Source organism: Muscardinus avellanarius (genome assembly GCF_963383645.1).
Source record: "Muscardinus avellanarius genome assembly, chromosome: 22".
Lineage (NCBI taxonomy): Eukaryota > Metazoa > Chordata > Mammalia > Rodentia > Gliridae > Muscardinus > Muscardinus avellanarius.
Window position 1 is genome coordinate 1,386,627 of NC_137808.1, and position 72,089 is coordinate 1,458,715.

General features: G+C 47.0%; 2 protein-coding genes across 3 annotated transcripts; one reads left to right on the plus strand and one right to left on the minus strand.

Annotated features, from left to right (window-relative positions):
• Nucleotides 1–11,647: 11,647 nt before the first annotated feature.
• Nucleotides 11,648–12,016, plus strand: LOC308278373 (NADH dehydrogenase [ubiquinone] 1 beta subcomplex subunit 4-like; the record flags this gene model as incomplete). The annotated part of the gene is made up of 1 exon (XM_080718122.1): nt 11,648–12,016. The coding sequence occupies one exon, from the start codon at nt 11,648–11,650 to the stop codon at nt 12,014–12,016; it is 369 nt and encodes a 122-aa protein (XP_080574248.1).
• A 6,005-nt stretch (nt 12,017–18,021) lies between these two features.
• On the minus strand, nt 18,022–47,578 carry CRBN (cereblon; the record flags this gene model as incomplete). Of its 2 annotated transcripts, none has more annotated exons than XM_080718180.1 (11): nt 18,022–18,202; nt 19,332–19,463; nt 21,069–21,133; nt 21,545–21,660; nt 22,616–22,700; nt 23,728–23,790; nt 31,142–31,301; nt 37,097–37,246; nt 38,645–38,844; nt 40,286–40,395; nt 47,512–47,578. In XM_080718180.1, 11 exons carry the CDS (start codon nt 47,576–47,578, stop codon nt 18,022–18,024), a joined length of 1,329 nt encoding a protein of 442 aa, XP_080574306.1. The 2 variants fall into 2 exon arrangements, with proteins under 2 accessions (XP_080574306.1, XP_080574305.1); XM_080718179.1 differs by having other exon boundaries at nt 40,286–40,398.
• Nucleotides 47,579–72,089: the final 24,511 nt, after the last annotated feature.

The window sequence follows — 72,089 nt, forward strand, 5'->3', positions numbered from 1 at the left end:
CTCTGCCACAGAAAGACACCCCCTGCCCCGGACGACTCAGGATTAGCATTTGTTCCTGACAGGGAGTGTGGCAAGCTTGGCAAACACATGACTTCTTTGTGATGTGTACTGGATTGTTCTTGACTTTACAAACCCCCCCCAAAAACCCACACACGCCGAAACTGTCACTAAAGAACAGAAGAATCTGTCCCTTCAGTGTAGATTAGGCCGGGCACGGTGGTGTACACCTGCGACCCCAGGATTGGGAGGCCGAGACGGGAAGACCACAGGTTCAAAACCAGCCTTAGTGAGTGAGTGAAACTTTCAGCAACCTAGTGAGATCCTGTTTCAAAAGGGAAAAAAATATGGCTTAGAGGTATTTGGGAGGTAAAATTTTCCTGGGTTCAATCCCCAGGACCGCATATGTGTGTGCTCACATGCGAGTGTAGATTAGGAGTAAATTCAGACAAAATGTAGATTTGGAATAAGTTCAGATAGAGAATAAAGTAGCATGCAAAACACTCTCTGTCCTGATAATAACAATTTCTTTCTACTTTTCTATCTGGGAAATGGCAGTAACGGAAAGAGATGCTTTGGGGATAATTAAAATAAAAACCACTCTGAGCATAGTACCCTTGTGGACAATACCATTTTATGATGTTTCCTGAAAAGTTCAAATGACGACTTTGAAAAACCAACTAGGTCACTAACTTACAAATAAAAATACAACGAGCAGACCATGGCGGGCCACGCCTGCAATGCTAGTGCTTGGGAAGCTAAGACGGGAAGAGAGCAGCTTCCAGGCCAGCCTCAGAAACTTCGCAGGACCCTGTTCACAAAACAAACAGTTTTTAAAAAAGGGATGGAGCCGGGCGTGGTGGTGCACGCTCGTCATCCCAGCATTCGGGAGGCTGAGACCGGAGGACCGCGGTTCGCGGACAGCCTCGGCTACTTAGTGAGGCCCTCTGCAACTCAGTGAGACCTGGTTTCAAATAAAGAATCGCCCTCCCAAACCTGACCCCCGGGCCATCTATCTCTTCCCACATCCCCGAGGGCTCATCACCTTCAAACCAAGGCTCCTTTTAAGAAAGCGCCCACCATTGTCTTGGCTTCTCATCTGCATCCAAACGCCCCCCATCCCTTCCCACCAAGCCCTGGCCTGGCAGGCGCCCCCCACCGGCTCCTCTGCCCCCATGGCGGCTGAGCCCCCCAGTGCAAACCCATCTCGGCCTCCCCGCGCTCTCCCCGGGACCCAGATGCACCTCCATGTCCAGCCGACAGTGAGCGTCCTGCTCCCCGGGCACCTCCCTGTTCACCTCGGGGGTTCTGTATCTGCTCCAAGAACCGTCCATGGCGTCCCAGACGCAGACCCTCCGAGGTCCAGACCCTCCGACTGGAAAACTCGAGCTCCGCGCGGCGGAGTCGCCCCTGGAGGCCGCGTGGTCAGAGCGGAGCCATCACTGCAAACACCTGTCACCTGCGCGCATGCGCACTGGCGCTCCCGAGCAGGGGCCTGCGCACCGCCCCTCCCACGCCCATCCCACGTGCGTCCTTTTGAAGCTCTGATGGGCCTTGCTCTGTTTATTCAGCTTTAAAGTGAGCTATTAGGTTTGTTTTATTTATTTAAATTAGAAGCAAACAATTCCAGGTACACACCTGGAGGAGCCCGGGTTCTTGGGAGGCTGGGACTGGAGGATCACACGTTGAAGGCCGGTCTCAGCAAGGAAGGGAGACTCAGCAAACTAGCGAGAGCCTGTCTCAAAAACAAAAAAAGAAAAAAGAAAAGAAAAGAAGAGCTGGGGGCGCAGCACAGGAGTAAAATGCCACTGGTTTCCGTCTCTAAGTACCAAAATAAATAAATAAGCAAATATTCCCTCTTAAGAAAATTAAACAATACATCAACCTGGGGGATGGAGTTGAAGGAAAAAAGTTAATAAGGAAGTACTGGTGTTGTAGTTTAGAGCTTAACAAGAACTTCTCGTCCTCCTCCTCCTCCTCCTCCTCCTCCTCCTCCTCCTCCTCCTCCTCCTCCTCCTCCTCCTCTCCTGTGGCCGGGGGTTGCACCCAGGAGCACTGTAGCTCTGAGCTGTACTTCCAGTCCTATTTGGGGTCCTGGGATGACAAATGCACCTTAAACCGGGCTAAACTACGGTATCTTAGAGCTCTAGACAGTGATATACCGTGAGGACCGCGCTTCACTGAGTTACATTTTTATTTTGGTCCTAGAGATTGAGGCAGAGGTGCAAGAAAGATGTCCCAACACAGGACGTGTTAAAATAAATGCAAGGTAACATGTCTGGGGAGGGCGGGGTCTGCGGCCGCCATTTCGGTAGGAGGAGCGGGTGGGAATCGTCTTGCAAGGATGGAGGGGCGGCTTGATTGTACCAAGTTGCTGTGTGGCAAAACGTCTCAGGGGAGGTTCAGATCGCAGACCTGGACAGACGCGGGGAGCGAGACCGCCCTAGAGATGTACGGTCTGCAACGCGCTTTCCAAGTATTTAGAGTGTCCCTCGTGGGGACAGAGGAGCCTGGCTGGCGGCAGAGCTTGGTTGTTAAGCAGGGTCCCCGGGGGTACGGCCTTGGACATGATACACAAGGAGTCAGGGGCTGTGACGTGGACTGGACGGGGCCGCTGTGTGGCCGTGGACTGGTTACTCGGCCTCTCTGTGCAATGGAGGCGGTCCTACCCATCTTTCTGGGGCGTTTTCAAGATTGCTCGGGGATGGATGACAGGGAGGGCCTGGCTCGAAGGAAGAAACCGCATCTATTAAGGCTTCGTGGGAACAAGAGACAGGTCGTCATGGCAAAGGTCAGCGCCCACCGGAGACAGACCTGGCAGATTATCCTCACCGTGAGTCTTCTGGAGAGAGGACATCTCAGCACAGAGAGATTCCTGCAAGGCCAGTGCAGCAAACCCCACGTTCCACCCACCAGGGCCCCTTTTTATGAAACTACTAGGAAAAAAATAGCGATCAGTGCCACACCAGAGGTGCCTGCGCTTGCCGCCGTCCCATACGCCATCTCTGTTTCTCTCCTTGGGCCTGTTGGCTTCTGATTTGGGGCTGTGATTTATTTGAGGCCGTGCTGAGGTGAAGACACTCATCTGCCGGGGAATGCCTGCTCAGACAGGCCTTGAACCAATAGGCTTAACGCATAAAGGCCCGGAAAAATAGGTGTGGCTTTTTGTATACAAGAATCACAGGCCTGGAAAAATAGGTGTGGCTTTTTGTATACAAGAATCACAAAGGCAACTCTCCTGCAGAAACCTTCTAATACTAACAGGCACCTCGTCAGCAGCGCCATGTCTAAGCGTGACCACAGCCCTCTAAAACAGGTAGTATTACTCCTATTTACATAAGAAGATGCAGAGGCCCAAAGAGTTTGCAGAACTGCTGGGTGGCAAACTGAGGATTCCTAAATCCACACCCTTAAACCACGATAAACCGGAGGATGCATGCCTGTCATTCTAGTATTTGGGAGGCAGAGACAGGAGAGTCGTAGGTTCGAGGCCAGCCTCAGCCACCTAGCGAGACTTGAATCCAAAACAGACATTAAAAAATAGGGTTAGGGGTGCAAAAAAGGGCTAGGTGGTTCAATCCCCAGTGCCGCCGCCGCCGCCGCCGCCACCACCACCACCACCACCACTAAAACCCATAAGGTCACTTTTCTATCTTAAGACAAAAACCAAACAAGTGAAACTTATAAGAATTTCCCTTTAGGTAATTCAGATCCCATCGGTTCCCTGGCATTTCAACCCCTTAGTTTAAGTCTAATACAAGGTGGAGACGGTTTCCTTAAGGGGAAGAGACTCACCGGCTCCCCCAGCATCTGGCGCACGTGCTCCGCGTCCCCTGGCCCCTGATCCGGCTCCAGGAAATCCTCCGGCCTTCCGCGGAGGCTGGGCCTCTACCCGCCGCCTTTGGGGAGGATGCAGTCATAGCCAGCTTTCAGGAGCGCACGGCTGCTTCACTTTACCTCGTGTCTTGCTCAGGGAAGTCAAGTAGTTTGAAAGATACAGCCGAGAGAAATCTGTGGGGACGGGTGTGGAGGAAGTGGCCCTCTTCCAGCACCGCGGACCCATCGAGCGCCATCGGGGACGACCGCGGAGCCTCCACAAAACCCCGAGACGCTTTTACTTACACCAAACGCTCGGTTCTGCTGATTGAGTCTGAAGGTTGTTCTTCCATAATTTTTTTGGGGGGGACAGTATAGGGGACTGAACCCAGTATATTCTGTCTCCCAGCTATACCCCTAGGCCTTTAGATTTTTTATTTTATTTTTGTTCAGTTTTGTTGTCGTACTGGGGATTGGACCCAGGGCCATTCTACCTCCAGACGACATTCCCAGCCCTATTAGACTTTGATCTTGAAACAGGATCTCAATAGGTTGATGAGAATCTTACGACCTGCCTCAAACCTGGGATCCTCCTTTTTCAGCCTCCCAAATACTGGGATTACAGGCATGCATCACCTTGCATTCTACCTTTGAGCTACACCCCCAGCCCTATTTTTTATCCTTTATTTTGAAATAGAATCTCGCTATATTTTTCAGAGTGGAATAGCTGAGCCCTAAAGTAAGTAGGCATTCCTCTCTCTCTCTCTCTCTCTCTCTCTCTCTTAGTACTGGAGAATGAACCCTGGGGGCGCTCTATCTCTGAGCTACATCTCCAGCCATTTTTAATTTTTTTTTTTTTTTTGGTGGTACTGGGGTTCCTGGAAGCCCTTCTACCTCGGGGCTACACTCCCAGACCTATTTTTACATTTTTATTTGGAAACAGGGTCTCCTAAACCAGCACACGCGTGGCTGGCTTCGAACCTGCGCGGTCCTCCTGTCTCCGCCTCCCAAGCGCGGGGATGACAAGCGTGCGCCACCACGCCCGGCAGCCATTTTTAATTTTAATTTTGAAATAGCATCTCACTAAGTTGTTGGGTCTGGCTGCAAACTGGTGATCCTCCTGTCTCAGCATCCCGAGTACTGGCACTGCAGGCACGGTCGCTTCAACCAGCAGATATTTAAAAGCTATAAAACTACCACACAGTGATCCCAAGTAACCCATGTTCGAGTCTGGCCTGCAAAGTAAGCAGCTGCTCTACATCAGCAGTTAGGGAAGTGGAACACGTGTACTCCTGTGAAACATGTGTGCGTGTGTGCATGTGTGTGTGGTGTGATAGTTACCGAGGATTGAACCTGAGGGCATTCCATCTCTGAGCTACACCCTAGCCCTTGTTTTTTTTTTTTTTTTTTTTTTTTTTTTTTTTTTTTTTTTTATCTTGAAACAGGTTCTTACTAAGGTGCAGACTCTGGTGTCAAACCTGAGATCCTCCAGTCTTAGCCTCCTACGTACTGGGATTACAGGTGTGCACCACCATGTCCGACCGCCAGAAACCTTTTAAAGGCTCAGGAAGGTCAGAGGGACACCACAGCGACACCAAGATATTATCTGTCTTTTCTTTCACACTGAAATATGTACTGAGGCAACATAAGTAGTGATCGTAAAAATAAATCTGTGGACAGCTTAACATAATAGAAGCTGGAGAAACTGACTATATAAATAACAAATGTATACTTAAAGACACATGATTAGGAGTTCTTTTTTATTTTTATTTTTTGGTGGTCCTGGGGTTCCTGGAAGCCCTTCTACCCATGGGCTACACTCCCAGACCTATTTTATTTATTATTATTATTATTATTATTATTATTATTATTATTATTATTGTGGTACTGGGGTTCCTGGAAACCCTTCTACCTCCGGGCTACACTCCCAGACCTATTTTATAGTTTTATTTGGAAACAGGGTCTCTTAAACCAGCACGGCTGGCCCCGAAACAGCGCGCTCCTCCTGTCTCTGCCTCCCCGGCGCGGGGATGACAAGCGTGCCCACCGCGCCCGGCTTGTACTGGGGATTTAACCGACGGACATTCTAACTCTGAGTTATACCTCCAACAAAACTTTTTTTTTTTTTTAATTTTATTTTATTGGTGCACTGTATTCATACATCATAGTGGGATACAAACTTTTGTAGACATACATGCACACATCGCCCAGTCAGCCCCCACCCGATCCCCACCCCATTCTCTCCCCATCCCTCCTTCCCATGCTTGGCTTAGTAGTTGACATCTAGTATTATAGCAATTTATCCAGAATTAAAAATGATAATCTCACATAACAGTTTCATTTGTCTGATACCAAGCGTTTGATGATTTAAAGATAGCATTTCAATATTTCTTTTTGCTTTCTTTCTTACTAGAGCATATTTTTTTCTGTTTTTTTAGGTGAAACTATCATATATTTATATATTTTTCAGAAAAAAATCTATCCTAATATGGAATATGAATTCTAGATACCCAAAACGATCTTGAAAAAGAACAAAGCTAGCAGATATATATTTTCTGATTTCAAACCATATAAAGCTACAATAATTGAAACAGTGTAGGACTGTTCTAAAGGCAGATATATAGACCATTGGAGTTAAATACAAGCCTAGAGCTAAATTCTTCCCTATATTGTCAAGTTATTTTTGACAAGGTTTCCACGAACATTTGGTGGTGGAAATAATAATCTTTTAACTAAATATTGTTGAAAAATAATAATTACATGGAAAAGAATAAAATTGGACCTTTACCTAATCCCATATACAAGTATTAACTCAAAATAGATAAAAGACCTAAATATAAATCTTAAGACTATAAACTTTTAGGAGAAAATCTGGGTCATAAAACCTCACAACATTGAAATTGGCAGTGATTTCTTGGATATGATTTCAATGGCACAGGCAACAGAAGAATATACAAACTCCCTAAAAAATAAAAGATAATATTGTATATCCAAAGACAATGTAAACAGAGTTAAAAGTTACTAATAGAATTGGATAAAATATTTCCAAATGCTATATCTGAAGGTATATTAATATTCCAACTAGAAATCCTAAAAATTAACAACAATAAAGGCAAACAATACAACTTAGAGATAGGTAAAAGACTAACATAAATAATGAATCTCCACAGATAACCAATCTTAGTTGTCTGTTGGATGGAAACTCTTGTTTCTCTGGTTCTGGTGAGTGTTACCTATTTCTTCTTTGTAGTTAATCTCTTTGAGTATTTTCTCTAGCACTGGTTTTGAAGACATAAATTCCTTCAGTTTCTGTTTGTCATGGAAGCTTCTTATTTCTCCATCTAATTTGATAGAAAGTTTTGCTGGATAGGAAATTTTTGGCTGGAAGTTGTTTTCTTTCAGAGTTTGGAATATGTTACTCCAAGCCCTTCTGGCTCTCATGACTTGGTTTGGGAAGTCTGGAGTGATTCTAATTGGTTTGCCTCTGAATGTCACTTGGCCCTTTGTTTTTGTTGCCTTTAAGAATCTCTGCTTGGCTTCCACATTGGTCATTTTGACAATTATATGGCGTGGGGATCCTCTTCTCGGATCCTGTCTAAAGGGAGTTCTATAAGTTTCCTGGATCTGAGTATCAACCTCTTGCTCTATATTTGGAAAATTTTCTGCTATTACTTCCTTGAAGAGATTGTTGATCCCTTTGGTATCACTTTCTTTTCCCTCCTCTATTCCAATTATTCTTAGGTTAGCTCTCTTAAGATGGGCCCATATTTCTTCAATGTCAGATTCCTGCTGTTGGATATTTTTTTCTAGATTAGAAACTATGCATTCATTTTTGGATTGCTCATCTTCTAAGAGCGAGATTCTGTTCTCCATGTGGTCTAATCGGTTGTTTGTGCTTTGAATTGAGGCCTTTACTTCATTAATTGCATCCTTTATCTCTTTTTGGCTCTCTCTGAGTTCTTTTCGAAGCACCTCTATTATTTCTACAGTTATTTTCCTGATTTGATCTTCTAGAAATCTCTGATTTTCTGTTTTATCAGGTTCTGATGTTGTGGGGTTGTGCACATTCATTACTCCAGTGTTATTCCTCTTTCCCATGATTTCGGAGGTTTGTGCCTTCTCTGGGTTCTTCCCTTGGGTCACTATGGCTTCACTTAAGGTGCTCTGGATCTCGAGTCTGTATTATCTCAGACCCCACTACTCCTTTACTGGGTTGTATCACAGAGTCTCCGACCCAGGGAGTCGATAGAGGCTGCTTTAAACTATGGGGGATGCCAGGTTGCACGTTCTCCTATGGTGTGACATCTCTGCCACCGCCACTCCCTCACTGGGTCAAGTCCCAGGAGGCACAATACTGCGATTTCTCCTCTGTGGCCCGCAATTTGACTCACTGTTCTTGAGTACGCAGATGTAGCTGTACTGGACTCGGTGAATTCACTGCTGCTGCCGCCGCCGGTGGCAATATGGCGCCTCTGCCATGCCCTTGGCCATGAGGCTGGTGTATTTTTTCTTCTCTGGTTTTGATTTCCACTCTGAATCCCTGCAGCGTGTGCTGAGCTCAGCCACTGGGAGCTTTAAATGCTGTCTGCGCCGAAAGATCCCGCCTGGCTGTTCCGCAGCGGCTCACCTGGCTTGCTGTAGCCGTCCGTTGCGTTCGCCGCTGCCGCCGGCAGTATGGCGCTGCTGCCGCGTCCTCGGGCGCGTGTGTCTCCTCTGTGGCCCTGAGCTCTGTTCTCAGTCCACTTTCTCTCTGGAGCCTGCTGGTTTTTTTTGTTTTTCTGGTGATGGTGTTTTCTGGCTATGAAAGGCGCTCTTTTTGTGGTAATGGAGATTGGTTGTTAGCGGGACTCTTAAGCCCCGCTTTTCTCGGTCGCCATCTTCCCGGAAGTCCCCAAAACTTTTTTTTGAAACAGGGTTTTCTAAATTTCCAAAGGGCTTTGCTAAACTGCCGACACTGGCCTTGAACCCGTGCCTTTCCTATCTCATCATTCCAAGTACTTCGATCACTGTTGTGTGCCACTATGCCTAGCTAGTGATTGCTTTTAAAGATAGGTTTTATGTGCATGGTCCTGGGGCCTGAACCCAGGGGAATTCTACCTCTCACCTATATCCCTGATCCTACCTTATTTTTTTCCTTGAACCTATAATTCTTCTGTCTCAAAATCCCAAATGCTGGGATAAGTTTTGATATTTTAATTTAACATGGTTCAAAAATAATTTCTTTGTGCCGGGCGTGGTGGCGCACGCTTGTCATCCCCGCGCTTGGGAGGCGGAGACAGGAGGATCGCGCAGGTTCAAAGGCAGCCTCGCTGGCTTAAGAGACCCTGTTTCCAAATAAAAATATAAAAAATAGGTGTCTGGGAATGTAGCCCAGAGGTAGAAGGCTTCCCAGAAACCCCAGTACCACCAAATTAATAATAATAATAATAATAATAATAATAATAATAATAATATAATAATAATAATAGACAATTTCTTTGTGAGGCTGGGTATTGAACCCAGAGACAGTCTACATCCAAGCTGCGCCTCCTCCAGCTCCTTTTTAAAAAAGTTTGCCTTGAAAGAGGGTCTGGCCAGGTAGCTGAGAGACTCACTAAGACGAGGCTGGCCTTCAACCTCACATACTCTTGTCCCAGCCTCCTAAGTACTAGGACAACAGCTGCGCGCCACCACAGCCAGTGCTACTGTTTTTTTTTTTTTTTTTTGGTGGTACTGGGGTTCCTGGAAGCCCTTCTACCTCCGGGCTACACTCCCAGACCTATTTTTACATTTTTATTTTGGAAACAGGGTCTCCTAAGCCAGTGCGCGCGGCTGGCTTCGAACCTGCGCCATCCTCCTGTCTCTGCCTCCCAAGCGCGGGGATGACAAGCGTGCGCCACCACGCCCGGCTGTGTGCTAGTGTTTTAAACTATAACCCAAAGCCGGGCGCGGTGGGCACGCTTGTCATCCCCGCGCTTGGGAGGCGGAGACAGGAGGATCGCGCAGGTTCAAAACCAGCCGCGCGGGCTTAAGAGACCCTGTTTCCAAATAAAAAAATATAAAATAGGTCTGGGAGTGTAGCCCGGAGGTAGAAGCGCTTCCAGGAACCCCAGTACCACCAATAAACAAACAAACAAACAAACAAACAAACAATAACCCAATAGTTAAACTATTATTATGACCTAGTAAATCATGATGTGAAAATAATTTAAGGGTTGGGGCAGCAAGCAAGAAAGAATGAAACCAGGCTCCGACAGTCAACCTCTCCTTCACACAGCTCCTGGAGCTCACTCACCACGAGCCGATGGATGCAGAAAGAACTTGACTACCTACCCACCCACACCTGATCAGCACTGTCATCACCACGTAAACAATGTTCCCTGCGGAGCTCACTGCCCATTTCAGCTGGGACACAGAAGGAGGCTCTTGGGAAGGGATAGAAGGTGGGAGAGCAGGATAAAGGCAAATAGTGGACGGGCTCCATGGGACCTTCATGTCGTCCTCCTCTCCCTTCCCCTCCACCGGGCGTCCCTCCACTCCCTTCTCAAAGGCCGGAGCTCCACCAGCAGACCCGGGGGAGGTCAGAATCCACAAAAAGCTGCAGGGCGTGGTGGGCACGCTTGTCATCCCCGGGCTTGGGAGGCGGAGACAGGAGGATCGCGCAAGTTCGAAGCCAGCCGCCCTGGATTAAGAGACCCTGTTTCCAAATTAAAAAAATATAAATAGGTCTGGGAGTGTAGCCCAGAGGTAGAAGGGCTTCCAGGAACCCCAGTACCACCAAAAAATAAAATAAAAAAAATCCACAAAAAGCCGGATGTCCATTGTCTGTGGCAAGAGCCACAGACAATTTGTCAACCCCAAATGATCAATAAATTCCTTAAACAAAATTCAAGCCGGGCGTGCTGGCGCACGCTTATAATTCCAGGAATTAGGAGGCCGAGACAGGATGATCGCAGTTCACGGACAGCCTCAGCTACTACTTAGTAAGGTCCTTTGCAACGTAGCGAGGCCCTGTTTCAAAGTAAAGAATAAAAATTGGGCTGGGGGTATAACTTGGAGGTAAAATGCCCTTGGGTTCCATCCCCAATAACACACACACACACACACACACACACACACACACACACACACAATTCAACACCATTAGCAATCAGGGAGATACAAATCAAAATTAACTGAGATTTCATTAATCCCCCAAAGCATAGTGATCATTAAGAAGTCAAACCACTTTAAATACTGGCAAGGATGTGGAGTCTGGGGGTAGTGGGGAGATTCACAGACATAGAGAGCCCCACTCCTCTGCCCTGGGTGACCTCTTGGCACCCACAAAGGGGGGATGATCAAGACTCAACACTGTATGACTGGACTCACCCCGAGTCAGCAGCAGCCTGGGGCTGGTGGGGTTTTGTCCGTGGTGCTGAAGGCCAGACTCAGAGAGAAGCATGGTTGCTGTTTCTTGTGTTCAAGGTCAGACTCGGGGATGGAGAGAGGCGTGGTCGCTGTCTTTGGTGAAGGCCAGACTCAAATCTGAAGAGAAAGTATGCAAAGACAGCAGGTCAGAGCTGAGGGGCCTCCTGGAGCTTATTTCCCCAGGGCCTCATTTCTCTTGTTTTGTTTGGGGTACTTCAGATTAAACCCAGGTACACTCTACACCAACCCATTCTTAAAAATTTTTGAGTCCCAGTCTCTCCCAAAGCTAAAGGGCCCACTTGAGACCACGTGGCAACTTTAGGATGGGCACAGAAGTGGTCTCCTGGCACTTGCTCTGACCCAACTCATGTCTGGGAGGCTCCATAGTGATGCCCGCTGTACAGAATCACTACTGGTTCCTACAGAAATTTCTGAGGGGGTCAAGATGTCCTTCCCAAAGTATAAGCCGGCGCCCCTGGCTACTCTGCCAACTACGTTCGACCCAGCCGAATACAACGTATCTCTGGACGACCGGAGGGCGCAAGCCGAGGGGTTGGCCATAAGAGCCCGGCTTAAGTGGGAGTACCTGCTTCAGTACAACGACCCGGGCCGCCGCGGGCTCATCGAAGATCCTGCCTTGATTCGTTGGCCCTTTGCAAGAGCAGCAAATATCTATCCAAATTTCCGACCCACTCCCAAGAACTCACTCTTAGGAGCTTTGGTTGAATTTGGGCCTCTCATAACCCGGTATTATATTTTCAAAACCGACAGAGATAGGAAGGAAAACCTTATCCAGGAAGGAAAACTGGACTGAAGATTTAATATATCCTATTAAGTCTGGCAATGATGATTACGTGTATTCTTGCTTAAATAAATCTATTAATCATTAAAAAAATTTTCTGAGGGATGTTGGGTGTTGGAGCCCACACAAGCTAGAGGATGGTGACCAAGGCACACGGGCGCCCCATTTCTCTCTGTGGCCCCATGTCCTGCTCCATGCCTCCTCACGGCTCTGCTTCCTATCCAGCTGGCTTCCCAATCCTATGCAGACAGGGGTATGCACGCTACAGCCCACGGCCCTTATCAGGTCTGCCATTGCTTCTGCAGGGCCAACCAGCTAGGATTTTACACTGAAATGAGAGAATAATCAAAAGAAGGACACAGGGCACATGCCTGCAATCCCAGTACTTAGAAGCTGAGACAGGAAGACCACAGGGTTAAGACGAGCCCCAGCAACTTAGCAAAGCTTGGAGCAACCTTAGCAAGATCCTATTTCAAAATAAAAAGGGCTAGGGGTGTAGCTTGGGGGCAGCTAGTTTCTAGGTTCAGCCCCCAGCACGCCCACAAAGGGAACACTTCTTCAAAACAAAATGTATGCACTACTTATTTCAGTGTCCATAAACAAACTCTTACTGGAGCACATCCATACCTAGTCGTTTAGGCGTCGTCAGTGCTGTCTTCAATGACAAGGATGGGGTTGACCAGTTGTCACAAGGACGTATGGCCAAGAGTGCTTATCGCTGGCTCTTGACAAGGCTGTCTCTTCCCTGGAGACCCTTGGTTGTCCCCATTTCAGCAGCTTTGCAACAGGCATCCCCTGCTGCCCACACAATCTGTCCTGTCCTTTAATTCCATCCCAAGTGTCACCTCCTCTCTGTGCACCTGTGTGGCCCCGCCCATATTGATGCCTTCGTCTTCCCATGCCTTGATACTTTCCCAAGTCTCAGCTCCTTGAGTAACCGAGATGCCCACTCTAAAGCCCTACGGTCGTTCTTCCTGTAAATCATACCTGTTTTTTTTTTTTTCCCCCATGAGGGATGGGGGTAAAGATACCCAACTATGCACTGAAAATTCCAATATCCCAGGCTAAGGAAAATACAATTCTCCCAAGGGCCCTGGAATCTCTGTCGTCCTCCTCAGTGGCACAGAAGATGGTGCCATGATGAGCACCTGCAGGCAATTTCCCGGGAAGCTCAGGTGTGGCTGTGAACTGTAACGTGAGAAGCGACTGAGCCCATGCTTCTGTGTCTCCCGTGGCATCAACGCACCGCTCAAGAACGGTGCCTTCGCTTGCTTTATCCCAGAAGCAGAGCCTCAGGAGAACACGGGCATATTTTTACTGGGTAAATATAAAAGAATATAATAGGGAGATTAGTAGGGGGGTGATACAGAGAGGGAAGGTGGTCGGTAAGCCCCGAGTATAGAAGCACCTCGGGGCCGAGGGTGGCGAGCCGGGCTGGGCCGCAGTCACCAGCAAGCCTGAAGGGCGCAGGGCAGAACTCAGTGAAGAAGAATTTCTTGCCCACAGCAGGTTGTCCTTGAACCTGTAGCTTTGACATCTGGAACAGGTGGACCCCAAGGCAGAGGGCAACGAAGAACCGGGAGGAGAAGGCAGGTGGCTTCAGAGAGGAGCAGGGGAGCTTTTGAACATCATAAACTATATTTGGCAATTCCAGTAGGGGGTGGTAGAAAGAGGTGACAGCGGAAAAGACAGGTTATGGGACTCCAGAGAAAAGGTGCCCGAGTCTCCGTCATCAGGGTCGCCTGGGGGCTTTGTAGAAATTTAGGTCTCTGCCAGGCTTGGTGATACATACATGCCCTCCTAGTACCGTGGGAGACAGAAATAAGAAAATTGCAGATCAGAGGCCAGGCTCAGCACATTAGCGAGACCCTCATCAACTGAGACTTGGTTTCAAAATAAATAAAAAGGACTGCGGATGTAACTCAGAAGTTAGAAAGCCCCTGGCTTCAATCCTCAGTACCAAGGAAACAAAGACGAGTGCCAGCTTTATTTGACCCACCTCATAATGACTGGATTGAAAAGTTCAGCATTAATGAAACAGCCATTTTCATAGTCTTAAAAAAGTCCTGGGGTGCATGCAGGAAGGGAAAATACGAGTCTTGTTGACTTGTTGCAGTCCCAGATAACACCGTCACCGCTGATGTTGATTTTACCCTGCCGGATGGAACATGCATGCGTTATTTCACCAAGCTTCTCACCAGGGCTATTTTGGACAACTCATTTTGCAAACAGGTGTGGTAAGGTCAAGCAACACGTTTGAGGCTAGTGGCGGCCCCAAGATTCAACTCCAGGCTGTGATCACCCAGGCCCTGAACACTGAACTCCCAGGTACACTTCCAGGCTGACCCCTAACCGTGCAAAGCGACTATGTATGTCCAGGCTGGTCTGTTTTTTCTTTCTTGTGGTGCTGGGGATTGAACCCAGGGGCACTCTGCCTTCGAGCTACACCCCCCAGCTCTATTTTTATTTTGAAACAGGGTTTCACTGGGTTGATCAGAGTCTCACTACTTGCTGAGGCTGGCCTCAAACCTGTGATCCTGTTGTTTCAGCCTCCCGAGAACTGGAATTACCGGTGCGCATCACCGCGCCCCGCCAGCCTGTGCATTTTTAATGCAGCCTCTCAGCAGCTGAGCTGCTGACTGGCACATCTGTGCGCGAGCATCTTTGGATGATTTCTGAGTAAACAACTAAATGGGACTCGATTACTACTGAACCAAGGTCTTGTGACGTGGGGCTTGTGTATCTTCCAAGTGTTTATCCCCTTCCCCATATATTCAATCATTCATACCAAGGCTCAGACTCACGGTGGTGGTAAGACAGCTGACAATTACAGCACGTGGACCCGGGGGCTAATGCTGGGCTAAGCAAGGGGCAGTGGTGGGAAGGTTTTATATCTCCTTCAGGCCACTAGACGTCACGCTGAATCCCCACAGGAACTTGGCAGCTAAGTATGGCTGTTAAGCTCTTCGGATGTGGAAGCTGAGATTCCATACCTGAGAGCCCAAAGGCATTTGCTTAAGGGGATAGAAGTCAATTTCAAGTCTAGGTCTGAGGAAAGAGAGCAAGTGAAATAATAATAGTAACAACAAGAACTGTAACAAAAGAATAACCCGGCACCAGGCATGTGCGAACCTCCACCAGTGTGATTTAGGAGTTTTTTTCCTTAGTGTGTTACATGACAAAAGCATATTGACAATTTAATACCCCATCCGACATAAAGAGCTCGGCCATGTGTTACCAAGTAATGCCACCGTTCAGCTTTACACAAGCCAGGCTTCCCTGCCAAGCCTTGTCTGCACCCAGCACATTAAGCTTGAATGGCATTTCCCATTCACTCGCGTAATCCTGACGGTCAGCCCATCCCTAACTAGGCAGGGAACTAGCCTCTGTCTCCTCAGTCCTCTTCCTCGCATTACATCCACTTACATGCGGGTTAAGGCCCCTCAGCCCGCATTTATTCTGAATCTTAACAGAGGATCTAACGACACTTAGGTGAACTGGTGGTCAACCGGCTTCAGAGCTTCATTATTATTGGTCGACTAGCATCCATCTTGTTTTCAGTCATCTTTTTATACCACTAAAATCCTTACTCAAAATAAACATCTTAAATCAAGAACCTCTGCAATATAGCTACTTGGGTGTGTAAACAAAAAAACGAAACCCCAAATTTCCACAATCAAGGAAGAGGCTTCTAGCTCCGCCTGACGGCAGTACTGAAAAAAACAACAACGAACGAGGTACCGCACATACGGCAATCTTATGCCCGACCCCTTAACGGTGTGCTGACGCGGCTGTACGTTACATACCGTTCATATGTGTATCCACTCTGACCCCATGCCTTGACGCATGCACACTGAACCCATGGAGTACATGAACCATTTAATTCTCATTTCACAACATGGATAGCGTTCAGTATACATCATCAGAGGTCTTACATAGGACACGTCATTGCTAACTGTACATAGGACACAGGACCGTTGATTTACCTAACACTTAGTCATAAACCTTTCTGGCCGAATGTTTCTCATCTCCAGCTGTGGCTTCTTCATCTACCATCCTCCATGATATGAGCAACGCCCTTGGGAAGCGTTCTTTCTCTCGCTCCTGGCTGGCCCATCAAACTTGGGGGTTTCTAGGTCAAAACTCTAACCGGCACCTGGTTTTTACCCCGGGGCCATAACCCTCAGGCCGCCCACTCAGCCCCCTCGAGTAACACACCAACGGAGCCATGGCTAACCGGCCCTGAGCACATGTAACTGGTGCCGTGCGTTTGGTACACTTTTTGATTTGCAGGATGCTTGACCCAGCATGGGCAAAAAGGCTTTGGCGCAGCGAATTTGCTTGTAGCTGAGCTGAGCTTTGACTGTTCTTTATCCGCTCGATAAAAATCATAAGGCCAAATTGGCCTCTTCTTGACGAACATAAGGAAATCGAACTCATACGAGAACAAACACACTTGTACACACACGCATCACATTTTATAACCCACAACACCCCTTGCCCTCTCTTCCTTTAAATTGTTCCTATTAACTATATATTAATATGAAAACATATAGGGTATATTTTTGCCAAACCCCCAACAAAACATTATATACTATTATCTAAAGAAATAAATTATTCAATTTTAATTTCAATCATAATCAATTTTAAGCCTAACACCCAATCAAAAACCTAACGTTTCAGGAGTTTTTTAGGCTTAGTGAATAAAAGTCCCCCTTCTTTTAAATATGTTAACTTACCATTCCCCAATACTTGCATAGCACCTACGCTAAATGTACTGGAGGACTAGTACATCTTTTCCCTTATCTAATACCCCCAACTATAATTGACTTTTAGCCTAATTCTCAAGTAAAACCATTTCAAACACTTGAAATTTCAGGTGACTTTGAGGCTTAGTGAATTAGGACCCCCTGTGATATGCGCACACCAACTGATGCACTAATCGGCACACAGCACCTGCACCTGCACACAGCACCTGCACACCGCACCCGCACCCGCACACCGCACCCGCACACAGCACCTGCACAAAAAAAACCAGCCAGCACCCCAATGGCTAAATGACTGCTCGTGTCCTTCATTCAGAACACTGAGGACGCTCCGAGGAGTCTCGACCAGAGAGAGAGGTTTCTGACATGTGAAAGACCCGAGGAAAGAAGCGTGTCTTTTCTGGCACGTGAAAGAAAGACATGTCATTTCTGACGTACCCGGTCAGGGTTGAATTACACGAAGTGCTTTATTTTACGTGAATGTAAAAGGATCCACTACACCCTTGAGAGGAGCGATGAGGTCCGTGGCAAAGCAGTTCATAGTATTTGCTTATGAACAGGTACTTTATATTATTTAAACAAATAGTTTATTTTAGCTTTGATTTTAAAGTTTACTTACAGATTTTCTTCAATGTACACTGAATAAACACAAAGAAAATGAAAAGGATTTTCAGACTAAAACTGCATATCTTACTCTTATTTCGAAATTTACAACTCGGGATCTCAGAGAAGCCAAAGGAAATGGAAAGGAACAATGTACTTTTAAGGGGTTCTTTTTCTTTGTCTTTGTGGAACCGGGGATGGATGCGGACGCCTCACCTGCAGAGCAGGTGCTCTGCCATGAGCTACATCCCGGCCCCAGGGACGATGTCCTCTTGAAGCAAGACACACTGGCTCGCCTCTTTCAAAAGGAACGCGTGCGTCGCGCTCAGCGCCTGGGACTGTGACGATTCAGAGCAGGGGAGCCGGACGCCGGCCCGTCAACGGAATCGGAGACCCACCGGTTCACGGTGCGACGTGTGCAGCGGGGCCTCGCGCCTTCCCAAGACGTCTTCGTGTCCCGTCATGAAGAATGCGCTGCGGGAGAGTCCACAGGGTCATGGCCCAGGCTCCAAGTGTGTGTTCTAGCGTGCTCGCACTTCCAGCGCGTGTGACCGAGGAAGGTGGCCTCGCACGCCACGCTGCCTCGGCGCTCGGCATCTCCAAAGCGCTCCTGAGACGACCGGCGCGTCGGGGAACTAGCCCCACTCTTTACAAGCAGAGTATGACTCTGTCTGGGCTGATCTCATCGTCGGCGTCTGGGATAGTGGACAAGAGAGCAGATCGAGTCAAACCCCAAAACTTTTGAGGTGACATGTCTTTTTTGGTGGCTGTAAATTTCCATCCAATATGGCTTGCACAGACCCGACACTGGGCAATGGTCCAGGCGTACCTGCAGACGGAGGTAAAATAGTAGGTGAGAAGACCTCGCGCTTGGACCCAGGTCTATCACAGCAAACAGCAAGAGGCCTGAGAGCTGCAACCTAAGGCTGGATTGAGGCCGTGCAGCTCTGTGACACCAACCTCATAAAAACATCTTGTCTTCTGCATGTTTAATATGGCTATGCGTTAGTCATGCTACGTCTCATCGAACCACACTCCTAAAGCGCACGTTTAAAATTTTCCTCTACCGCATAGACGTACTCCTTGGATTATTAAGTTCTTTATATACGTTGCACGGCAGTTAAGTTAGAAAACAATCGGCTCACTCAGAAACACACACTTCTGTCTTCACTTTAAGGGCACGTCTCGTTTAAGAATAACAGAGCACGATTCCATAAGTAAGACCACTTAGCCAGAAGCGCAAATCATGGCACTTTCTTTTTTCTTTTTTTGCGGGTCTGGAGAAGGAACCCAGGGCCACTTGACCTCCGAGCTACACCCCTGCCCTATTTTGTATTCTTTCTTTTGAAACCGGGTCTCACTGAGTCGCGGAGGGCCTCACTAAGTAGCCGAGGCTGGCCGCGAACCGCGATCCTCTGGTCTCAGCCTCCCGAATGCTGGGATGACGAGCCTGCGCCACCACGCCCGGCTGCACTTTGATTCTTACATAAGCAAACCATGCACTTCTAGCCACCGTCTTATCTTGGGGGGCATATTTTACATTTAGTATATACATGAGCAAATGAATTCTAATTCTAATCCTTGGGAAATGAAAGCAGGTTTCTCTATTTTACAAGTCTCTCCCTGCAGAAAAGAACTTCTGCGGTATGGTTTGCATTACTATAGGATATGCTCCGCGAATTGTGTGGAGTCATAAAACAGTGCATTTTTCAGAATGACAGAAAAAAATAATATGGGACTCCCTGCAGAGTAATCGGAAGACAACGATAATTTTTAATCTCTTTTCTCCCTAATTTGTAGTCAATAAGATTATGCAAACAGTGTCATAAGTGTTCACAAAATAAAGAACATTTGCACGACCATGCCTATCCTCCATTCCAAGTCTAGCAATTCTTTAAGGCTCTCTGGGTTCTTCTGGCCGCTTAAGGTCAGACACAAAGCCCCGAGCGGTCGGTTACCCGGGGAACCAGCTGTGCTCCGTCGAAGGCCGGCCGATCAGGTTCAGGTTGCAAGCTTTGTACACGGTGAGCGTCTCGTGCACGTATCCGTGCGGATTCACATACGCCGCCATCGGCCCGCATAAGGACAGACTGCAACACAGAACCAGGGGGCCAGTCAGAAGAAAAGGGACGCAGGTTCCCTTGGCTACACGAGTGCTCAGGTTTTTTTAAACGCATCAAACCTGAGGCGCCAGCTCTAGTTTCTCCTCTTTCATTGGTTTTATTTATTTATTTATTATTATTTATTTATTGGTGGTACTGGGGGTGGAACCCAGAGGCTTTCCACCTCTGGGCTACACTCCCGGACCTTTTCTATATTTTTATTTGGAAACAGGGTCTCACTGAGTTGCCGAGAGCCTCACTAAGTAGCTGAGGCTGGCCTCGAACCCTTGCGATCCTCCTGTCTCAGCCTCCCAAGCGCGGGGATGACAAGTGTGCCCACCACGCCCAGCGTTTCATTGGTTTTAGATAAGAAGCACCACTGTGGCGTGAGAACGGCAGGCTGGGATCAGCCCACTCTGGCGCCATTAAATATTTCCCATGATGACCCAAAGGGAAGTAGCACTAGCTTTACGACTCTTCGCGAGGTTGGCTGAGCGGCAAAGGCGCACTGGCCAGCCTTGGGCCGCTCAGAGCTCCCTTAGCTCCTCGGTTCTGCTCAGTTTCTTACAAGGTGCTCCTCAACGCGCTTACGTCGCAGCGCCCAGACATGCTCAGCAGCGCTTTCCACTGTGATCTTACGAGCAGAAGCCCCACATTAACTCCACGGGTACTCAGGAAATATTGTAGTGTGTATATTTTCTTTTCTATTTTTTTTTTTTAAACACGGGGACCCAAACCCAGGGGAGTTCTTCCTCTGAGCTTATTTTTTTTTATTTTGAAACAGGGTTTCACTAAATTGCCGAGGGACTCTCTAAGTAGTTGAGGTTGGTCTTGAACCAGTGATCCTCCTGTTTTTTTTTTTTTTTTTTTTGTGTGTGTGTGGATGGGTTTGGGGATGGAACCCGGGGGCATTTGACCTCCGAGCTATACCCTCTGCCCTATATTTTATTCTTTATTTTTGAAACACGGTCTCACTAAGTTGTGAAGGGCCTCATAAGTAGCTGAGGCTGTCCGTGAACCGCGATCCTCTGGTCTCAGCCTCCCGAATGCTGGGATGACAAGCGTGGCCACCACGCCCGGCTTATGATTCTCCTGTTTTAGCCCCCTTTAAGTACTGAGATTACAGGACAGCACCACCGCACTCAGCTCATATGGATATTTTCTTTTTTCTTTTTTTGGTGGTACTGGGGTTCCTGGAAGCCCTTCTACCTCCGGACTACACTCCCAGACCTATTTTGGAAACAGGGTCTCCTAAGCCAGCGCGCGCGGCTGGCTTCGAACCTGCGCGATCCTCCTGTCTCTGCCTCCCAAGCGCGGGGATGACAAGCGTGCGCCACCACGCCCGGCCATATGGATATTTTCAACAAGAACTGAAAAAAGGATTGTGCGGCTGTCTCCCTTTACCGTGCCAGTTAATAACGACCAGTCCCTTCGGTATCTATTGTCACCGACTTTTCCCAAATTACCACAATTTTATGTAATGAGTGCTTAAAATTCTTAGGTAAATATATAGAAAACAGAAAGAGGGAGCTGAGAATTCTAATACGACAGAGCTATATTCAGAGGTCTAATCAAATATATCGAAGACCGTACCTGAGTATTTCATTCTTGGTTGTTATTTCTGTCTCTTGACATTGTTTACAGCAAAGGGAAGTACACTAAAACGTTCAAGAGAAAATGGTTAGCGGAGAAAGGCGGCCTTTGTTGGTATGTAATTCCACAGCTCATTACAAAATGTGTTTCTTCTAAGTCACTACTCACTTACAAAACCTTCGACGATAAAAACGGTCCTACACTGCACATATATATATTCTGACTGTCGGGAGACTTGTTCAAACGCAGAACAGTTCAGGTTTCTATCTGCATGCTCCCTCCCGAGTGTGAAATGCCCGTGTCTCCCGGGTCAAGCGTGCCCGACCCCAAGTGGGCCGCGGGTTGCGGCACGCGCTGGCGCCATGGGCATCCCGCCCCGAGCAGCACGGGGAGCGCTTTGCCAGCGCTTCAGCTCAGGAGCGCCCACCCTACGTGACAACACTCATAACGTAAGCCACGACGGCGCAGACACTCACTTTGCTCATGATGTCCAGCTCGCAGCGAAGCCGCTGGATGGCACTGCCGATCTTCAGGAGCTGCATTCTTAAGACGTCGTCAATGGGGAGGCAAGCAGCTACCCTGTAAGAAAAATCTTCAAGACATGGTGGGACTTTTAGGCCTTAAGTTCATGACTCACATAAGAATCAGGTAACTTAGAGATCATATGATCCCCTTTTGAAATAAACATAGATTTTTTTGCCGGGCGCGGTGGGCACGCTTGTCATCCCCGCGCTGGGGAGGCGGAGACAGGAGGATCGCGCAGGTTCGGAGCCAGCCGCGCTGGCTTGAGAGACCGTTTCCAAATAAAATATGAAATAGGTCTGGGAGTGTAGCCCGGAGCCAGAAGGGCTTCCAGGAACCCCAGTACCACACACACACACACACACACACACACACACACACACACACACACACACACAATAGATATATATAGGGTTCAGGATGCAAGCACATCTTTAGACACAATTCTAAAATACAGCAGTTGCTAAACACGATCTTTATTTTTTATTTTTTGCAGTATGAGGGATGGAACCCAGGGGCGTTCTACCTCAGAACTACACCCCCAGCTTGGAACACAATCTCACTGAGTTGCAATGAACCTCGCTAAGTAGCTGAGGCTGGCCTCGAACCTCCATCTTTCGGTCGCAGCCTCCAACATATCAAAATAGTGAAATTGTTCCTTATAATGGGCACAGAAGTTACATGTGAACAGGGAAGACCTAGGTCCCTTGAAAGGGACCTGAAAGAACAAGGGCACGGGAAGTACTCGGGACAAGAGCTCTTTACTGCAGTTTGAACATTTGATGGAAGATATGGTTAAAATAAGTATTCGCAGAAGAGAAGTTTGTGAGAGTTCATTGAAAAACCTCACTGTTTTCCACTGCTCAAAGCAAATTAAATGTGTTTTTTGTCCAAATTAAAATGTTAAACAGCTCCCAAGAGACTAAAAAAAAAATCACTTTTGTCATGTTCTCAGCTAGAAAGCGGCAGGCTATTTCTCGTAGGAGCACGTCATCGCAACCCACAGCACAGACGGCACTCTTTACCTATCGGATTCGCGGGCAGAGAGTCATCTTTTAGGTTTTCATCCCACTCTCGCAGCTGCTGTTTAATTCTGTCCATTAACGTTTCCTGGCATAAAATAAAACAACCATCGCAGAGTCCACATCCTCAACCAAACTTGAACAAAAATACGCGGGCGCCAATTCCAGTTTTCATTCTGTGGTAAGACTTCAAGATCTCCGAATACAACCCTCAGCATCTCCAATTTCCCTCCCTCCCTCCCTCCCTCCCTCCCTCCCTCCCTCCCTCCCTCCCTCCTCTTTCCCTTTTTTATCCTCTTTTTTCCCTCTCCTCTCTTTCCCTTTTTATCTTTGTACTGGGGGTTGAACCTGGGGCATTCTACCCCTGAGCGATACCCTCAGCTCTATCTATCTATCTATTTATTTATTTATTTATATTTTTTATTTTTGGTGGTACTGGGGGTGGAACCCAGAGGCTTTCTACCTCCAGGCTGTACTCCCAGACCTGTTTTATATTTTATTTGGAAACAGGGTCTCCCTAAGTTGCCGAGAGCCTCACTCAGTAGCTGAGGCTGGCTTCGAACCCGCGCGATCCTCCTGTCTCGGCCTCCCAAGCGCGGGGATGACAAGCGTGCGCCACCACGCCCGGCTGAATTCTCCTATTTTCTGTATGTGGCCACTCCCAGGTCAGATTTCAGATGTTTAGTAAACCCTAAGAGATCTCACAATATCTTACCCTTAAGCTACAAATTACTAGAAACTGTCAAAACTCAAACTTGAGACAGGCAACAGGTGTCCAGCTGAATTTCGGACTCTTCACTGTTCTGACTTGAACTGTAAGCAGCGGTGGTACTGCAGAAAGTAACACTACGACAGCCTGTGCCTTGCTTTCATGACTTATTATTATCAGTGTTACTGGGTGGATTTTTAAAGTCTTTTTGTCCTGGGGACTGAACCAGAGCGTTCCACCTCTGAGCCACACCTCCAGCCCTCTTCACCTTTTATTTTGAAACAGAGGCTGGTTAAGTTGCTGAAGCTGGCCTCGAACCTGCGATCCTCCCGTCTCCGCCTCCCAGGGCTGGGATTGCGGACTAGTGACCCTGCCTGCCATGGATATAAATAAGGTGAGTACTTACCGCGTCGTATAAGGAATACAGCCAGCGGGGCCAGGAAGTCAGATTCGCACAATGGAACTTTCGCTGAAAACAGAAAAAGTCACTCAGAAAGAGATAATGGGAAAAAGGACTCTACGGAGGCAGGGTGGCATCTGATATGTGATTTGAGCCGACAGAAACTCAAATTTTAAAGAGATTCTGCGCTGGGTAACAGCTGAGTATCTATCACAGGAGACAATTGTGCTGTTACGACCTTCTGATCCATCCCGGCGCCATGACGCTCACCGCCACCGAAGCCGACAGGTGCCGCCCCTGGATGACCGGCGCCGCGGGGCGCTGCTGCCGTGCCACGAGCCTCGCCAGGCATGCTGACACATACCTTTTATTTTTTTTTTATTCTGAAACAGGGTCTAAGTGGCCGAGGCCTCCCAAGTTGCTGAGGCTGGCCTCGAACCTGAGACCCTCCTGTCTCGGCCTCCCAAGTGCCGGGATGACAGGCGCGCACCACCACGCCCGGCTGCTTTTTTGACTCTTGTAAAATCACACTTCCCTCACAACATAAACACTATACGCCTGTATGAAAATAGTCTGCCTTTATGTCCTTACTGTGTAAGGTTTATTCCACTCATACTTTCCACCTTTTTCGTTTCTTAGGTTAGGGTTATTTCTAACGCAGCACTGTGCTCCGGAGGAGGCCTGTGCTCAGAGTGAAGAGGGAGCACTGCTGCTCCTTTAGGAAATTATGGGGAGGCCGGGCGCGGTGGGCACGCTGGTCATCCCCGCGCTGGGGAGGCGGAGACAGGAGGATCGCGCTGGCTTAGGAGACCCTGTTTCCAGGAACCCCAGTACCACCAAAAAAAAAAAAAAAAAAAAAAAAAAAAATAAATAAATAAATAAAAATTGTGGGGAAAATAAATAAAAAAGAAAAAGGAAACAATGCTTACATATTTTGGCATATTAAAAAGACAGTATGGTCTAAATAAATAAACACATTGTTGTGTGTGTGTGTGTGGCCTATATGAATGAATGCTGTCATTACGAGCGTGTGACTGGAAATGTCAATGCTGAAGACAACTTAGTTAAAAGAAGATGCGCTCGCAGAGTAAACGCTTCTTTCTTAAAAACTCAAACAATGTTTTGGCACCAGGGATTGAACTCAGGGGTGTTCTGCCTCAGTCCTGTTTCGTTTTCTAGGGCCTTGCTGAGTTTGCTGAGGCTGGCCTCGAACCCGCGGCCTCCTGCCTCGGCCTCCCGAGCGCTGGGCGTGCAGCCACGCACCACCATGCCGCCTTTAAACGCTTGTGTGAGGACACTCGTTTACACGCTGGCCTCAGAGCGCGCTCCTCTGGGTAGAAGCCTTGAGTGTGTCTGGACCGAGTCGGCCAGAAGGCAGACTGAGAAGGGACGCCACTCCAAGAGGAGGACGGGACTTCATGGCCATCACTTCCACTTCACGAGAACCAGGGAAAGACCAGCTAGAGACCGACTCGTGACTTGAATTCGGAACCCAAACAGAAGCCACATCCACAAAGACGTGGATCTCACGGCCTCTGGCGCAGGAGCTCCGCCGTGAGGCTCAGCGCTGGGTCAGGGCTCGCCCGCCCGCTAACGCCCTCGAGGATGAAGGGGGCCGGCAGAGCTCGGGTTCACGAGAACAACAAATACGTAAAAGGCCCAAAACTGTGTCCGACAGGACAGGAGACTGACGAACGGACGTTCTGCGGCAGTGCTGTTCATAGCAGAAACCGGACAGACAGCCCGAGCACCCGCAAGGCGACAAGAGCAGAATGCGCGTGCCGGGGAGCTCGCCGTGGGCCGGGGGACACACTACGCCAGCTGAGGACCAAGCAAGCTCACATATCCTCAAAGGAAAAAGAGATCTGTAGAAACAAGTATCTCACCTTACTATAAGAGGCTCTTCATCGGCGGGGTGTGGCGGTGCGTATCTGTCATTCCAGTGCCCGGGAGGCTGAGATAGGAGGCCCCCAGGTTCGAGGCCAGCTTCCACGACTTAGTGAGCGCCTCAGCAGCCTAGTGAGACCCTGTTTCAAACCAAAAATATTAAAAAAAAAAAAATGCCGGGCATGTGTGGCTCAGAGGTAGACCACCCCTGGGTTAAACCCAGTCTCCTCCTCTCCCCTACACACAAAAAGGTGATCAACCAACTTACAACATGATACGTGAGCCTAGGAGGGCAAAGGTCTAAGAAAATAAGTAACTTTAGCACGCCCAGAAGAGGAGGGAACTGCTTAACACAAGTGAGCCCCCTGACGTGCGCTGACCGCATCAACCCGCACCCCACCATGTCCACTGGAGAGGCTCTGCAGCTCTCGTCCGCGATGGGCAAGAAGAGGGGCTTCTGCGCTGCACCCCAGCCTTGTTATTTTGTGTTTTGAGACAGGGTCTCGCTAGGTTACTGAGTCTCCCTAGGTTGCTGAGGCCAGCCTCAAACCTGCAAACCTCCGGTCTCAGCCTTCAAGTGCTGGGATTACAGGTGTGCACCATGACCCCTGGCCGGATTCATTTTTTATTTCATTCATTCACTCACTCACTCACTCATTCATTCATTTTTTGTGTGGTACTGGGGATGGAGCCCAGGGGCGAGCACTAAGCCAGAGATGAGAAGGAGGGAGCGGGAGGGAATGGGGCTGGAACTGGGGAAGGGCTAATGGATGAGGTGTGCATGGGTGCCTCCGCCATGTACTCCATTAAGATGGATGACGACAGTGCACCAATGAAAATAAAAAAAAAAAGAATAGAGACTTCCACCAACAAGGCAGGAGCTGGAGCGGTCAGTTCACAAAGGTCTCCCAAGGAGACAAGAAATCCCAGACCACGGCTCTAACCAAAGGCTTTTTAAATACTACAGATGAACCCAGAGGCCTTCTACCTCTGAGCTACGTCCCCAGCCCTCTTTTATTTTATATTTGGAAACGGGGTCTCACTGAGTTGCTGGGGTCTCACTGATCGTGAGGCTGGTCTCAGCCCCGTGGTGTTCCCGACTCAGCTTCCTGCGTACGCCACCAGGCCCAGCTCTTCTTCCGCTTTTAGGCGTCCTCATTTTGGCTTCCTTTGCCTCCCGACAGATGTAGATGTTGAAAAAATGTGAAAACTACTTACATGGGTCTTCCAAGACTGAAGGGATCAGAAGGGCAAAAGCGAATGAGCGGGCTGTGACCACTGGTTTCCTTGCGTGGTGCCCGGGGGCTTCTTTACCCTCTTTAATCCCAGGACCGCCAGCGGTGTAAAAGATCCAATAATTTGCCCAAATCAGAAGCTACTGGTTTCTGTTTTCTTCTTTCGTTTGCTGAGTTCCCACTTGCTAACAGCAACCCGCTTCTCTCAAGGCTCATGAGCTAACTTCTGGTACACAAATGCACGCCCACGGAAGACGGACGCTCGGATGTCACTAGCGTGGCCGAGGAGGCACCAGACCACTCGTGGCCTGAGACGTCACGAGACGTGTGACAATAACGAGCAGCAATTATGCACCGCTCACAACTGCAACCTAGAGAAGACGGGAGGCAGGATGCCCTTGTTCAGTCCCTATCACCACACGCTATCAAGATGCAATCGCCCGGAAGGCGGGACAGGAGGGCTGACTGCAGTTTTCGGCCAAACTCTGCAACTCAGAGGCTCTCAGCAACCGAGTGAGATCCTGTCTCGAAATCAAAGATAAAATAAAGCTGGAGGTGTAGCTCAGAGGTAGAATGCCCCCGCTTCTATCCCCAGTGTGGTGTGTACACACACACACACACACACACACTTCCCCTTGACTCAATAATTCCAATTCTCCAAATTTATCTCACACCAATGTGAAGGGACAGCTGAGATGTCAGCAGCAGGAGCCTGTCAGGAGATGGAGCGGTGCAGGACAGTATGTACCCCTTTGCAGGAAATGGAGGGAAGCGTTTCCCTTTATAAACTCTAGGGCTCTGAAAGGCAGCCGTGTCCGGGCCTGGCTCCCACAGCGAGGTCGCAGAGCCCGAAACACGACAGACGGGGACCGCCCGCTGCTCACGCCACCGCGCTTCCACGCTGGAGCCCTCTCCACGCCACGGGCGGCTCCTCTCTGCTTCACCCGCTGAGCCTTTATAAGCACACAAGGAGCTGATCTGGCCGGGCGGGAAGGGCGCCCACAGACACGTGTAGCATCTTCCCAATGGGTTCTCCTCCTTCCCTCGAGAGAGTCCTCTGTGAAGCCCCGGGCACCACCATGAGAAAAGGAACGGGCTTCAAGGCACGACTCCCAGACAAGGAAGGTCTCCAGAAGTGAGCGGTGCGGAGGGCTCCCCGTCCACGGCCTCCCTCCTTCATCGTCCTGCCCTCTCTCGACGCTCCCCAGCGAGAGCAGGTCGCAAGGAGCACTCTGGAAGCTTAAACATTTTATCTTCCCATCACTGGGATATTTCGTTTTCAATGGCAAATGTTGGAAGTGTGTGGACACGCGGATGAACGCGGCTCAGGACAAAGCACGCGGTCAGGCCTTCACCAAGATGGGAATGCAAACGGTTGGTGGACAAGCTCGTGCTCGTTTGGGACCAGATCTGCGGCTGTTCTGGAGCAGGAAGACCACGGTCGCGCGCCCCTCATCACGTCTGGTAGCAGAAACACGTGGTCCCCGACTAGCTCGCTGCAGAATTCTGTAGGCATCTCGCAACTCTGACCACCTCCACTCTCAGACCTGGGCGCGGAGCACACCGGCACCGCTTCCTACAGCGTGGCGGGCTGCAGATGACGTCCGGAGACGAGCCGCGCAACCAGCGCCAGGCGGGGCCGGCGTGCACCGAGAGCCACACGCGGGCTCGCGGGGGCCGCCACCCCTTCACCACTAGACTCCGTGTGCCGCGCACGGATGGCTTCACGTGGTCTCTCCAGGACAGCAGTGTGTCACACCTGGGTCCAAGAGAGAATCGGCTCCCAAGTTCTCTTGACCTCGTAGTCGTCTTGACCACAGATCTCAGAACCTAAGACCCTCTCGGCCGAGTCAAGACAGCACTTTAAACCACCTGGAAATGATACGGGACGAAGGCATCTGTACCCCGACCTAAGACCTCTCGGGCCTCCCTCAGGCCGCGGCGCTCAGGGAGGGCTAAGGCGCGAGGATCCAGACACACGGGAGACACGGGGCGGCGGGACGGGCACAGGTGCAGGCCGCACACGCGGGCCTCTGCGGCGTCCGCGGCTCTGTCTCTCCCCCGCTGTAGCCGGGGGCCACCCCGCCGCAAGGGCACGTTCTCCATTCCGTGTGAACAAGATGAAGCGTCCGCACCGCAGAGTGGGATGGCTGCACTCGGCGACGCACACAGACGTTGAGACAGCCATCTTGTTGAACCGGAGTTCCAGTTCGGGGCGGCTCGGTTCTGTGGACGGGACCGAGCACCGTCCTGCTGTGCAGAGCACACGACACGGCGGCGTGTTCCACACGATCCCCTTCGCTCTGGAGATCGCGGCAGAGAACGGTTCACCGAGATCACGGAATGGTTAAGAATGTTAACAACCACCCCGGTTCGGAGGGACTACGGAGGACTCTCGATGTCAACACGCCCTAGAAGTCTCCAGTGGCGACGGAAACAGCTACGTACCGCACAGCTCCAGAAGCTGCCTGTGCCTTGCAAACACACGGGCACTGTGAGACCTTCAAAGGAACGCTTTCCAGACGGGACGATCTCGGGCGTCCTCGAGCATCTACTGCCCCCTTTCACTACCGTCTTCTGACAAACACCCCTGAGACAGCGAGACACGGCGGTGCATGCCCGTCGTCCCCTTGGGAGACCGAGACCTCTGCGAGGACCACAGGTTCGAGGACGGCCTCAGGAACTTAGCAAGATCCTGTTTCAAGATAAACCTTTTTAAAAAGGGCCGGGGTGTAGCTTGGAGGTAGAACGCCCCAGGTTCACTCCTCAATACCCCAGACAAAGGAGCGAAAAGTAACAACAACAAAAAGCCACCGCACCACGTGAAACTGGCCAACGGACACAGAGTCACAGGACCAGCTGCCAGCCAGATGTGCGCCAAGCACCAGGCTGCAGAGCTTTCCCAGAGAGCCAGATAATCCTATCAAGGAACACCGAAAGTAAAGTGGGGGGACACTGACCGCAGCACGAGGCCTCATCACAGACAATCTGCTAACTTACATCAAACTGGGATTCTCTACAACTTGACATTAAAAGGTGTGTGTGTGTGTGTGTGTGTGTGTGTGTGTGTGTGTGTGTGTGTCTGAGGATTGAGCCTATGGGTGTTTTGACCTCCCTGCTGCACTCCCAGCACTACCTTATTTTTTACTTTGAAACAGGGCTTCACTAAGTCACTAAGTTAGGGAGGATCAGTTGCCAAGAGCCTGGCTAAGTTGCTGAGGCTGGCCTCTAACCTGTGATGCTCCTGTCTCAGCCTCCCAAGTACTGAGACTACAGGCATGAGCCACTATGCCTGGCTACATAAAAAGTAAATAAATACAGTTCTCTATTTCACTTGACAAGGAACAAGAGATGATTAATAAAAATATTTTTTATGGTTAAAATGAGAACTCTCTTTGTATATTTTTAGTAGATAAATCCCCCAAAGCCAATTTATTCTAAATTTAGAAAAATAGTACACTGGGTGTGGTGGCACAGGCCTGTAATCCCAGTACTTGGGAGGCTGATACAGGAGGATCACAAGCTCTAGGCCAGCTTCAGCAATGCAGTGAGACCCCGTCTCAAAATAAAAAATTAAAAATAAAATAGGGCTGGGGTGGAGCTCAGAGGTAGAATGCCCCTGGGTTTAGCCTCCAGTACCAAAAAAAAAAAAAAAAAAAAAAAAAAACAAAGAAAGAAAGAAAGAAAGAAACTTTTCCTTCTTTCAGGCAGAAATTATAAGCAGTAACTATTTTACATTCAAAACTGTGTATCTCAATATATCTCATAAATGTGTATAAACAAGGGTCTTTGTTTTTTTCCTAAGAGGAAGAAGAAGCCAAAAGGAAACACATCAGAAAGAAAGCCCAAAGCGATACTTTGAAAGACCGCCTCATCCCGGGTGAACTTTGTGAGCTCAGGAGTGTGTTACAAAATACAGCCGCCAGGAAGCCTTTCCTCCCGAGGCCCAGGAGGCGGGCACTCTGCTCCCTGCCGCTGGTCCGAGCCGCCGCCCCCAGGACCCTCTGCGCGTTACAGGAACCCGTACTTAGGACTCAAGAGCTGACCATCCGATCTGATCACGGCAGAGCCCCAATTCCTCCGGGATTAAACAGCGGCAGCGCTGCCTGAACACGACTGGAGCGTGGTCGGAAACCCTTACGACGGTGACATTTTGCTGCTCTTGAAAACTGCTGTGCGCACGTCGAGGCGCCGGCGTGATCAAGGCAGCGGGACGGCGTGGGGCGCCTCCTCCAAACAGCAGAAAGGCAAGCAACCCGGCTGAATTTTGTGACGATGCAGAAAAAAGGGATGCTCACCTTCTGGTACTTCTGCCGCCATTTCCATGCAGACTGGTCTTCCCAGGAGACGGGTTTTGACGGAAACAGCTGGCACTTACTGAGGGACTGCAGCTGGACCGCAGACATGGTCGACGGCAGCACACACTCGGGCAGAATCTGCACCTTCGCCTGCTGGATTCTGAAGCAAAAGAGAACCAAGCCCGGGGATCACTGGGAAGAGCGGCTCACGCCAAGCGTGACGTTTCTAAGCATCGCGGATGTTTTTATTTTATTTTATTTTTTTATTTTTATTTTTTGGTGGTACTGGGGTTTCTGGAAGCCCTTCTACCTCTGGGCTACACTCCCAGACCTATTTTTACATTTTTATTTGGAAACAGGGTCTCCTAACCCGCGCGATCCTCCTGTCTCCGCCTCCCAAGCGCGGGGATGACAAGCGTGCGCCACCACGCCCGGCAGCGGATGTTTTTAAATGCTAGGATTTTTAGCAGTTTTCTAAGTCTGCTTTTAAAACATATTCACCAAAGGCTGATATTAAGATACAAGAAAATTTCAAAAAATACCTTCATTTCATAAAGTGTACAAAGTAATTAATACACCAAAGGTAACCTAAGACAGGACTTTTTTTTTTCCTTTTTGGGTACTGGGATGGAAGCCGGGGGCTTTCTACCTCCGGGCTACAATTCCAGACCTATTTTTTTTATGTTTTCTTTGGAAACAGGGTCTCACTAAGTTGCTAAGCCTCACTCAGTAGCTGAGGCTGGCTTCGAACCTGCGGGATCCTCCTGTCTCGACCTCCCAAGCGCGGGGATGACAAGCGCAGGCCACCATGCCTGGCTAAGATAGGAATTTTTCAACCTCATCAAGAAATACACACAGAGAGCTTCACATTTCAGATATAGAAGCATAAATGAAATAAAGGGTTTTTTTTTTTTAAGGAAATTCAGCATACATCCACGCTGCCTGACATGTAATCGATGTGCTGGATATTTAGACACCTCAACCCTCCCATCCCCAACTCCAGTGCTGCCGCCACCGTGCGCCTCCGCCCTCTTCACCATCCTGCTTGAGAAGGTGAAGAAGAGAAATCGCAGGAGCTCAGCCCCACAGAGCCACCGTGGAACCCGAGCGAGACGACACCGCGACTTCTGTGTGTGGTCCTTGTCTCATCCTCACAAATGCAAATATGCAAACCAGCAAAATACACGGATCTGTTTTACTCAAAAAGCACGCTATGATGTTCAAGCCATCATTTCCAAAATGCTGAGAACAGGCAAAGCACAAACTGCAAATGTTATCGCAAATGGTGCAAAAAGGGAGGCTGCCCCTGTGAGCTACTGCCCGGAAGGCACGCTCTCTGCTCGAGGGCGGCCTGGAAGGAGCAGAGGGGAAGGGCAGCCCGATGCTGGGATGACGGCCAGCACAGGACCGGGCCCAAGACATCCAGGTCTCTGCTCCACTGTTTGCTGTTTCGGACTTAGGAAGCTGTCTTTCACAGTAACTACGGTCTGATCCGCAAAAGGTTATATATAAAATGGTGATATTTCTACTTAATACGTGAAAATAACTTCTTAGCACACTCGCTTTACTAACTTATTTCCTTCTCAGGATGCTCATTAAAATACAAAGAAAGCCGGGCGTGGTGGGCACGCTTGTCATCCCTGCGCTTGGGAGGCGGAGACAGGAGGATCGCGCAGGCTCGAGGCCAGCCGCACTGGCTTAAGAGACCCTGTTTCCAAATAAAAATATACAAAACAGGTCTGGGAGTGTAGCCCGGAAGTAGAAGGGTTCCATCTCCAGTACCACCAAAATAAAAATAAATAAATAAATAAATAAAATTTATGTGTACATAATTTGGCAGATATAAAAAAAAGTTTGCCGTGTTCAAACTGTGGGATATTCTTGTATCACTAGAGCAAAGTCTCGGCCTGGCACAGAGGTACCTGCCGGTCATCTCAGCTACTTGGGAGGCCGAGGTAAGAAGACAGCGAGTTTGAAGTCAGTCTGGACAACTTATTAAGACTGTCTCAAAATAAAAAAATAAAAAGAGCTAGGGCTATAGCTCAGTAGCAAAACGCCCCCCATTTGATTCCCTTGTACCAGGGTATAAAAAAACCTCCCTAATGTCAATTCTATTTATCTTATACATGAACATACATAACCTTATAGCTGTATATTGAAAGCAAATGTGAGTGCATTCCACAGAAGCTCACAGAAACCTTTCTCTGGGGTGTCAGTAACTGGTTAAGAGGTGCGTTATCACACTGGCCGCGGGCTCAGCGCCCGTCTCAGCTGCCCCTGCAGGCCGTCTCGACTGCCTGGGGGCTCAGCACCGCCCCACTTTCCTTCTTCAACAAGCCCGGGCAGCAAGCCGGGGGACACAAAACCCTGGTTCTCCTGCAGGGGAGTTTTGTTTTTAACTACCTTGGTTTTGTTTCTACTCTTATGGCTATTGTTTTCTGGTTACAGCAAACTAATTTACATAAATGTTATACAACCAAATGAAATTTGAACACCAAGTACAATTGCTTCAATGAACATTCGAATATATATAAAAAACAACTTTCAAATCAGGTACAGACAACTCTTAGTTGGAAAAACTGCACAAATCTAGAAGTCGCCTGCACTAAATGCACCTTGTGACTACCTTAACTCGCTCTCTCTAAAGAATTACTACAAGTATAAACTATGATGGCTAATGAATAATAAAAAACATTTAAGGTCATTTCCAACCAGCAAGCCCCCTTCAAAGAAAATGCCCCATCTCTCCATGAACAGAAATGAATGAAGGGGCACGTCTACGTGTGGAAGGGACACATATCCGTACATGAAGCGACACAGGTACATTTTCTGTGACAACAACAACCACTGCTCTCAATTATGACAGGAAAGACGCCTTCTCTTGCAATTCTAACATGATGTTAATCCCAAGCTCAGAAATAGGAAATGTTAAAGCGCTTGTACTGGTGCACTGCAGGCCCCCACCACAGTGGAGCTGAGGGAGAGGGACACACATGGCCACAGCCCTTGGTGCGCTCGCCCCGGCTCCTCCTGCCCCTCCCCTGCCCCGGACATGATACTGAGATGGGTTCTGATATTCTCACACACGTACATAACAGTGGTAGAAATGATTCTTTTATGGACTCTCCCTTTCCTCCCTCTCCACTGGGGTTTCCCCTCCGTTACCTAAGTCCCTCTCGTGTCCTGATCCTCCCCAGCTCCCACACGTGAGAGGAAACTTCTGCCCCTTCTCTGTCATGACTGGCTGCTCTCACTTAACCCAACGTGCTCCAGGTCCGTACAGTTTCCTGCAAATGACGTAATTTTCTTCTTTCTGGGTGAGTAGGTTTCGGGAGAGTATTCTAGTGATCCAGCAACATCCTTCTTATCGAAACAGAAAGAAATGTACTCAGGAAATAGCAAAGAAATAAAGCGAGTTGGCATGTTAGGGAGTCATTCTGGTAGCCGGGAGAGCAGTCACTCGGGGACTTGGGCCCAGGGCCAGCCAGCTGCCCTCAGTCGCCTGCCTTCAGGAGCGCTGCCGAGCCTTTGCGGTACTCGGCTGGCATATCTGGAAAAAGAGGACACTGCTGGGCTATCTCCCGTTCTGTTCGCTTTACCATTTTTTACTGAAGGAGGTTACGAGAGCAGCGTAGCACAGCCAGAGAATCTCACTCGACAGGGGGCTTTTAAATGACACAAACGTCTCTAACAGGGGCCTGAGTCAGGCGGCCATGCAGTGAGGGCACAGCAGGTCTTCCCGAGCACGGCCCAGCCCCTGCTGTTCATCTTCACTAGAGTCAAACCTCGAGTCAGAGCCAACACCCTCTGCCATCTTGTGCTCAAGAGCTCCTGCACAGTTCATGACCAACACAGCCTCAGAGATACACTTTCTCTCACGCCAACCTCCCCACTCGTTCTCTGGAAGACGGTATTCAAGTCTATCCCGTACTGTCTAAGTAAGTGGCTAAGCAGTACGGTAAACATCCGACCTGTTGGCAAAATCCACAGCAACGAAACAACTGGCTAGCGGTCACGGCGCAGAGCCTTCAGGAAACCCCTCTTCCGCTCCTTCCTTTGGCATTTAGGGCCTGCGTGGAGGACCTGTGTCAGTCTCCGTCTGCTCTCAAGCCATAGAGGGCGGCAGGCAGGGTGAGGGAGGGAGGGCGGGCAGGGCGACATGGTCAGGGATGGGAGAGTCCACGCATCTAGTGTTCTGGGGAACTACCAGGAGACCAGTGAAGTCCCGGAGCCCTGGCCTCACCCGGCCACACTCCTCTCACGGCTGCCTAGACACCATGGCTTCAGAACCGAGGAACGCTCGAGGATGCACACTACCCAACGACCACAGCTCCTCCTCCTGCTCCTCAGACGCTTTTAACATCATAAAACCAGCCAATCGGCCAACCCGAGACACCCCCATCGGGCAGATTATATGCACAACACAGCGGTCTGAGGAGATTCGCACTCAACTCTGGTCCCACTCAGACTCATTACCTAAGGCAGGGTGGGCCGCGAGAATACAGACCCATAAAGCTTTCTGTATGTGCCAGGTAAGAGCAGCGCCCTCAAGACAGAACACGGAATGAATGCCAGGACAACCACTGAGGGGCTTAGTTTTGTTTACCTTTTTTCAGACAAGGATAAATTAAGGTGACCTGTTTGTACTATTTACTTACTTACTTATGATACGAGGGATTAGACCCAGCGCACGCTGCGAGGCTCTGAGCTACACTCTTGGCCCTTCTGATTTTTGATTTCGAAGCAGGGTCGCTAAGTCACCAAACGCTGGCCTTGAACCTGCTGTCTTCCTGTCTCAAGCCTCTCAAGTTCTGGGATCACGGGTCTGCATCACTGCACCCGACTGGATTTTATTATTTATTTATTTATTTATTTATTTTTATTTACTTTTTTGGTGGTACTGGGGTTCCTGGAAGCCGTTCTACCTCCGGGCTACACTCCCAGACCTATTTTGTATTTTTTTGTTTGGAAACAGGGTCTCTTAAGCCAGGGCGGCTGGCTCGGAACCTGCGCGATCCTCCTGTCTCCGCCTCCCCAGCGCGGGGATGACAAGCGTGCCCACCACGCCCGGCTGGGTTTTATTTTTTTAATGTGTTATTCCTTGGTCTACTGACAAACTCTGCCTAAGCTGAGCCCAAATGAGTAACTGCTAAAAAAGTCTACTCACAGAACTTCTACACTGTACAGAGATGCAGAAGCAAGGGGTATTTTTCGATTAACTTGTCATATAAATAGCATTTCTGCCTGACAAAAAAATTCCCACTGCAGGTGGTCTGTCGGTCCTGCTCAGGAGCAGCAGGGGGCAAGGGTAACCAGCGTGGCTTCCAAACAGCACACGGGCGCTGCCCACCACCTGGCCCAGCGAGCAGAGCGCTCCGAGTTTTGGGCCTCCCGACCCTGCAGAGAGGAAGCCATACCCCACTGACATCTTCTTTCGGGTTTACATTCTGTCCCCAAACCTTGACGGGCCCCAAACATCTGAAACCCTTTTAAAAAGGTGCTGCGTTCCTGCCCCAGGCTAAACCCTGAGGATGGGCGCTGAGCTTGGAACTTAAGCAGCTCTAGTTTCAAAAAATTCCCAAGCGAGTCTGATGCACAAGATTGCAAACCCCAGGGCTATACCTCAGAGTGAGAGAGAGGACGAATTTTAAAAAAGTTTTAAATATGAACAGGCAGGCCGGGCGCGGTGGGCACGCTTGTCATCCCCGCGCTTGGGAGGCGGAGACAGGAGGATCGCGCAGGTTCGAAGCCAGCCGCGCTGGCTTAAGAGAACCTGTTTCCAAATAAAAATATAAAATAGGTCTGGGAGAGTAGCCTGGAGGTAGAAGGGCTTCCAGGAACCCCAGTACCACCAATAAAATAAAATAAAATAAAATAAAAAAATAAATAAAAGTAAATTAGAAAAGCATCTCATTCTACGGCCTTTCCGAAGCCTTAAGATACGGCACTTCTTACCCGTCTGACTGTGTCCGCAGCTCAAGGACTTTGAACCTTTGTCTTCCGATGGCCTTTACTTTCACGATTTCAATTCCAAACTCCTGCTCTTCTCGATAGGCATAGATCTCTGCTGTTGTTCCAAACTGGGCCTTTCTTTCCTGTACATTACTTTCAAGGTAAATTTCAAATGGAAAGAGCTTTGAGCATTTGACGTACATTGGCAAAGTTGTCAAAAGCAGTGCACACAGGGAAACGTGGAGCCGTCGCCTCTTGCTGCAGGGCCAGGCTAGCTTGATTTTATTTTTAAAGTCACATGGGAGAGAGACAAGGCGGCTTCAAGATACACCATGAGAACACGTTAGGAAAATGGCAGATTTTTAGTGACTGACATGATCTAGGACTGAAAGGGCTTTCAACGCCCATTTCCCAAAGCAAACTCTGCTTTGTTGGCCCACCTTTCCGTCGCGCTGCCTGCCCTGGGCGGGAACTTCCTGCAGCGGCTTCCGGCCTCCTCGGCAGATTCCCGCCCTGACCCCTGATTCGTATGGTACGACTGTAAGTCTTGAGGCAGAGGAGAGCAGCGGCAGCCGCCTCCACTCTTGGAAAACGAATCCTTTACATTAAAATATAAAAGCCTTACTTCTCTTTCACTCAGGATAATTTTTTTTTTAAATTTTTTATTTATTTTGGTACCGGGGTTCCTGGAAGCCTCCGGGCTACACTCCCAGACCTATTTTTTTTATATTTTTTATTTGGAAACAGGGTCTCTTAAGCCAGCGGGGCTGCCTCCGAACCAGCGCGATCCTCCTGTCTCTGCCTCCCCAGCGCGGGGATGACGAGCTTGCGCCACCACGCCCGGCTCACTCAAGATAATTCTTGAAAGAGGTTCTAAAGATGTGCACCATGAAATAGTACTGAGCAAAGTTATTTCAAGGATAAAGAAAGCTAAGCCGGGCGTAATCTCAGTACTGGAGAGGCTGGGGAGGATCATAGGTTAGAAGACAGCCTCAACAACGCAGCGACATTCCTCTCAGCGACCTACTGAAACCCTGTTTCAAAACAAAAAATAAAAGGGCCAGGGCTGTTGTTCAGAGGGAGAATGCCCCTGGATCCAATTCCTAACACCAAGAAAACATTTCTTAAAACGGCGAAATTGTAGCCAGGCATGGTGGTACATGCTTGTAATCCCGGTAACTGAGAGAATGAGACAGGAGGACCACAAGTTTGAGGCCAGCCTCCACAACTCAGTGAGACAGACACTGTTTCAAAATAAAATAATAAAAAAACAGGGCTGGGGATGTAGTTAGCCTCTGGTTCCATCCCCAGTACAAAAAAAAAAAAAAAAAAAAAAAAAAAAAAAAAGCTAAACTGTATGGAAGTAAATGTTGGGTTTAGATGGTAATCAAAGTAAGAGATACTCCAACGTCTCAACTTTTACTCAGTAAAATCCTCGACCTCCCATTCTTACCTACCCTTTCCCTTTCCTGCATATGGAAAATTAGAGCCTGCTTTGGCCGTGACCGCGTCCAAGTGCGCACACGCTGGGTGGATCTGCCCGACGTTTACCTGTAGGCAAGAACCGCGAAGGTCCTGTCTTTCTGAATCAGACTGCGCACCATGCTGACGTCCTGTGGGCTGAAGAGCTGCAGAGGTAAGGTCTGTCCGGGGATCAGGATCATGGCCTGCGGCAGCACGGGGATCACCTGACAGCTGTTGTCGTCATGCACGGTCCTGCCGTGGAACTCCTCCATGTCAGCGCCCAGGTACTGTCCCGGCACACACAGGACAGGGCCAGCACAGACAGGGGCGGGAAAAGAGAAGGTCAGGCCAGCGACACACCGCGCTGCAAGACACGGAGGAGAGGGCGCAGGGACGCTCACCCCCCAACGACCCGGGACGCGGCCATGCGGCACGAACGCCTAGCTTCCGATCTAATGTTTACTGGCAGAAGTCGAACTCCCGAGTTTTTAAGAAGACCCGCTCATACACACGGATGCAACAACATTTTGTAGTTCCGAAATGTTTGTTTCGGCCAAGATAAGAAACACCGCTATGTCCAAAGGCCACAAATCAAAGTATGAAATGTTAATATGTTAAATAATACCCCAGAAGCTAGCAGTACAGAGAAAGTGTACAAATGGCTCAATTACAAACACAGCTGTGAGGAGGCTCGCAGCTCCTTAAGGAACAGTATAGTGCTAGGTATATTCTATATATACCACATATACTACATTATGGACCAGAGTCTGTATATATATGTAGAGTACACATCTAGTATATTATTAATATCTTAATTTTAATATTGCCTAATGGTTAAAAAATAAAATCGAAATTTAAACCCTCAAAAAAAAAACTGCTTAGTACTCTATGTATATATAGTATTATACCACGTACATATATAACACACGTTACAGTGTATACAGTATCTTATGGAAGTATGCGCATATATATAGTAACAGCATATATACATAGAGTGCACTATATATAGTAGTCTCTATATACAGTATCTAGTATTAGGCAATTTAAAAATGAAGGTTTTATTAAATGAATGTAAATGTACTCTATATAGTAAATGTACTATATACTATGTAACAGTATAAAGAATACTGTGTATACTATATAGTATTAAACATATAGCATATAGAATTTCTAACCTTTTATGAAGACTCTCTTACACACAAATTCAAGAACAAATTCAAGAATTTCATCATTCCAAATGTTTAATACTATATATTACTAAGCAGTTTAAAAATTAAGGCTTTAGCCGGGTGTGGGGGCGCACGCTTTGTAATCCGCGTGCTTGGGAAGTGGAGACAGGAGGATGGCACAGGTTCGAAGCCAGCCCTGCTGGCTTAAGAGACCCTTAAAAAAAAAAAAAAAAAGTCTGGGAGTGTAGCCCGGAGGTAGAAGGCCCCTGGGTTCCATCCCCAGTACCATCAAACAAACAAACAAGGCTTTATATTTATCTATTGGAAAACTGCCCGTGTGCTCATCGAATTACAACTGAACATAGTATTAAGCTGAGAAGAAAAATTAAGGCCACAAGTTTATCCGCCGGAAAATAGCCCATGTCTGCATCCAAAAGTGCTAGGCTACCTCATGAGGTAATATGCCCAGCAATGCCAAGATCAGCCCGTCTGCTCAGGAGCTTCTGTCCGCGGTTCAATGTGCATCGACTTCCATCTGCTCTGTTACTAAATTACATACCGTATGCGAGGTTGGCAAACTGGTGTCGAAATTGATGATGTGTGGCTTTGTGGCTTCTTTGCTGTCTTGGTCTTCAGTTTCCATTTCATCCTCGTCGTCGTCTTCATTCTCTGCTGTACGAGTAGAATATTAAGAGAAAACACAGGAGAGTCACCAGGGTGTCACACCTGTGTGTTCCCTTTCAAATACAGCGGTCCTTCTTTAGAAAAGGGTATTTCTAGCCAGGCGTGGTGGCGCACACGTTTGGGAGGCGGAGACAGGAGGATCGCAGTTCAAGGGCAGCCTCAGCTACTTAGTGAGGCCCTCTGCAACTCAGTGAGACCCTGCTTCAAAAATATACAGTAAAAAATAGGGCTGGGGGGTGGAGGTCGGAGGTAGAATGCCCCTGGGTTCCATCCCCAGTAACACACACACATACACACACACAAGGATCATTCTAAAACTACATATATAGCTGGGCGTGGTGGCGCACGCTTGTCATCCCAGCGCTCGGGACTAGGCTGAGACAGGAGGATGGCACAGGTTCGCAGCCAGACTCAGCTACTGAGTGAGGCTCTCTGCAACTTACTGAGACCCTGTTTCCAAATAAAATACAAAATGGGTCTGGGAGTATAGCCCGGAGGTAGAAAGCCTCTGGGTCCCACCCCCAGTACCAATATATATATATACATGTGTGCGTGCGTGCGTGTGTATATATATAATATATGTATGTATGTATATGTATATATGTATACAGAACTAAAATAAAACTACATGCATTTGGTCATCTCTGCCCAGAGGGTGACTCTAGGGCTCTGCCACCAGACCTTTTTATTTTTTTTACATCAAGTTTTCAATTTGAGAATAGTTTCAGATTCACAAGATTACTGGAAAGTCACGTGTTCCTGTATACTCCACTTCTATTTTCCCTGTAGTTAGCATCTTATAGTATAGTCAGAGTGCAGGAATCGATGTGGGCTCAGTCACTAAATCTCCCACTTTATTTGGCTGTTCTATTTTACCTAGTTATTTTGGGGGGCACAGGATCCCCTCCAGAATACCACAGTAAATTCTGCTGTCAACCGGGCGTGGTGGGGTATGCTTATAATCCCCGCGCTTGGGAGGCGGAGATAGGAGGATGGCACAGGTTTGAAGCCAGCCTCGCTGGCTTAAGAGACACTGTTTCCAAATATTAAAAAAAGTATAAAATAGGTCTGGGAGTGTAGCCTGGAAGTAGAAGGGTTTCCAGGAACCCCAGTACCACCAAAAAAAAAAAAAAAAAAAAAAAAGTCTGTTGTCATGACTACTTAGCCTCTTCATGGTGGGCTTGGCTTCTCATATTTTTCTTGACTTAGATGGCCTTAACCACTTTTTAAATATAAGGAATTTTACTGGTTGATTGTGGTACCGAGAATCAAACCCAGGGGGCTCCTCCCTCTGAGCTACACCCCAACCCTATCTTCTTTTTTACTCTGACAGTGTCTTGGTAGGCTGATGGGAATCTCACTACCTGCTGAAGCTGGCCTTAGGCCTGCGATCCTCCTGTCGCAGCCCCCCAGTTACTGCAGGGGATTACAGGCCAGCACCCCCACCCCTGGGTGGTGGAATCACTTTGAGGAGTGTCTCTCTGTTAGGATTTGTGATGGCGTTCCCATGAGGCCGGGCTTCTGCTCCAGGAGGCAGAGGACAGAGGCGGAGGATGCATACCCCTGATCCAGGCGGCCGCCACTGCCTTGACCTCGAGCACTGGGCTGCAGGGATGTGTCTCGGCCTCCCCTGCACACCTGACTTTCCCTCCCCACGCCGACCTCTTGGAGAGCGGAGGACCAGGTGCAGCCCGCGCTTACAGAGTGAAGCGCCACGCTCCCCAGCCTTGGGCAGAAAGAGTTACATAAACTGCGTGTAATTCTCTGGTATGGGAGACTGTTCTCTCTTGTCAACAGTTAATTCCGATGCCTTCAACAGAGTATTCCACCTGATTCAACCTCAGCTTCCTCATCTGAAAAATGGCAGGCTTGAAGAAGACATCTCAAGTTTTTTTCCAAATCCTTAACTTCATTGATTAAAATGGAAAAAAAAAAAAAAATCACTGAAACATGGCAGAAGCCAGAGGTGGTGGTACATGTCTATAATCTCAGGATTCAGGAGGCTGAGACAGGTGGATTGTAGATTTGAGGCCAGCCTCAGCAACTTAGCGAGACCCTGTTTCAAAATAAAGTTACACACACACACACACTTCTCAGATATAGAATGTCCCTAGGTTCAATTCCCACAATTCCTAATAACACCACACACACACACACACACACACACACACACACACACACACACACACACACACGCACTGCTGAAAGGGAGAATTCATAGCATTTTTCTAGTAATATCACTTCCCTGGCTGTCAATATCTTCCTTAAAAAAGGAATAAGTATGAAATATGAAACATATAAAGGAAAATGTCTGAAAATCTTTCTTGCGTGTACTTTTTTTTTTTTTTTTTTTGGTGGTACTGAGGACTCAACTCTGGAACGTTCTCCCTCTGCAGTACACCCCCAGCCCCTTTTAAGTTTTTCTGGGGTCGACACAGGGTCTCACGCGGTTGCGGAGTCTTGCTGATTTGCTAAGGCTGCTTTTGAACTTGCAATCTGGTCTCAGCTTCCCCAGTACGGGGATTATAGCGTGTGCCCCCATGCCCCGCTTCCACACACACTTGAAAACTCATGAAGTGGAAGCTGATGTATCTTTAAACTCGATGTTACCAATGTAAGGGATGAAAGAGCCATGCTCCTGGATACTGACGCTACTCTACTGAATGACTTCGTCCCTCTCTGCGCTGAGTCTGGGTACACCTCCTCTCCTAGCATTCTCAACCAGCAGCGCTCTGGCTCCTTGGGGACGGCTTGGAAATGTCGAGTTATTTTTGGTTATCACAAATAGGAGAACTCCCCTGGCAATCTAGATCAGATGGCTAAGGATTCTGCTTACAAACAAGAGTTCACCAAGCCCAGTGCAGTGGTGCACACCTGTAATCCCAGGACTTGGGAGGTGGAGACAGGAGGACTGCAGGTTCAAGACCAGCTGAGCATCTCAGAGAGACCCTGTTTCAAATTAAAAAATAAAAAGGGCAAAGTTCAGGGGTAGAATGTTCCTGGGTTCAATCCCCAGCGAAACACACAACACACACTTCTCCTGTGTGATATGTCCAAAAGTGTAGAGGTAGGACAACACTGGCCTAGACTACCCACATATGTACTGAATCTCATTCCTAACCTCACTGTCCTTATATCAGTACTTAAATCAAACGACCTGGGCGTGGTGGCGCACGCATGGTGGGCACGCTTGTAATCCCCGCGCCTGGGAGGCGGAGACAGGAGGATCGCGCAGGTTCAAAGCCAGCCGCCCTGGCTTAAGAGACCCTGTTTCCAAATAAAAAAAATATAAATAGGTCTGGGAGTGTAACCTGGAGGTAGAGGGTTTCCAGGAACCCCAGTACCACCAAAAAGAAAGAAAGAAAAAAATCAAACAATCGTCAGTTAGGATTCTGACATGTTTGACAAAGTGTCACTGCCTGGGTGTTTCTGTTTATTCTTATGAATTGCCTTTGTCAATGACAATATATTTAATTTCAACTTAAATGCAAACACCCGATACACATTCATCTTACGAACACCAATGCTTCGTCAAGTTATAATGAAGAAAATTAATCTGAAATCTAGTTCTTTACAGCTACAACTCTGAAAGCCTAACTTTCACTGGACGTGTGGAGAAACTTCCTTTATTCCTAAACATCAACTCAAAAGAGTGGTATTAATATTGTATTTTTACACTTTATTTTATATCTATTTTTGTGGCACTGGGGATTGACCCCAGAAGCACTCAACCTCTGAGCTATACCCCCAGTCTTTTTTTTTTGTGTGTGGTACTGGGGGTGGAACCCAGAGGCTTTCTACCTCTGGGCTATACTCCCAGACCTATTTTATATTTTATTTGGAAACGGTCTCACTAAGTTGCTGAGAGCCTCACTAAGTAGCTGAGGCTGGCTTCGAACCTGTGCGGTCCTCCTGTCTCAGCCTCCCAAGCGCGGGGATGGCAAGTGTGCGCCACCAAGCCCGGCTTACTTTTAGTTTCTAAAAAAGGGTCTTGCCAGGTTGCCGAGTCTCTCGCTAAGTTGACGAGGCTGGCTTTGAATTTGCAATCCTCCTGTCTCAGCCTCCAAAGAACTGGGATTACAGGTATGCGCCACCACGCTCGGCTTCGATGTGCATCATCTAGTGTCTAAATAATTTCTCTCTCATCCAGGCAACTAAAACGCATTTCCTGACTTCCCTATTCTTACAGATCTTTCATTTCATTAGGATTGATCTTTCCCATCTTAATTATTACGCAATCTCTTTAGCCTGCGGAGAGGATGACCTTCAAACCAAGCCACAAGCCAATGTTTCTTTACAAATAGAACTGAGATAGGAACTGGAAGGCCATCCTGACTCTACCTCTGGGCCTAATCACTTTTTTTTTTGTGTGTGTGGTACTGGGGTTCCTGGAAGCCCTTCTATCTCCGGGCTACACTCCCAGACCTATTTTTACATTTTCATTTTGGAAACAGGGTCTCCTAAGCCAGCACGCGCGGCTGGCTTCGAACCTGCGCGATCCTCCTGTCTCTGCCTCCCAAGCGCGGGGATGACAAGCGTGCGCCACCACGCCCGGCTATTGGGCCTAATCACTTTTGATCCTTCTCTCCACCCCACTGAGTGCTGAGAGCTCAAGGATGGAGCGTGACTCATCGCAAGAAGGAAAAACCAACAGTGTGGCAGGACCATTCTCCCGACACCCTGGACTTGGTACCTGCAGAACGGGCCAAGGGCCCTGCACACGTTGGCTGCCGACATACTTACCTTTATGTCATTTCCCGAGACAGCTTTGGGAAGAACCACAGATGCGGACCATAGTCTGTTTTTATATGATGGGCAAGTACTCAGTCTGTGTCTCCTTCAATCCACGCTATTCTTGGGGGATGATATAATACTCAGAACGCAGCTGAATCCAAATAAATGAATACTCGGAGTACAATTTCTCTTAGGCAAGTGCCTGAAACCTAAAATTGTTTCTTGGCAGCCCGAAGGGAAAGCCCCTGGCTAACTCCTGTGGCAACAGATGTACACTCCCCAGATGTACAATCTTACCCTGGGCGTACGTTCTAGTGTCTTCAGCTCCATCTAACAGGGGTAGTTATCAACCCCTCTACGCCCTGAACAACTGCTCCCTGGGAAAGACCGCAAAGTGACTGCAGGCCACTTACCTGACCTGAAATCAACATTTTCTTTGTTTTTTTTTTTTTTTCAAGTTACTACCTCCTCGAGTACCAGACTGCACACCGCACCTCTCTTCAGCCCCACAACACCTAACACGTGGCCTGGCAGATAAAGAAGGAACTCGGGTAATATTCTTGGTTTGATTCACAGAACCCTGGGAAAACATGTCTTGTCTAAAGCAGGTCTTGTCTGTAGCACTCTATGAATAGTCCGGTCGTTTGTATAGTCAGCCAATGCCTTTTTTCTCTTCAATACTCCAACACAAGGCCAAGGTCTAAATTTTCTTAATGCATACAGTAAAAAGAAAGCTAAGTTTAACACCATTCTATCTGTGTGTGTGTGTGTGTGTGTGTGTGTGTGTGTGTGTGTGTGTGTTGACTGGGGAGGGCAGAGGGGGACTGAACCCAGGGGCATTCTCTCTGAGCTGTACTCCCAGCCCTTTTCGCTTTTCCTCTCGAGTATAACACGGTCTCTCTAGGTGACTGTGAGTCTCACTACATTGCTGAGGGTGTCCTCAAACCTCTGGTCCTCCTGTCTCAACCTCCTAAGTACTGGGATTACAGGTTGCAAAGCTAGGCACTAAATATCTTAAACTAAGCATATTCCTACCTAACTGCAAAAATCAGTGGCCTCTCTCTCTCTCTTTTTTGCGGTATTGGGGATGGAACTCAGGGGCATTCTATCTCTGAGCGACACCCCCAGCCCTATTTTTTATTCTTTATTTTTGAAACGGTCTGAGTTGAAGCATCTTTCCCTCTCTCTCTCTCTCTCTCTCTCTCTCTCTCTCTCTCTCTGGTTGCAATACTGGGGATTAAACCTAGGTGCATACTACCTCCAAGCTACACCCCAGCCCTATTTTTTATTCCTTTTATTTATTTTAATTTTTTGGTGGTACTGGGGGTGGAACCCAGGGGCTTTCTACCTCCGGGCTATACTCCCAGACCTAGTTTATATATTTTTTGGAAACAGGGTCTCACTGAGTTGAAGCATATCTCTATCTCTATCTATCTCTCTCTCTCTCTCTCTCTCTCTCTCTCTCTCTCTCTCTCTCTCTCCAATACTGGGGATTAAACCTAGGTGCATACTACCTCCAAGCTACACCCCAGCCCTATTTTTTATTCTATTTATTTATTTATTTATTTATTTTAATTTTTTGGTGGTACCTGGGGTGGAACCCAGGGGCTTTCTACCTCCGGACTATACTCCCAGACCTAGTTTATATATTTTTTGGAAACAGGGTCTCACTGAGTTGAAGCATATCTCTCTCTCTCTCTCTGCAATACTGGGGATTAAACCTAGGTGCATACTACCTCCAAGCTACACCCCAGCCCTATTTTTTATTTATTTATTTTTGGTGGTACCTGGGGGTGGAACCCAGGGGGGCTTTCTTTCTACCTCCGGCCTCCCGGACCTAGTTTATATTTTATTTGGAAACAGGGTCTCACTGAGTTGAAGCATCTCTGCGCTCCTCCTCTCGGCGCCCCACGTCCTGGGATCAGAGAGGCCTGCCCCTCTGTCCCCGGCTACCGCTAAGTACCTTCAACTCGGCAAATTCCTCCAGGAACCGCGGATGGCGCAGAGAAGGGGTTAAGGGCAGCCCACCTGGGGCTCCTCCCGCGCTGCCACTGGACGACCTTGGACGACTCCCTGGACTAAGCTGCTCATATATTTCTACCCACCCACCCCCCAAAAAAAAAACAAAAACAAAAACAGGAATCGGAATAGAGATACCGGGAGGCAGGGCGGCCCCGCCCGCAAAAGGGCGCCCGCAAAGCGCTCGGGGCCCCCCACACGCCGGCGCCCACTGGCCAAGGGCTCGGCATCCATTAATGGCGGCCGCCGCCATCGGACGGGCCGCCGCTTCCCTGGCCGCGCTGGCCGCCCCGCAGGGCACCGCGGCCGCTGCCCCGGCCCGCCCGGCCCGCCCGGCCCCGGGGTTACCAGGCAGGAGCGGCAGGTGGTTGCCCATGTTGTGCGCAGCGTCCTGTGGTGCTTCCTCGTCGGCCATGTCTGTTTACCCGCAAAGGACTCCGGGAGTGGGCGTGGCCGGGGCGTGGCCGGGGCGCGGGGCGGGGCCACGCCGGGGCCACAGCGCCCTCTGGCGGCGCCCGAAGGAAGGAGCGGCGCAGGCCAAGGTCTGCAGAGGATGCCAGGACCGACCGAGCCAGCCAGACCTGTTTGTTGTGTGTGTTGGGGAACTTTGCTTTTGCTGCAGCTCAGCCTCGGCTTTTTTTTTTTCCCTTCTTTTTTTATTTTATATATTTTATATATTTTTTATTTTATATATTTTTTTATTGGTGCACTGTATTCATACATCATAATGGGATAAAAATAATACTTTTGTAGACATACATGCACACATCGCCCAGTCAGCCCCTACCCGATCCCCACCCCGTCCCCTCCCCATCCCTCCCTCCCATGCTTGGCTTAGTGGTTGACATCTAGTATTATAGCAATTTATCCAAAATTAAAAATGATAACCTCACATAACAGTTTTCATTTGTCTGATACCAAGCTTTTGATGACTTAAAGATAATGTTTCAGTATTTCTTTTTTGCTTTCTTTCTTACCAGAAAATATTTCTTTCTTTTTCTTTTTTAAGGTGAAACTATCATATATTTATTTATTTATTTTTCACAAAAAAAATCTATCCTAATATGGAATATGGACTCTAGATACCCAAAACAATCTCGAAAAAGAACAAAGCTAGAAGATGTATATTTTCTGATTTCTTCTTTTTTTAAAATGTTGTTTTTTGGCGGTCCTAGGGAAGGGAACTCAGGGGGCATTCTTACTTCTGAGCTACACCCCCAGTCCTATTTTCTATTCTTTATATTTATTTATTTATTTTTTGTGGTACTGGCGGTGAAACCCAGGAGCTTTTCTATCACCGGGCTGTACTCACTCCCAGCCCTATTTTATATTTTATTTGGAAACCGGGTCTCACTAAGTTGCTGAGAGCCTCGCTAAGTAACGGAGGAGGCTGGCTTCCAACTGGAGATCCTCCTGCTTCAGCCTCCCAAGTACTGGGATTACAGGCATGGGCCACCCTGCCTGAGTCAAAAATTTTTTTCATTTATTAATTGTGGGCAAAGATTTCCTTTGTGTCTTTTCAATACCATGTGTTCAGCAAAAGAATAAAACTAAATAATCCTGAAATGGCATAAGACGTCTGACAGTGGTTGTCTACAGGAGACTAATGACTAAAAATGTACTCGCTAAATTTTTAGTTATTAGTGTCATCATTTAATTTAGCCATTTCTTTTTCAAGCTAGGCTCGGGTAGTTTGAATCCTAGTCCTTGGGATTACTTTCAGCGGTAACCCCAGTACTCGGGAGGCTGAGACAGGAAGATTGGCAGGTTTGAAGCCAGCCTCAGCAACTTAGTGAGACCCTGTTTCCAAATAAAAATAAAATAAAATAAAAGGGATGGGGATGTATAGCTTAGAGGGAGAAGATCCCTGTGTTCAACCCCCAGCACCACACGCGAAACAAACAAACAAACAAACAAACACACAATAAAGACCAATATTGGGATGAATTAGAAGAGTTAAGGTGATTATCCCAGCGAATTAGAGGATCATTTTGTTTCTGAATGCCAGAGGAAATGTACCATATGAAAAAAATAAAAAAGTGGTGTGTGAAAAAGAAGAAGAAGCTGAATCAGGGCCTGCACGTGTGTGTGTGTGTGTGTGTGTGTGTGTGATATACTCGATGCTAGACAATGGTCAATCTGGCTACAATTGGTAGAATTGCAATAAGCCCTGCTTACCGGCAGCAGGATTTTCTTTTCTCTTCCCTTCCCTTCCCTCCCTCTTTCTTTTCCTCTTTCATTTCATACTGGGGACTGAACCCAGGCTCATTCTACCTCTGAACTGCACTCCTCCCCATACACACACACACACACACACACACACACACACACACACACACACACACTTTTATTTTACATCTGGAAACAAGGTCTCACTAAGTAGCTGAGGCTGGTCTCAAACCCGCGATCCTCCTGTCTCAGCCTCCCGGGTACTGGTGATTACAGGAGTGTGCGCACCACGCCTGGCTCAGTATTACAGCAAACACACCTGGTCTCTAAGAGGGAAGGTGACTGCCTTGCGCTCCTTCCCAGAGAAGGAACCAAAATTGTCTGTGCTCTGTGGGCCAGTCGGGGTCATTTTGGAAGAGGACACACAGCCGGAAGCCGGGCTAGAAAAGCAGTGGCCTGTTCTTTCTGCCCTTGAGTTTTGCTCCAAGGCCACCAGAGCTATCATTTGCATCCTTCCTTTTTTCTCTTTCCTCCCTCCAATCACATTTACCATCTGCTCCATCTTGAAGTTCATCCCTCCAGGGCCTCCCTAGTCACCCACACCTACATCTTTCTCGATGAGGGTCTCTAAAGATAATGATGACGTCGAAACAGCCAAGCCAGCGGGTTTCTGGGAGTCAACCCTGCTTACTAAAACCAAAACATGACCACTTACCATTTATTTTTCATTTGGCAACTTTGTCCTAAAATGAGATATCGTCTGGAGTGGCTCTCGTTTTTCTCTGCTTGTATGAAATGTTGATTGATAAAAAGGTCTCTAAAACAGAGGGAAAAGAAGCATATCTGATTATCTATCATTGGCTGTGTGTGTGTGTGTGTGTGTGTGTGTGTGTGTGTGTGTGTGGTACTGGGGGTGGAACCCAGAGGCTTTCTACCTCCAGGCTATACTCCCAGACCTATTTTATATCTTATTTGGAAACAGGGTCTCACTGAGCTGCTGAGAGCCTCACTAAGTAGCTGAGGTTGGCTTTGAACCTGCGTGATCCTCCTGTCTCAGCCTCCCAAGCGTGGGGATTACAAGCGTGCGCCACCACGCCCGGCTCAAAACCAGGAGCATTTTATATTCAAGCTATACTCCCAGAACATTTTAGGTTTTGGGGGGGAACGGGGTCTTGCTAGGTTGCTGAGTCTTGCTAAGTTGCTGACACTGGCCTCGAACCTGCGACCCTCTTCTCTCAGCCTCCTAAGTACTGGGATTGTAGGCGTGTGCCACTCTGTCTGAAACTCCCTTTGAAAGGAGTATCTCTGCACTGGGTGAGGATGCTTGGGCCACCACCATGTTATATTATTTACAAGGAAATGGAAGAGACTGGAGGCCATTATGCTAAGTGAGATTAGTCACCAAAAATAAGAAATGGAATGCTCTCCCTAATATTCAGATGATAAGGAGAAAATGGGTCATAGGAGGAACTCTAGATTAAGAAGGAGACACTAGAGCCGGACATGGTGGCGCATGCTCGTAATCCCCGCATTAGGGAGGCGGAGACCGGAGGAGGATGGTGATTCCTGGACAGCCTCAGCTACTTAGGGAGGCCCTGCGCAACTCAGTGACACCCTGTTTCAAAAAACTAAAAAGTGGTTGACTTCAATATGAATAAGTATATCACGCGCTTTAAAGAGTTTCCCTCTGGTTAGGCTGGTGCAGGGGCCAGCGAGGCCAGAATCGGGGCCTCCCATGAGGCAAGGCCAGTGCTGGAGGCGGCGAGGTCGGGATCAGAGTCCTCCGGGCGGCCAGGCCACTACTGGGGCCGCCAAGTGTGGGATCGGAACTTGCAACGCGACATGCACAGAGAAATATCACAGAAAATAAAAACCGGATGCTTCCCCTAATTAGCAAAAACTAGGAGGAAAGGGGTAACAGGAGGAGGTCGAGTTATAGAAAGGGCCCTATAGCGAAGCAATTAAGGTGACCAATCAGAGGGTATGGAAGAGGGGAGAATGGAGCCTCTTTAAAACACAGGAGGTACATAAACATATCTATCAAAGATAATCACCAAACAAGCATGGGATGGAGGGAGGGGGCGGGAATGGGATGGGGAGTGGATGAGGGCTAATTGGATGACGTGTGCTTGTATATCCTCTCAAGTCTTGTATTCCAATGTGATGTATGATTACAATGCATCAATAAAATAAAAAATAAAAAATAAAGAGTTTCCCTCTGCCGGGCATGGTGGTGCACGCTTGTCATCCCCGCACTTGGGAGGTGGAGACAGGAGGATCGTGCAGGTTCGAAGCCAGTTGCGCTGGCTTAAGAGACCCTGTTTCCAAATAAAAATATAAAATGGGTCTGGGTAGCCCAGAGGTAGAAGGGCTTCCAGAAACCCCAGTACCACAAATAAAAAAATAAATAAAATAAATAAAAAAATAAAGTTTCCCTCTCTCCCATCTCCACGGTTAAGTGGGAGGGATGGGGAGGGAGTGAGGTGGGGACTGGGTGGGGGCTGGCCGGGTGACGTGTACATCTATGTCTACACAAGTTTGTTTTTTTTTAACCCCATTATGATGTATAAATACAATGAACTAATAAAAAAATTAAAAAATAAAGTACTATTTGAATAGGCTAACAATATAATAAAAAGTTCTTGGTCAGTAATATTTCTAAAATAAAGTGATTTAATTAGTTTTAAAAAATACTAAGATACAAATGAAGAAATTAAAATAGGCTAAACAGGCTTTCTGATGGGCTAACAAGTTAACTTTTAAACAAATGAATGGCCAGGCGTGGTGGCAGACGCTTGTAATCCCCACGTTTGGGAGGCTGAGACAGGAGGATCGCACGGGTTCGAAACCAGCCTCAGCTACTGAGTGAGGCTCTCAGCAACTCAGTGAGACCCTGTTTCCAAATAAAATATAAAAAAGGTCTGGGAGTATAGCCCAGAGGTAGAAAGCCTCTGGGTTCCAACCCCAGTACCACCACCAAAAAAGCAAAACAAAACAAATGAACAGAAAAGAAACTAAAAAAAATAAAAATTAAAAAAATAAAAAGACTGAAAAAATAGAGCTGAGGGCTGAGGGTGTAGGTTGGAGGTAGAATGCCCATAGTTTCCATCCCCAGTACCGCAAAAAAAAAAAAAAAAAAAAAAAAAAAGGAGATACTATAGATGAACAAATAAGGTGACCTAAATGAGATAGATAGGAGGGGGAAGAGGGAAATTCCGTACTGTACACGATGTACATTAACACACATATCATAGTCAGTCACTAAGCCAAACAGGAGAAGAGGGAGGGGAGGAAACGAGGCGGGAATTGGGGCAGGGCTAAATGGCTGATGTGTGCACGTATGCCTCCACCATCTTGTACCCCATTAAGATGTGTGATTACAGCCGGGGGTGGTGGCGCACACTTGCCATCCCAGCATTAGGGAGGCTGAGACGGGAGGATCGCGGTTCGCGGACAGCCTCAGCTACTTAGTGAGGCCCTCTGCAACTCAGTGAGACCCGGTTTCAAAATAAAGAATAAAAAAATAGGGCGGGGGGTGCAGCTCGGAGGTCGAATGCCCTGGGTTCCATCCCCAGACCCACCAAAAAAAATTAAAAAAAAAATTAAAGAAAGCCATATTCCAATTTCCCAAACTCTGTGCGGACTTAGAGTTTTATCATGCCCGTCTCTAGAAACACAGAGAGTCCTGGGACCGGCCAGGCCCCGGCGACACACTGGCTCTTGGCCTAGCTTGGGCTGGGGAAAAACAGAGGGACAAAGTTCTTATTATCTCGCTGATGACAGAGGTTGGCCCAGAGCCTTGGGTGGTGACCTCAGCGATGGACACAAAGAACATCAAATGCGTATAATTTAAGCCTTCTCCTGCAAAAATATCTCCCGCCTCACTCAGTTCCATGGTCCTTTCCACCAGCAACTGCTCTGGATTCTTCCAGGCAACTCAGACATTTGCCAGTTTATTGTGAAATTTTGATTTTGATCTGTTCTCCTGGTTCTGTAGAATGGGCACATGGGCAAAGGCGAGTACCCCTTCATCTTTTAATGCCCAGCCCACGGGGCGGTGTGGGGTGTTCCTCAAAGCCGGTGAACTAAACTCAACTCAGAAAAGAAAAGCTGGCCTCTGTCTACACCATCTTGCTATGGGTTAGAGAGAAGATATCAAAGCCTAATCCAACCACCTTACAAAGCAGTAGAGACTGAACCGTGCATGGTAGAACAAACCAGTAATACCAGTACTTGGGAGGCTGAGGCAGGAGGATCGCAGGTCTGAGGCCAGTCTCAGAAACTTACTGAAGTCCTTCACAACTCAGTGAGACCTTGTTTCAAAATAAAAAAAAAAATAGGGCTAGAAGAAGCCAAGTGTGGTAGCATATGCCTGTAATCCCTATACTTGGGATCCTGAGACAGGAGGATTACAGGTTCGAGGCCAGCAACTTGGTGAGACTCTTTTTCATAAGAAAAAATAAAATAGGACTGGGAGCCGGGCGTGGTGGCGCACGCTTGTAATCCCAGCATTCGGGAGGCTGAGACAGGAAGATCGTGGTTCGTGGCCAGCCTCAGCCACTTAGTGAGGCCCTCTGCAACTCAGTGAGACCCTGTTTCAAAATAAAGAATTAAAAAATAGAGCTGGGCGTGTAGCTCGGAGGTTGAATGCCCCTGGGTTCCATCCCCAGACCCGAAAAATAAAAAAATAATAAAAAAATAAAAAAAAATAGAGTTGTGAGTATAGCTTGGAAGTAGAATGCCCCTGGGTTCCATCCCCAGCACCTCCAAATAAATCATACATACATACATACATACATACATACAAACATACAAACATACATACGGGCTGGGGATGTAGCGTGGAGATAGAATGTTCCTGGCTCCAACGCCCAGTACTGACTACACACACACACACACACACACACACACACACACACACACACACCCCACACATAGTACAGCTGGGGGATATAGGTCAGTTGCAGAATTCTTTTGGGTTCCATCCTCAGTTCTATGAATTAAAAACCAAAGAGGCAGAATAGAGAAAAATACGGTGTAAATCTTGGGAAATCTAAGGCACATCTTTTCCTTAGAAATAGGCGCAGAGCATGATGGGATGGGGTGGGTTTTCTGGTATGTTCTCGGCTGAATAGCAGTCCTCCCAAGATGTCTACGTCTGGACCCCTGGAACCCACGGATACGGCGCCTTCCGAAGCAAAAGGGCTCTGCAGAAGTGCTCAGTGGACCATCCCGAGATGGGGAAATTATCCCGCAAAGGCGTAGGTCCCCCATGAAGTATGTCTAGCATTCCCTTCTTCAAAAAATTATTTTAGGATTATTTGGACCAACACGTATAACTGGAATTTTATGGATAACCATTATAACTAAAACTGATGGGCAGCAGCTTGTGAGAGACCCAGGCAGCAAAGATTTTTTTTTCCCCAAGGATAAAATTTGGGCCAAAGATTAACTTCCAACTGACCTTAGTTTGGGCCGATATATAAGATTAAGTTCAAGTCGGCCTCGTGAAGTGACACAAAGCATACTTTCTATGATTATTTAAATGTCTGGCACCCTGCCCTGAGTCTGTAAAAAACTTTTCCTGTCCTCGGAGTTCCTGCTTGCATGGCTATGCCTTGCTTTTTCTGCCAAAAAGAGAGTATAAAAATTGGAACAAATCCTGAGTAAAGTCGGAGAAGCTTGGAGCTGGTCTCGGGTGTCAGCGTCTTCTCTGATCCGACCTCGACCCCTCCTCTCACCAACACGTGAACCTCGACTCTTGCTAGGGCTGGACCCCGGGATATTTTATATTTTTATTTGGAAACACGGTTGTGGGGAGCCATTAAGGTCTTCCCCTTATCTTTACTAAAAGCATACTTCTGACTGTCCTTCCGCCCAGGGTCAACAAGGTTTGGGGTCAAGGAGGCTTCAAAGTAATTAACGCTAATGATGCTATTGTTCTGTCTGAGCTAAGGCTAGCTTTGTGTGGTTTGTGTTGCACCAGGGTATTGTTTGACCTGCCCGGACTCTGGACTTTTTCTGGTCCGGGGTTACCTAAAGCTAAAACCTATAAATACCACAAGAAACTAAACCCCAACATCGGCCAGTAGAGATATCGATCCGGGAGTGTACTGGCGATCCTTCCATGTTAGGAATAAATAATATTTGGAATTTAATTCTTAAGAGTTATATTATTTCATCCTCACTCCTCTCTTCGGAACCCGTAATTTTGCTGGCTGGTTCTGGCACAGGGTCTCTTAAGCCAGCACGGCTGGCTTCGAACCCGCGCCATCCTCCTGTCTCCGCCTCCCAAGCGCGGGGATGACAAGCGTGCGCCACCGCGCCCGGCTATAACTAATTGTTATAGCTTTATTTTTGAGTTGGCGTAGGAAGATAAAAGTGACTTTGATCCAGTTGCTGTGTCATCTGCTCTGGCTGGACTTTGCTTAGCTGTGGGACTCTGGCAGGTGCTTAAACCTCTTGGCTTTGCTTTCTTATTTCAGACCTTTCAAGTCTGAATGATACACACACCCGTTTTGGGGTCATGGAACATGCGTTCACATGCTAAGTGCATGCTCTACCACTGAGCTCCGCCCCAACTCCGATAGTCTGGTATGAATGTCCTCAAAAGCTAGCTTATTATTACATGCTAAGCACTGGTCCCATGAACCCACAGCTGTTTTAACATCTCCAGCTCTTTGCTTTGGCTGTTTGATCTCTTTCTTGACAGTAATTTATTTATTTATTTATTTATTTATTGGTGGTACTGGGGTGGAACCCAGGGGCTTTCTACCTCCAGGCTATACTCCCAGACCTATTTTATATTTTATTTGGAAACAGGGTCTCACTAAGTTGCCGAGAGCCTCACTAAACAGCTGAGGCTGGCTTCGAACCTGTGCGATCCTCCTGTCTCAGCCTCCCAAGAGCTGGGATTACAAGCGTGCGCCACCACGCCCAGATATTTCTAATTTTTTTTTTTTTGGTAGTACTGGAGGTGGAACCCAGGGGCTTTCTACCTCCGGGCTACACTCCCAGACCTATTTTCTATTTTATTTGGAAACAGGGTCTCACTAAGTTGCCGAGAGCCTCACTAAGCAGCTGAGGCTGGCTTCGAACCTGCACCATCCTCCCGTCTCAGCCTCCCAGGCGCGGGGATGACAAGCGTGCGCCGCCACGCCCGGCTCTTGACAGTAATTTAGCTGTTCTCAACCTTGGGCTGATAGAAAAGGGATTCTGGGTATAAGACCCTGACGGAGCGTTTGCATTAGGACTGTTTTGTTTGCTGATCTGGAGGATTTTATTGTTGCTGGGTTTTTTTCTTTCTTTGTGGTGCTGAGGATAGAACCCACGGGCATTCTACCCCTTTTAATTAATTAGTTAATTAATTAACTTTGGTACTAGGAATTGAACCCAGAGGCGTGCTACCTCTGAGCTACACTCCTAGTCCTTAATCTTTTCTTTTCTTTTCTTTTCTTTTTGTGGTGCTGGGAATGATCCCAGGGTCATTCTACCTCTGAGCTACGACCCCAGACCTATTTTTTTTTCCTTTTTATTTTGAAACCGGGTCTCCCTAGGTGCTTGAAGGTCTCACAACATTGCTGAGGTTGGCCTCAAATCTGCCATTCTCCAGGCTTAGCCCCCTAAGAACTGGGATTACAGGCTTGCGTCACCATACTCAACTTTTCTTTCTGTTTCATTTACTTTTTATGTTGAAAAGGGTCTCATTAAGTTGCAGAGGGCCTCACTAAGTGGCTGAGACTGGCCTCAAACCTGTGATCCTCCTGTCTCAGCCTCCTAAGTACTAGGATTACAGGCATGCACCTGGCTCCGGGTGATGATTTTATGGGTGTGATTACACTGTTCATTGTATAATCCTTCTTGAGGTGATATCTTTTGACTCATAAATGTGAGCCACACTTCTAAAAAGGTTTTAAAATTTGTAAACCCTGAAGTTCCCAATCTCCACTCAGCATTTATTCTGAAAAAAATTGCCAGCTTGTCCTGGTGGTTCTTGTAGTCCCAGCATTTGGGAGGCTGAGACAGGAGGATCATGGTTCATGGACAGCCTCAGCTATGTAGCGAGATCCTTTGCAACTCAATGAAACCCTGTTTCAAAATAAAGAATAAAAAATAGGACAGGGGCGGGGTGTGTGTAACTCTGAGGTAGAATGCCCTGGTTTCTATCACCAGCACCGCCAAAAAAAAAAAAAAAAAAAAAAGCCAGTTTATTTCTATATTTTAGCTTTCTTCATGATGTGACATCTTCTTCTGTTTTTTTTCATAATCTCCTACAATCTAAAACAAACAAACAGACAGGAACCGGGCATAGTGGTACACACTTGGGGAGTATTTGGGAGGCCGAGACAGGAGGATCACAAATTCACAGCCAGCCAGCCTCAGCAACTTAGCAAGGCCCCGTTTGGAAATTAAAAAAAAAAAAAATTAAACAGGGCTCAGGGTGTAATCAGAGGTAGAACGCCCCTGGGTTCGATTCCCAGGATTACAAAACCCAACAACTCACAAAGCCAGACATACCAAAACACAGTTGTTTTAACCATTGGTTACCCTGTGGTATTGCCAACCGGGTTAACAGTGTCTTTAAGGCAGGTTTGAACAAGTATCTGGGTCCAAATGCAATATCTAACTCCAACGAGTGTTAAATGCCCACTGAGTGAATTCTAGGGAATATATGCCTAAAATATTACCATTCTCACGACTACAAAATAGAACCTTGCTCTTGCCAACGTTTTTAGACACCTAAGATATAGTTATGTGATTTCCTATTTCCTAGATGTAATTCATTCATTCATTCATTCATTCATTCATTCATTCAGGTACTGGGGATTGAACCCAGGGGAATTCTACACCCTCAGCCTTTAAAAAAATTTTTTTTTTGTTTTGAAATAGGGTCTTGCTAGATTGGGGGAGACTCTCATTACTTGCTGAGGCGGTCCTCGAACCTGCAGTCTTCCTGTCTCAGCCTCCCAAGTACTGGGACTACAGGTGTGTGCCACCACGTCCAGCTGTTCCCAGAAATTATTTCTTGATAACTGCAAAACTAGCATGTCATGGTAGGATTAGCAGTGTCTAGTCCAGCTTGATTCCGAACCAGCCGGAAGATTCTATCAAATCTTGAACTATTTCTGTAGAAGAGGCTAGCGGGTGTTGTGACACACACCTGGAATCCCAGTACTTGGGAGGCTGGGACAGGAAGATAACAGGTTCGAGGCCAGCCTTGGTAACTTAGTGAGACTCTCGGCAACCTAGCAAGGCCCTGTTTCCAAATATAAAAAAAATAAAAAATGGCTGAGAGTGTGTCTCAGAGGTAGAAGACCCCTGTTTTCAACTCCTAGTACCACACACACACACACACACACAAATATGAGTCTGGACTCGGTAAGGAAACTAAATAAATGTCATACCAGCCACTATTTCTTCCTCCTACGTAGACATCAATGGTCAATCACAACAGACTTTTTCCATGAAGTCGAAATGTAGCCCCAGAATTCTCAGCCTAAGATAACAGGACCACACCCGCTGACTGTGCTCGGGAATCCAGTTATCAAACCCTTACGGACATGATCAAAAATAGGCCTTCAATTCCAAACTTCCACGGTCTCATGACCTACTAAAAATTAATATTCTTTTTGATGGCTCCAAACCATAACGTGATCTTGAAGTGCGTTCAGCGCCACCAAGGAAAAAATGACATTCTATTCGCCTATTTTCAGAGTTCTTCACTGCACTGTCAGTCTTTGCAAAAAAAGATAGTTCAAGCACGGTGTTCATTTAACCCAATTTGGCCGAGGTGCATATTTTTAATTTCTAGGAAGTCCTCTGGTCCCTTACAAGGATGGAGAGGATATCAGATCATATAATGAATGTGTTTGCGTTTCAATATTCTTTGAAAAGTGTCCTCAACCTAGAAGTGAAATTTTGTTTTCATTTTGTCACCAAAAAGTTGGGATTACAAACTCCATTTTGTTTACTCTTAGCGGACATAAACTTGAACCTCGGGGATAATCTTTGAGACTGAAGGTTGGGACCAGGTCGTCCATGGGGCCAGCCTTGGAGCTCTCTATAATGAAACACAATCCAAGTTCTAGCGATCAAAGGAGACAGAGCCAGGGCGCAGGAATCACTAAATAAGGCTGAAAACTTGTCTGTGCCCCTGGGATAATCCCTTTAACTTTTGGGGCTGTTTCCAATGGCATAACTCTGGGGATAGACCAGATGTTCCTAACATTTTCCCCAGCTCTAACATTTTAGATGGTGTCCAATAAATGTCTGATAGTTGATCAAACAAACCGGAGTGGGTACTGCAATTATCCAGATAATTGCAGCCAAAATGGATTCTGGCCCCTTCCTCCCTCCCTTCCTTTCTTCCTTTATTTCTTTATTTTTTTAAAATTTTGTTGTTGTATTGGGGATTGAGCCCAGAAGCACTTTACCTGTAACCTACACCCCCAGCCTTTTAATTTTTTTTGTTTTGTTTTGAAACAGGGTCCTCCTAGGATGCTCAGTCTTTCCAAGTTCTGATGCTGCCCTCAAACCTGCGATCCTCCTGTCTCAGCTTCCCAAGCACTGAGATTACAGACGTACGCCATCATGCCCAATTTCTAGACCACTTTAAAGTAGAGGCTGCACTTATTATTTTGAGATGAATGCAAAATTATATGTTGGGTCGCTGGGCGTGGTGGCGCACGCTTGTCATCCCCGCGCTTGGGAGGCGGAGACAGGAGGATCGGGCAGGTTCGAAGCCAGCCGCGCACGCTGGCTTAGGAGACCCTGTTTCCAAATAAAAAAGTATAAAAAATAGGTCTGGGAGTGTAGCCCGGAGGTACAAGGGCTTCCAGGAACCCCAGTACCACCAAAAAAAAAAAAAATTATATGTTGGGTCTTAGATTTCAGATGCTTTTTCTATCTTCTCTCCCCCGAATTCATGAAAACTCTCTAGTTTGTTTATTAAGACTTTAGAAGGTGACCTATCAGGTTTGTTTGGTTTTGTTGGTAGTGAAAAGTGAACCCAGGGTATGAATGAGGAAAGCCCATCTTTTTACTACCTAGGAGGAGGCACGCAAGGAAATATCAAGATTAAAAATAATGCTAAATAAGCCGGGCGCGGTGGCGCACGCTTGTCATCCCCGCGCTTGGGAGGCGGAGACAGGAGGATCGCACAGGTTCGAAGCCAGCCACGCGCGCTGGCTTAAGAGACCCTGTTTCCAAAAATAAAAAATAGGTCTGGGAGTGTAGCCCGGAGGTAGAAGGGCTTCCAGGAACCCCAGTACCACCCCCCAAAAAATAATAATGCTAAATAATAGGCAGAAACTCCAGGGTCTTGGAGATGCCCCGATTACATCTCTTCTTTTACAGATGAGGAAATGGGGTCCCAGCCCGTGCATGGCTAGTTCAAGATGGACCAAAGAGCGGCCCCAGGCATCCAGCTTTGCTGGCCTCTAACCAAGGCGTCTCTTCCACCTGTAACGCCTCTAATTGAGCTCTCGCTGTACAGGAACCTTTTTTTTTTTCTTGGTTTTGAAGACCATCGGCAGAAGTCTCTATTCGACTTGGAAGAATCGTTTTGGATGGGAACAGAAGTTTGTTAAAAGGTTTGTAGATGAAATGTCGAGATGGTTTGCCATTTTACAAAAGAATCATGTTGAATCCCAAGTGACAAAACGACTCTGTGGCCAAAGGCAGGTGGTATTTAAGTATAGGTCACACGAATGGTGGGACCGGGGGCGGACGGTGGATCGGATATTTAAGAATAAGTTCAGAGAATCTTTGGACCTTGGAAACGTTACAATCCTACCTCCTACTCCTGCTTCTTCTGAGTCTGTGATTCTACCTAGATAACCAGCCATCACCCACACCTATATATTACTCAGTACACACAGATCATGTGTCAGACACACTAGGGAGATACTGGTGATTAAAACACAGTCCTTGTTTATTCTTTTGTGCTACTGGAAGGTTGAATCCCAGAGCATTCTCCTTCCAAGCTACACCCCTCAACCCCTATTTTATTTTTTATTTCAAGACAAGGTCTGACGAGGTTGCAGAGGGTCTTGCTACATTGCTGAGGCTGTCCTTCACCCTGTGAGCCTCCTGTTTCAGCCTCCCAAGTACTGAAATGACAGACATGAACCCCCATACCAGTTAGTTTTTGCTCTTATAGGGCTGGAAGTAGTAGATGGGCTTTTGCAAAGCGTCTTCTGGGGTTTGTGTGTATAAGAATCACCAGAGCTCTGTCTCCTATGTATATGCAGGGCAAAAGGAAGTGGTATTGGGACTCTGTACGGGTTTTTGTTTTTTTTTTTGTACTGAGGATTGAACCCAGGGATATCCCACCTCTGAAATATACCCTCAGCCCATTTTTTAAATTTATTTTTAAATTTTGAAACAGGGTCTAAGTTACTGATGCTGGCCTCAAACCTGCAATCTTCCTGTCTCAACTTCCAAGCACTGGGATTATAGGTGTGGGTTACCATGCCTAGCTTAGACTGTAATAATAATAATAATAATAATAATAATAACAACAACAACAATAATAAAAATTAATAATTAATATTATCATTAATTATTATATAATTATATAATTATATAATATATAATTATATATTATATAATAAAATTATTATATAATAACAAATAATTAATAATAAATTATTATTATTATTAATTATAATTATTGTTATTATTGCAGGTCTGGGGATGGAACCCAGGGGCATTCGACCTCCGAGCTACACCCCCTGCCCTATTTTTTATTCTTTATTTTGAAACCGGGTCTCACTGAGTTGCAGAGGGCCTAAGTCGCTGAGGCTGGCCTCGAACTGTGATCCTTCAGTCTCGGTCTATGAAATGTTGGGGTGACCACCATGCCTGGCTTGGACTCTCTCTATATATTTTTGGTGGTACTGGGGTCCCTGGAAGTCGTTCTACCTCCGGGCTACACTCCCAGACCTATTTTATATTTTTTTATTTGGAAACAGGGTCTCTTAAGCCAGCGCGGCTGGCTCCGAACCAGCGCGATCCTCCTGTCTCCGTCTCCCAAGCGCCACCACGCCCGGCTGGACTCAATATTTTAACAAGTCTACTGGGTGATTTAGCATCATTAATTGTGTGTGTGTGTGTGTGTATGTGTGTGTGTGTGTGTGTGTGTGTGTGTGTGTGTGTGTTACTGGAGGTTAAACCGGGGGCATTCTACTTCTGACCTGCACCCCTGGCCCTATTTTTATTCTTTATTTTGAAATAAGAGTCTAAATAAGTCTCAGAGGGCCTCAGTAATTAGCTGAGGCTAGTTTCGAACCTGTGATCCTCCTGTCTTGGCCTCTCAAGTACTGGAATTATAAGCAGGCACTACAGTGCCTGGCTAATGCCATTCAATTTTAGACCCTGGAGTTATAACAAAAAGCAACTGAGCTGGCAGATCCCCACTTTCATGCTTTTCCCATAATTCACTGGGATCCCCAGCAAGGGCTTGGCGATAATGTTGAAAGAAAAGCCCAACACATGCTCCTACCCCTAAAATCATCTGTACACCATTATAATTGGGAGCCCGTAAACTAACTTCCTCCTTCCCACCCCTTACTTCTGATTGAATGAACCCAGCCAGGGGCATCCTACCTCTGAGCTACACCTCCATTCATTTTAATTTTTTATTTATTTATTAAAAATTTTTTTTGGTGGTACTGGGGTTCCTGGAAGCCCTTTTACCTCCGGGCTACACTCCCAGACCTATTTTATATTTTTGAAACAGGGTCTCTTACGCCAGCGCGGCTGGCTTCCAACCTGTCTCCGCCTCCCAAGCGCGGGGATTACAAGCGTGCGCCACCACGCCCGGCTAAAAATTTTTTTTATTGGTGTCATTTTTATTTGTATTTTGAAACAGGTTCTCACTAAGTCGCTGAGAGCCTCACTAAATTGCGGAGGCTGGCCTCAAGCCGTGGTCCTCCCATCTCAGCCTCCAAGGACGAGGGTGACAGGCACACACACCTGGCCACCGACTCGCTTTCTGAATTGAATGAAGTCAACCAAACTCCAAAGCTCCCCAGTGTCAAATTCAAGCCAATGTGTAATTCACTTTCCTAGCCTTCACAGTGCTCTCAGACAAATGTCCATCATGACTTGACTAAGCTCATGGCCGAAAAAGCAGACGGACGCCCAGCTCTTTGCTGCACGCCTTGAAGTCCACAAGCTAAGCAAATTTCAAGCCTCCCAAGGGCAGGGTTTCCATCAGCTACCCAAACGTCACCTAACAACCCAGTAAATCTGGAAAACCTCAAACGTGTGAGTTTCCCAGCTGTTCTCTGAGCTGACTGGTGCTTCTGCGAGGTCCCAGTTTCCTGCTAGAGACCCCGGCCTGCGCAGGAGGGTCCTGGGGATTGTCGCTGAATAATAGATGCCTCCTTCTGTGCATTGATTTTTAGTAGCGTGCTCTAAATTATGGCAGCTTCAAGCCGGGCGCGGTGGGCACGCTTGTCATCCCCGCGCTTGGGAGGCGGAGACAGGAGGATCGCGCAGGTTCGAAGCCAGCCGCGCTGGTTTAAGAGACCCTGTTTCCAAAAATAAAAATACTATAAAATATAAAAATATAAAATAGGTCTGGGAGTGTAGCTTGGAGGTAGAAGGGCTTCCAGGAACCCCAGTACCACCAAAATAAATAAATAAATAAATAAATAAATAAATAAACAAACAAATAAATAAACAAATAAATACATAAATAAATCATGGCAGCTTCCTAAAATGCCAGAGAGAGAGAGAGAGAGAGAGAGGTGCTGAGACCAATTTTGCTGGATTCCTTGAGCAAATATCAATTCACTATCAGCAGAGAGGTTTCTATTTTTGAGATCTTTTTTATTTAGTATTTGTGTGGCGGTGTGGTGGTAGTGTATGGTGCTAGGGACCGAACCTAGGGGCATTCTACCTCTGAGCTATACCTCCAGCCTTTTTAAGTTTTTATTTGGAAACAGGGTCTTGCTAAGTTGCAGAGGGCCCCACTGTAATTTGCAGAGGCTGGCCACAAACTGGCGATCTTCCTGTCTCTGCCTCCCAAGTCCCGCACCACTATGCCCAGCTTATTTATTATGTCTCTGAATCAACTAAATTTACCTGACAAATATTTATGGAGTGTCTGCAATGTTGGAGCAATGGCTGGCACGGGGGACGGGGTGGTACGGTCAGCCACACAGAGGCAACCCCTGGCCTTCGACATTTACTTACTATGTCCTAAAATACAACTGGACGGAAGGAACAAGGGATTCGTAATAATAAATAATCTGAAGGACACGAGGAAGAGCTGAAGAGGAGAAAGATGAGGGGAAACTATTCTAGTTTTAGCAAAAACAAAACCACCCATGATTATCACATAGGAGCCCCCAAATTTGCAAGCCTGTGTTAATGCATAAAATTCTTGTAAGGGGGTTTGTATCCTATATACATACAACATATTTATATATTTATCTAATATATACATAATACCTATGCTATATATGTAATATGTACACACACACACACACACACACACACACACACACACACACACACACACAATGGATCGAAACCAGAAGCGTTCTGCCTCTGAGCCACACCTCTAGTCCTATTTTATTTTTGATTTAAAAACAAGATCTCATAGCTGGGTGTGGTAGCACAAGCTTGTAAACCCAGCACTTGGGAGTCTGAGTCAGGAAGATCACAGATTCAAGGACAGCTTCTGCAATCTAGTGAGACCCTGTTTCAAAATAAAAAAATAAAGCCGGCCATGGTGGCGCACGCTTGTCATCCCAGCATTCGGGAGGCCGAAACCGGAGAAGGATCGCGGTTCGCGGACAGCCTCAGCTACTTAGTGAGGCCCTCTGAAACTTAGTGAGACCCTGTTTCAAAATAAAGAATAAAAAAAAAATAGGGCAGGGGGTGTAGCTTGGAGGTTGAATGCCCCTGGGTTCCATCTCCAGACCCGCAAAAAAAAAAAAAAAAAAAAAAAAAAAAAGTAAATTAAAAAAACAGGGCTAGGAGTGTAGCTTGGAGGTAGTACCACAGAAAAGAAAGAAAGGAAGGAAGGAAGAAAGGAAGGAAGGAAGAAAGGAAGGTAGGTCTCACAAAGTTGCTGAGGGCCTCACTCTATTGCTGAAGCTGTCCTTGAACCTGCTACAATCCTCCTGTCTCAGTCTCCCAAGTCCTGGGATTACAGGTGTGGGCTACCATGCCCGGCTTATAGCTACTATATTTCTAATTGCCCTTCATTTTCTAATAAAAATATTTTACAACAGGTATCTAGCCTATTAACACTCTGTGGAATACCATTGAAATTCATATTTTATTTAACGACTGAAGTAATGAGAAGCCATAATGGCATTTTTCTGTGAGATTTAGGGCAGGTGCACAAATACACGTTAGCCACCAGATGGCGCAGTTGGTGTTTACAGGAAATGCCAGGGGAAAAGATCATCTTTGAGGAATTGTTCACACACACACACACACACACACACACACACACACACACACACGCGCGCGCGCGCGCGCGCCACATTTTCTATTTCTTTCACATTTTTTAGTGAAAGGCAAAATGAGAACGGATGAGAAAAAAAAAGAATTTTAAAAAATTAAAATACTTTTACCCAAAACATGTCTATAAAAACTGACTGGGCTCGTAGCCTCTTTTAGATGATCTGACTCCACATGATTACGCTAATGATTCGAATATCTCAATTCCTACAGAGTATCTGCCGCTCAGACAACCTTTTACCTCCTCACCAAACAATTAAATTAAAAAATTATACACAATCTGTAAGAAAAAAAATAAAATGAAGCCTTATATTTTGGTTAAGAGCTCTGCAGTTTTGTGTACAATTTTTTTTTTTTGGTAGTACTAGAAATTGAGTCCAACGGAATTTTACCTCTGAGCTACACTCCCCAGGCATGTGCCACCATGGCTTCCCACTTTATTTTATTTATTTATTTGTTTTTTTGTTTATTCATGTATTTGTTATTTTGTGGTGCTGGGTTATGGAATCCAGGGGCATTCTACCTCTATTTTTTACTCTTTATTTTGAAACAGGGTCTCACTGAGTTGCAAAGGGCCTCATTAAGTAGCTGAGGCTGCCTGCAAACTGCAGTCCTCCTGTCTCAGCCTCCCAAATGCTGGGATTATAAGTGTGTGCCACCATGCCCAGCACCCCACTTAATTTTTATTTTTTTGGTGGTATTGGGGGTGGAACTCAGGTGCTTCCTACCTCTGGGCTATACTCCCAGACCTGTTTTATATTTTATTTAGAAACAGGGTCTCACTAGGTTGCTAAGAGCCTCCCTACGTAGCTGAGGCTGGCTTCGAACCCGTGCGATCCTCCTGTCTCGGCCTCCCAAGAGCGGGGATTACAAGCGTGCGCCACCACGCTCAGCACCCCACTTAATTTTTAAATCACTGCCTATATACTTTCCCAACCTCTTCCAATGTGGTTTTTTTTGACTTTATTAATGTGCACACAGCTACTTTGGTGAGGAAGAGGAGGAATAGCAGAGTGAATGCTGGGTAGAGAGGCTAGAAGAGGCTGGGAGGACTCAGCCCTGAACTCGCCTCCTCTCCCAAGACTGTCAGGCCTGCAAAAGCTGCCCGGTGGTAGCATGATCAGAAATAACAGTAGTATTATAACAATATATTTTGGTCTCTTTAGTGCTATTTACCTTAAATCCAATGTTGTTAACAAAAAATAAGTCATGCTCTCTAAACTTATTGCCATCCAATAATATTATTTTCCTTACATTATTCTTACTTAGGTTCACCAGAATTTTTTTCTACCGTTCTTTTCCTATCAAGGATTCTAAGCCAGGCATGGTGGCGCAGACTTGTCATCCCAGTACTTTGGTGGTTGAGATAGGAAGATCAAAGGTTCAGGGTCAGCCCAGGAGCTTAGAAAGGCCTTCCACAACTTAGTGAGACCCTGCTTCCAAATTAAAAAAAAAATAAATAGGACAGAGGATGCAGCTCAGAGGTAGAATACCCTTGGGTTCGATCCCCATTAACTATCTCTCACTATCTCCCTCTCTCTCTCTCTTTCTCTCTCTCTCCTCTCTTCTTCCTTTTATTCTCTCCTCTCTCCTCCCTCCAACACTCCTCCTCCTCCTTCTCTTTTCTCCTCCTCCTCCTCCTCCTCCTCCTCCTCCTCCTCCTCCTCCTCCTCCTCCTCCTCCTCCTCCTCCCCTTCTTCTTCTTCTTCTTCTTCTTCTTCTTCTTCTTCTTCTTCTTCTTCTTCTTCTTCTTCTTCTTCTTCTCCCCCCCCCCCTCTCTGATTGAGGAAGAAAACAGTTCAAATAATGCTATGCCTAAAGGCACCAGCCTGCTAGAATTTTCCCTTCTCTGAAACCACAAAGCACCAACATCTCTGTATTTATGACAATGCCTCCTACCAGACCCTTCCAGGACAGTGCAGGCCTGTGTTCTCCACAATGCTCCAACCACAGAGGGGCACCCAGTAACCCAACATGCTAAGGAGGGATTAGAAACCGCACCCGTTCAACCCAGCCGGCATTTATCCACTTGACCTCATTTAGGTCCTCTGTAGCCCGACTCCTCCCCTCCCCTGGCTGCATAGTAATGATGGGACCGCCCCAGACTGTACAGGGGCTCTCTCTTCTGCCAACAGGGCCCCTTTCAGGCTCACACTGACTTTCTCTTTCTGCTGTTGACCTGTGCCCTTTGCCCTCCTTTGTTTCTCTTTCTGCTGTTGACCTGTGCCCTTTGCCCTCCTTTGTTTCTCTTTCTGCTGTTGACCTGTGCCCTTTGCCCTCCTTTGTTTCTTTCTGCTGTTGACCTGTGCCCTTTGCCCTCTTTTATTTCTCTTTCTGCTGTTGACCTGTGCCCTTTGCCCTCCTTTGTTTCTCTTTCTGCTGTTGACCTGTGCCCTTTGCCCTCCTTTGTTTCTCTTTCTGCTGTTGACCTGTGCCCTTTGCCCTCCTTTGTTTCTCTTTCTGCTGTTGACCTGTGCCCTTTGCCCCCCTTTGTTTCTCTTTCTGCTGTTGACCTGTGCCCTTTGCCCTCCTTTGTCCTAACCATGCTCATATATGAAGGTGTCACGACTACTATCATTAATGATGACAGAGGTGGGCTAAAAGTAAATTTTAAAGTAAAGAAAAAATACCTCTCCTTTTGAGGTGCCATGCTGACGTTCACAAATGCTCTTTTAAATCCTGTTTGGAACAATGGGAAAAAATACAAACAAACAAGCCCAATACAGAATAATATTAAAATTGATAATTTAACCTTCAAAAGACATGCAGGTCTCTTAGTGACATTTTACTCGGGCAAAAAATGAATGGAATGTAGCTGAGCATGTCAACATGAAAGAGTATGTCAGCCAGGCCTGACGATGCACGCCTCTAACCCCGTACCTGGGAGGCTGGGGCAGGAGGATCGCGGTTTCACAGCCAGCCTCAGCAACTTAGCGAGAATTCCAGCAACTTAGCGAGACCCTATTTCAAAATAAAAAATAAAAAAGATGGGTTGGAGTTGTAGCTTGGAAGTAGACCGATCCTGTGTTCATTCCCCAGTAACACACACACACACACACACACACGCCCCTCCTGGCATCCCAAAACCTTCCCTGGGCCAGAGGTCCTCAAGCCAGAGCCTCGGATGAGCACGGTGTGGAGGGAGGACCAGTGAACATGTGCGTTTCCTAGAGCAAACTTTGGCGTTCCCCATTCTGCAAATCTAAATTTTTTTTGATGTGGGTGGTACTGCAGATTGAACCCAGATGCATTCTCCCTTGAACAGCACTCCCCAGACCTATTTTTTTACTTTGAAATTGGGTCTCCCTAAATTGCTGAGGCTAGCCTCAGACCTGACATCCTCCTGTCTCAGCCTCCTAAGTACTGGGAAAACAGGCCTGAGCCACCACATCTGGTATTAGCATTCTCAAGTAGACTTGCTTCTCACATTTAAAGTATCTCATTTAAAAGGCTGTCAAAATGTCACCTGTTTTGTAGCAGCTGGAAAAAGTCCTGGGCTCGGCGTGAGAGTGACCTTAGACATACCAGTCTTACAGGAATACGTATTTCAAAACGACAGGCGGATGATCTTCTCGGCGTCTGAACTTCTAGGTCCTCTCATGTCTCTCACTGTTCTGAAATGTTTGATGTCCAGAATTTTCAGAATTGGAGACACTGAATATATGTTTTCCAAACCATTCATTATTACATCACCATCCAGGCAGCAAGTACAAGAAAATTCTTTCTTTCATGTAAAGTCTTTAAAATCAGGCCTATTTTACAAACACGCAAGTAGAAAATTTATAATAAATCCTTGATTCTCTTTTCTGTGTGTATGTGGTGTTAAGGATTGAACCCAGGTATATTGAGATAGACCCCCCAGCCCTATTTTTTTTCATTTTCTTTTTTTCTTTTTTTGGTGGTACTGGGGTTCCTGGAAGCTCTTCTACCTCCGGGCTACACTCCCAGACCTATTTTTACATTTTTATTTGGAAACAGGGTCTCCTAAACCAGCCCGCGGGGCTGGCTTCGAACCTGCGCGATCCTCCTGTCTCTGCCTCCCAAGTGTGGGGATTACAAGCGTGCCCACCACGCCCGGCCTATTTTATTTTTTCTAATAAAATACAGTCTTGCTAAGTTGCGGAGGGCCTCACTAAGTAGCTAAGGCTGGCCTTGAACCCATGACCCTCTGGTCTAAGGCTCCCAAGAATTGAGATGACACCATTTTTCCATATTTCTTATTTGATTCGCCCTTGTTCAACCTTTTTCATCAAACAGAGGGGCTACAGGATATTCTCCACTCCGTATCAGGGCAAGGAGATAGGAAAATCTGCAATCCAAGCTGAAATTCTCCTCTGGACAAATCAGAAACATCCCCGTTTCCAGGTCCAATATTGCAAAGCAATAAAACAATCAAGCAAAAATACACACTCAGACACATGCTCTCAAATTAGACTCCAAAGTCACATTTGATTTTACCTGCACCATACTCTGCTTATGCTTCTAGAATTCTGTACTGCCCAGGATGGAAACCATTAACCAAGCGTGGCTATTAAAATATAAATGATTAAGCCGGGCGTGGTGGCGCACGCTTGTCATCCCCGCGCTTGGGAGGCGGAGACAGGAGGATGGCGCAGGTTCGAAGCCAGCCGTGCGCGCTGGCTTAGGAGACCCTGTTTCTAAATAAAAATATAAAATAGGTCTGGGAGTGTAGCCCGGAGGTAGAAGGGCTTCCAGGAACCCCAGTACCTCCAAAAAAAAAAAAAAAAAAAGATTAAAAATGCACCTGAATTAAATATTCAGCACTTACATTGTGTTTGTTCCTTCCTATAGAACCCTTGGCTGGCTGCTGTTTAGTCAGTGTAGATAGAGAGTATTTCCATCAAAAAATGGTCTACTGCTTAGAGCTACTATAGATGTGTTCTGAGCTAATACTGGGGAAAGGATTCCTTGTTGTTTGATTCCAAGAATCATAGAAAAGAAATAATGGATTTTCTTTCTTTCTTTCTTTCTTTCTTTCTTTCTTTCTTTCTTTCTTCCTTTCTTTCTTTCTCCTCCCTCCCTCCTTTCTTTTTCTTCTTTTTCTTTTTTTCTTTCACTTTCTTTTCTTTTTTTGTGGTGCTGGGATTAAACCCAGGGCATTCTGCCTCTGAGCTATACCTCCATCCCTTTGCATTTTTTTATTTTGAAACAGGATCTCCAACATGAGATTCTCCTGTCTCAGCCTCCCGAGTGCTGGGATTATAGGCATGCACCATCACACTCAGCTTTCTCTAGTTTCTTAATGAGAATATTAGCAAGATTTTACAGTTTTATAGTGTCTGGGACATACAGTGGTCAGTAAGTGAAAATGAAGTTAGCTGAGAGAATGAATACAATTTACGTTGTATTCATGTAAATTCTCACTTGATTCTTAATAAAACCCCACGGAAAACTAGGCTGGTAATTCCATTTTATAGATGAGGAAACCAGAGTTTAAGGAATTTGGCTAATATTAAGTCAGCAAAATTAAGAGACGAAATCAGGCATGATATTGAATACCTGTAATCTCAGTACTTGAAAGGCCAGGACAGGAAGATTGAAGCTTGAGGCCAGCCTTAGGAACTTACTGAATCTCTGTTCCAAAATAAAAAATAAAAAGGACTGGGAGTGTAGCTCAGAAATTGAATGTGCCTGGCCGGGCGTGGTAATCCCCGCACTTGGGAGGCGGAGACAGGATGATCACGCAGGTTCGAAGCCAGCCGCACTGGCTTAAGAGACCCTGTTTCCAAATAAAAATATTAAAAAAAATAGGTCTGGGAGTGTAGCCTGGAAGTAGAAGGGTTTCCAGGAACCCTAGTACCACCAAAAAAATAAAAAAAATAAAAAATAAAAAATAATAAAAAAAGAAATTGAATGCCTCTGGTTTCAATTCCTAGTACCCCCTTCCAAAAAAAAAAAAAAAAAAAAAAGAAAGAAAGAAAGAAAGAAAGAAAGAAAGAAAGAAGAAACCATGTTTCTTTAGGTGTGTGTGTTGGGGGGGGTACTGGGGATTGAACCCAGGGGCTCAGATACTCTGAGCTACCTCGCCAGCTCTTTTTATTTTTTATTTTGAAACAGGGAGGGTCTTGCTAAGTTGCTGAAGGTCCCCCTAATTTGCTGAGGCTGGTCTTGAACTTGCAATCCTCCTGTCTTAGTATCCCTAGTACTAGATCGAGGTGTGTACCACCCTTAAAACCTTGTTTCTTGACTTAAGTTTAGAAGGGAGTTGGAGCGCAAAACTGAGTGGTTACGCTACATTTTTAAGAACATTT